The 72,089-nt window shown below is 41.4% G+C and overlaps 2 protein-coding genes and 1 long non-coding RNA gene across 4 annotated transcripts; all 3 read left to right on the top strand.

Moving 5' to 3' along the window:
* Nucleotides 1–17,531: 17,531 nt before the first annotated feature.
* uri1 (URI1 prefoldin like chaperone) lies at nucleotides 17,532–27,686 on the top strand. Of its 2 annotated transcripts, XM_076733375.1 has the most exons (12): nucleotides 17,533–17,941; nucleotides 18,845–18,879; nucleotides 22,147–22,225; nucleotides 24,122–24,257; nucleotides 24,882–24,973; nucleotides 25,064–25,121; nucleotides 25,235–25,430; nucleotides 25,510–25,747; nucleotides 25,876–26,024; nucleotides 26,144–26,384; nucleotides 26,917–27,109; nucleotides 27,257–27,363. In XM_076733375.1, the coding sequence occupies exons 1-11, from the start codon at nucleotides 17,870–17,872 to the stop codon at nucleotides 27,103–27,105; spliced, it is 1,485 nt and encodes a 494-aa protein (XP_076589490.1). In that variant the 5' UTR covers nucleotides 17,533–17,869; the 3' UTR covers nucleotides 27,106–27,109; nucleotides 27,257–27,363. The 2 variants fall into 2 exon arrangements, with proteins under 2 accessions (XP_076589489.1, XP_076589490.1); XM_076733374.1 differs by having other exon boundaries at nucleotides 17,532–17,941; nucleotides 26,917–27,686.
* Nucleotides 27,687–42,509: 14,823 nt separating this feature from the next.
* LOC143322555 (uncharacterized) lies at nucleotides 42,510–55,776 on the top strand. Its single transcript, XM_076733829.1, has 4 exons — nucleotides 42,510–43,071; nucleotides 48,643–49,389; nucleotides 53,486–53,523; nucleotides 55,408–55,776. Exons 1-4 carry the CDS (start codon nucleotides 42,576–42,578, stop codon nucleotides 55,465–55,467), a joined length of 1,341 nt encoding a protein of 446 aa, XP_076589944.1. The 5' UTR covers nucleotides 42,510–42,575; the 3' UTR covers nucleotides 55,468–55,776.
* Nucleotides 55,777–62,959: 7,183 nt separating this feature from the next.
* On the top strand, nucleotides 62,960–63,614 carry LOC143321792 (uncharacterized). Its single transcript, XR_013077248.1, has 4 exons — nucleotides 62,960–63,032; nucleotides 63,135–63,228; nucleotides 63,319–63,430; nucleotides 63,509–63,614. It is a non-coding gene; the product is annotated as an uncharacterized LOC143321792 (long non-coding RNA).
* Nucleotides 63,615–72,089: the final 8,475 nt, after the last annotated feature.

The raw sequence follows: 72,089 nt of genomic DNA, 5'->3' as shown, positions 1-72,089 counted from the left end.
TGACGACACTCCCTTGCACTATGGCCAGATTTTAGGCATCCATAGCAGAGTTTCTTCTCCTTCATATAGTTCTGTTGCTCTACCAACGATATCTCTGTGAACTTAGGACATGCATGAAGCTGTAGCTGTGTGAGTAGTGAGAACACCGCCTTGTTTCTCTTTGTGTCTTGAGGACTTCTCTTCTCTGTGTTAGAGTCTGATGAGCGAAGTGCGTAGAGGGACGTAATTGGATTGCAGGCAATCTGAGCTTCAGTTGAAACAAATGTTGCAGAGTCCTTGAAACTTGGGAATTCTTGCGTCTCGTTCAGGCTTTGTGTGACTTATCTGTTCCAGTGCGAAGCTGCCCAGTCTGGTAGTTTATGGATGAGCTTCTGGTTCTCCTCACAGTCATTTAATATGTTGAGACCTTTAACATGAGGTATGGCATCTTGACAGGCATTCAGAAAATCAGAGAAGTTTCTGAGCCCTTCAGCATCCTTAGGTTGAATCCTTGGCCAATTAGTCAGCTTCTCTCTGAATGCTCTCTGAATTGTGAATGGCTGGCAAAAGCAACGGTTTAGTTTGTTCCAGGCATCCTGGTAGGCTTCATCATCGTTTCAGAAGAAGGTGCCATCTAGTACCTGGCGTGCAGGGCCACTGACACATTTCTTTAGATAGTAAAGTTTTTCAGATGGAGTGATAGCCCCTGGTCAGTGAGTGAGGTAAATGCTGCCTTCCATTCTGTGAATCGTATTGGATCACCATTGAAGACATTGGGCTCTGGAACAGGGAGTCTATTCAAGGCTATGCTGTCTTGAAAGACCTGAGCAAGAGAGGAAATGTCTGTGTGAGAGGGTGTTACAGCAGGTGATAGCAGGACTGCAGTTACAGGCAGCTTCTTGGCCTCCTTGTCATTTTCGTCGTCAATGCAGTCAGCAGCTTCACGTTCTGTCTCATTATACACCTTCAACTTGGCTTTAGCCGCTCGCACTTCCTTCTCTGCCTGTAGTCATTCCAATTCATGCCTTTGTGCTTCTAGGGCTTTCCGTTGTTGCTCCTGTAGCTCTCTAATCACTTCCTTTTGTTTTTCTTCCGCTATCATCATCTCATAATAAGTTTCCTTCACCGCTAGTTCGGCTGCTGCATCTCCACGCTTGGCTCCTAAGTGCACAATAAGCACAGTTTTGAAATACAATTTGAAGTACTTGAAATGCAAAACACAGAATATCAGAGTACAAAACAACTAACGCGTAAACACTCAAATAAGTGTAAATGTCCAGGTAGGTACCATAATAAAGACAATTTTCAGCTTGAAATGCAGAGTCCAAAAAATGCAAAATGTCCTTAAGTATAAAAAGTCCACAAGAATGTCCCCTTATATGTAGAGGTATCAACAGTTTCTTTCCTTTGATGTAGATGAGCAGATGAGTGCTGAATGTTCACTGGTTCAGTTTAAGAGGCTGTTTATGCCTTGCTCACCTTACCCATAGTTCTGCATCAATGTCAGTGAGTGTGACCGTACCATTGCACCGAGTTCATGAGACCGCTGCCCAGGTTGCCGAAGTGGATCATGCGCTGATATGCCAGAACATCTGCTACTCGGCAAATCCATGTTGACAGCATGTGGCGATGAAGCAGCAGCACCAGGCGTACAGTGAAGACCCTCCGTCATGGCCGGTCATGGAGGCAACAAGTCATCAGATCGGTGTGGTTTAAGCTCTTACTGTAGCGAACCCCAGCCAGACAATGGTGAAGCGTACTGATGTTCCACAAAGTATGTATTTATGTTCAGCCGTCAGCCTTGTTTTGAACACAAATTTACTTTTCTGTTCTTCACTCTTTTCTTCACGAAACACCGTAAGAGCTATAGGAAGGATAAACATAAACATAACACAAAAATAAATAATAAACATAAATAAGCTCTCACAAGTATACAAATATGACCTTTAAACAACTTTAACCATACATATGCAAAAATTAGCCATAATAATGCTCACATTTAGCACATTTAGCACTCCTTTCTCAAAAAACATGCTAAAATATAAAGTTAGCAGTACCAGATAAACATTTAAAATAAGCTAACATTAGCTGGACTGCTACGGCAACAATATACATGAACAACGTTTCATAGTTAGCTAAGTTAAATTCTCATGTCTCAGAAAACCGTCATAAAACAAATAAAAGATTGAAGATACCTTGTTCCCATTCCAGCTAGGCGCTTATAATTTTTGTACATATCCTTTGCATTGGATAGCAACACCGTGTAATGCGGAGAGTTAGTAGCAATTCTCACTGCACTTTCTTGGGTAGAGAATAATTGGCCAAAGAGGGTAGCAGTTGCATCAGATTCCCAGATTGCAATGCTCTGTAGTTAGTGTTGCCTTTGTGTGGGTGCCAGCTCATATAGGAGTATCAGGAAATGAACTGGCAGACAAGAATGCTAAAGAAGCTGCCATTTTGCCTGAGGTCAGTCTAAATATTACCTGTAGTAAATCAGAAATAAAAAGCATAGTTATGTCCAAGCTAAAGGAAAACTGGCAATCAGAATGGGATAGAGCAAGCACAGGGAGAGGCTATTATAACATCCAAAGGTATGTGGGCAATGCTAGAAGTACATAAGGGAAGACACAGAGGGAGGGCATGATATCCAGAATGAGATTTGGTCACACTGGTCTAAATAATACATTGGTTTTAATTAAAAAACATGGTAATGGCTACTGTAGTGATTGTAGACCTCAGACATTAGAGACCATAGAGCATGTGTTAGCATGTGTGAGTCATGTATTATGATAATCAGGCAAGGCAACAATTAATACAGCAACTTCAAGGAGAGGGAGTTCCTTTGAGGACTAGAGACATGCTGCAGAAGAATTCTTGTGAATTATGTTTTCAATTTTTATTTTTATTTTTTGGGAGAACTGGGTTAAGCAAGAAGCTGTGAGATAGGAGTGTGAATGATATCTCGGTCTTCGAGGCTGAAAAGAGACTTGAGAAAAAGAGAGAGGCAAGATAGAATGGAAAGTTGGTCGGAGGGGAGTGTGTCATGATCTAGTAATAACAAAAAATCAAGGAAAAGCCAGACAAAGCAGACACAAGTGGATCAAACACAGGAAAGAAAGTGGAAAGTAATGATTGAATTAAATCAGGATGGTGGGCACTACCATCCGATCAAACTCACAAAAGCAATTGAGAAAGAAATGGGGAAAATAAAGTACGCTGTTGTGTCTACAAGTACAAGTTTACAAGTTTAATCCATGTAGGTTACTATTGTACTTTGTTATGATCGCTTTCCTTCCTCACCAGCAGGCGTCAGGTGTGACTATGTAGAGCAGGTAGTAGGAGACACAAGAAGAAGAAGAAGTGTATGCAGAGTTACAGGTACAGGCCAGGTATGCTGTTGTAATGGAGGTGATGAGGATGAAAATTGAGGAGTTATTGTAGACTTTGTTCTGGTTCTTTTAAATCAAGTGGTGAGCACTATGCTAAGCCAAGGAGGCAACAGCAACAGCTTTTTAATTGGAACAGGATTGTCCCTTTTTTATTACAACGCGTCCCCAGGCACAGGACACGTCAACAGCTCCTTTTTTTAAAATAAGCAGAATTAAAACGAGGTGTCCTTAAAACAGTCTCTAAAATGGGCCAAAAATCTTCAATACACGGGTTAAAATCGGTTAAAAGTCTGGCTAAAACAAAGGTACAAGGCCCGATTTAAAACCGATTTAAAACAAAACCCGATGACGGAAAACCCTTCCTGTTCCTAGTGCGGCGCCGTCACCACGCCACTCTCTGGCTTCCTCTTGTGACGGACCCCGTAGGAGGACGGACCATCGGCCAGGATACCTGGAACAACAAAAAAACCACAGCGGCAGTGGGGAGTGCACCACACGGTATGGCTAAGATGCCTCTTTTCGTGTGCCAGAGTGTTACTAGGTCCAAAGGATACTTACACGACTCGGCAGAGCTCCTCACTCTGCCGCTGCCATACGGTCGCGTTGTAACACTCTGGGCTTCGTCGGCTCGGCTGCTGCCACCACCCTTGTCCGGTCTCTGGCCTGCAGCTGTGTCAGGCCTAGCCCTCTCAGGCGGTCTCTCCACTGCTTGCTCTGTCGGTATCGTTGTAGTCCTCTAAAATGTTTGCCGCTCGTGTCTCTGCACCATGTGATCCCCCTCCGCACCTGCTCTCCTGTCGCTTCTCTTATTTCCGTGTGTGTCCCCTTGAGTCCCTCCTCCTTGTGTGCAGTTGGCTGCTCACCGCTCCGTCCTCCAGTCCTATTGGCCAGTCTATACAAAAAGGTAAAGCACTTCACAGGTGCAGGTTACCAGTCCAATTACAAAGGGTGCCCCGGCCGGAAGTAAAACAACTCACTTCACTCACTTCAAGCTAAAACTATGCAATAAAACATAATAAAAACACCACTACAAACAACACAATAAAAGCATGCAAGAACATAAATAAATAAATAAAATCATACACAATAAAAACAGAACGGTTGCACACAAAATAACTCATACTTCCGCCATGCAACACTGTGAGTGTTAGCCGTTGCTCAATAAACTCTTCAACAGTGCGTCGTAGTTTTTGTGCTCACTAAGCAACCTAACAAATTGGTGACGAGGATGAGCGCTTCAGTACCGAGCCCACTGTCCTTCCTTCATCACGTCGGTGAGCCGCCAATACTGTTCACTACATGGCAAAAAATCTTTGATAACTACATGCTAGTGATAAATGCTACAGGAGACACATGGCCGGATGCAAGACGGCGCGCAGTTCTCCTATACTGCTTGGGCCAGGAGGGTCAACACCTATTCTACACTCTACCAGGACAAGGTACGACGCTTGAGGAGGCCATGTCGGCGCTTGAAAAACACTTTGTCCCGAAAGTCAACGTGCTGGCATGCAGACACACATTCAGGCAGCGCCTTCAACGAGCTGATGAAACCATAAGCCAGTACGTTGCGGCTTTGAGAGCCTTAGCAGTGCCATGTGCTTTTGGACAGATGGAAAGTGAACTGATACAAGATCAGCTAATTGCTAACGCTCATCTCAGGGCTGTGAAAGACAAGTTCCTACTGGAGGAAAATCTCACGCTAGAAAAAAGCCCTTACAATCGCTTGCCAAGTGGAGTCAGCGGTGAAAAATGCCACGCTATTGTCTTCTACTCCTGCGGCCATGACCGCACCAGTACAGGCTGTGGATGCTTCAAACACACGTTTCCGGGGGAAAAGAGGAGCGCGGCCAGCTAAAGCACACGCACCAACACCACCTTCCGGACACCACAAACAGGCAAGTGGCAAAAGCCAGTGTTTCAGATGCAGATCCAATAAGCACTTGGCTAATGATAAAAACTGTCCAGCTGCAAAAGTAAAGTGTAACAACTGTGACAAAATGGGACATTTTGCCAAGGTATTCAAATCAGCAGTGAGTGTGGTGAGAGAAGTTGTAGTTCCAGAGTTAGCTATACTATGTGTGGATGATGTCAAGCTTGTGGCTGCAGCTTTTGATAAAATAACCTGTCAGGTGGATGTTGAAGCACCACAAGGAAACTCTCAGGCCCTTGAGCTAATTGTAGACTGGAGCCTCTGTATCTATCTTGCCAGAGATCATCAACAAGCAACATTTTACAAGCTGCCCATTGACAGAGCCCAAAGTCAAACTAGTCACTTATGCAAAAGCTGACTTGCATGTTGTTGTTGCTGCCGACACGTAACTGCCACTGTAGCAAATCAAACCAACAAAGTTCCAGCTCTCTTCTACATAGTTAAAGCTGGATCAGCACTACTGGGCCTGGACCTGATTAAAGCACTCAAGATCAACATCATTGGTGGCAAAGTGAGCTACAATGGGGAGGACGATGCAAAAACACCCCCCACTGAGTGTGCACCGTTTAAAGCCAAGTTCCCCTCGTCTGTGCATGTGCTCCTCCTCCTCCTCTGAAGTCAGAAGCTAGAAAGCTACAAGGAAAGCTACTGACTGGTCCTGAGACTCTGGTTGTTGGTGATTCTGCTATTAAAGACGTGGGAAGCATATACAGCAGAAATACAAAAGTGTTTTGCTTTCCTGATGATACAGTCTCCAACATGACCAACAGAATCCTCAGTATTGTTGCAGAAATTCCAACTTTGAAATACCTTGTACTGCACACAGGGGCAAATGATATTGCGAGACGACAATCTGAAGTGCTCAAATGAGATTTAGATAAACTGCTAAATGCAGTGAGCTCTCTGAGGGTCTTCTTCAGTGGGCCTTTACCACCAGTCAGAGGAGGAGGAGAGAGATTCAGCAGATTATTGGCAGTAAACAGATGGCTTTCAACTGCATGTGATGTCCACTCAGTGCATTTTATTGACAATTTCAACTTTTTCTGGGACCGCAGACATTTTTTCAAAGGAGATGGACTTTCCCTAAACAAGTCAGGAGTAAAACTTTTTGCCTCCAACCTATCTTTCTTCCTGTGTAACATTGTTCCCACTCCCAAGGACAAGAGACAAGAGGAATCCAAACAAAAGCAGCAAACACCAAAACATGAAGGTGAACCAACTCTCCCCCCGCCTGTATGCTCTAACCATGAAGGATGCCAGAGCAAAAAAGGGGATGCCTTATGTCCTCCACCAGGGGCCACTGCTCGTGAGGACTCACCGACTCCAACCACTAAAACTCCACCTAGGTCACCATCTCCAACCACTAAAACTCCAACTAGGTCACCATCTGCAACTGCCCAAACTCCATCTAGCTCATCATCTTCACTGGGTATCCCATCACCCTCCTCCCCCCTGCTGGAGTTTACTGACCAAATGAACAAACTTGTCAGCGCTGGTATCTCGACTTACTCCTCGCCCATCTGGGATCCTGTACCCCCAAATTCCACCCCGCCCCCTACAACCACCCTGTCCCCCTCCACCACCACAGCACCGACGGGCACCACCTCCACCCCCTCCACGGCTTGATCTGAACCTACTCCAGTCCCCTAGTAAGAGCCCAGCACAGCCACCTATTTGTGTTGGTAACTGATGTGTTCCGGGTCCAGCTTTTAAGGCAAATGTTATCACTGACTTTTCCAAGGAAAAGCCAGGGCCCATTGTGCCGGAAGCTTCATTGATTCATGTCTCAATAGGTAGGAGGAGAAGATCGGCCCATCTCTCCAGAAATATCACATCATCGAAATTAACATGTATTCCACGTCAGCCACAGTATGTTCTGAACCATGAGGATGTTGGAGTTTTTAGCACATTTAAGTTAGCTCTTTTAAATGTTAGGTCTTTGGCAGGCAAATCATTCTTAATCAATGACTTTATCATCAAGCACAAGCTTGAGTTTATGTTTTTAACTGAAACTTGGTTAGGAAAAGATAACAGCGCAGCAGTTCTCAATGAGTCAGCCCCTCCGAATTTCAGTTTCATAAGTGAAGTAAGAATGCATAAGAGAAGAGGTGGAGTTGCCATTTTGTTTAATGATAGCATTCAATTCAGTAGAGTCTCTTATGGTCACTTTGAATCTTTTGAATATGTTGCCATTCAGTCAGTCTCCCTGTCGATCAGTCTTCGTAACCATCTACAAGCCTCCAAAATACAATGCAAAGTTTTCCGATGAGTCTGCCAATCTACTGTCTGTTGTTTGTATTGATTTTGACTGTGTTGTGTTAGTGAGTGACTTCAACATTCATGTTGATAATCTCAAAGATGGATGTGTTAAGAACTTTTAAACATCCTGGATCATTTTGGCCTATTTCAGCACGTAACACATTCAACACATAACAAAGGGCATATATTAGATTTGGTTATTTCCGAAGGGCTTAATATCTCTGAGGTTGTGGTGACGGATGTTGCTCTTTCTGATCATTACTGTGTGTCATTTAAAATGGCCCCACCTGCTATTCTGAACAAAAGTGGAACAGAGGTAATCAAAAAGCGTTATATTAATGATAACACCTGTGCAGTCTTCACTCAGTCTTTTACAACATCACCAACATTGCCCTCAGCTTCAACTAAATAGTTTCAGTTCCAAAGTTATGACTATTATTGACTCCATCGCCCCAGTTAAGACAAAAGTTTTATCAGGAAGGAAAAAGACACCATGGAGAAACACCACACTGGTCAAAGTCCAGAAAAGAGTCTGCAGACAGGCAGAGCGCAGGTGGCGAAAAACCAAACTCCAGGTTCATTATGAGATTTACAAAAACAGTCTCCACACTTATAACCATGAACTAAAGAAGGCAAGGCAAGCATTCTTCTCAGAGATTATCAACAGAAACTGTAATAATGCCCGCACTTTGTTTTCTGTTGTGGATAGACTGACAAACCCGACAGCATCAGTCCCTCCTGAGCTGCTATCCAACAAGTCATGCAATGAATTTGCAGCCTTTTTTACAGATAAAATTTCAAGGATAAGACAAACGGTTTGCAGCTCCAGCTCAGGCAAAATGATAAGTCCATCTGTGCCTTCTTATTCTCCAGTTAATCTAGCACATTTTAACCTTCTAGATCATACAAGGCTGACAGAAACTGTATCACAGTTAAAATCCACAACATGCTGCCTTGATACTCTGCCAACAAACTTTTTTTTTAAAATGTCTTTAATTGCATAGCTCCAGATGTGTTGCAGATAATAAATAATTCTCTTCAGTCTGGTCACTTTCCCCAGGCCTTGAAAACTGCAGTAATAAAACCTTTCCTAAAAAAGACTAATCTGGATGCTTCAGTGATAAGTAACTACAGGCCAATATCAAATCTTCCCTTTCTAGGAAAAATTATTGAAAGGGTTGTTTTTCAACAAATGCATGCTTTCATGATGCAGAACAATCTTTTTAATGCATTTCAGTCTGGATTTCGTCCACACCACAGCACTGAGACTGTACTTATCAAAGTTTTAAATGACATACATCTGAATAATGATGCTTCCAAAACCTCAGTCTTAGTATTATTAGATCTCAGTGCTGCCTTTGATAGAGTTGATCATGACATACTTCTTGACAGACTGGAAAAGTGGGTGGGACTTACTGGCACTGTACTACACTGGTTCAAATCTTATTTACAAGATAGAGACTACTTTGTGTCAATTGGTGAGCATGTGTCTGAGCGAAAAAAGATGATGTGTGGGGTGCAACAAGGGTCCATTCTCAGACCACTTCTTTTCAATATCTACATGTTGCCCCTAGCTCAGATTATGGAGCATCATAATATTGCTTATCATACTTATGCAGATGATACACAACTTTATATTTCTGTGTCATCACATGACTACAGTCCCTTACCTTCACTGAGTGAGTGTATTCATCAAATCAATGAGTGGATGTGCCAGAATTTGCAAAGTGATTGCATTTGGCCCCAAAAATGAAAGGTCAAAGATCAGTGCTCACCTTAATTCCAGATGAAGCCAGAAATCTTGGTGCAATTATTGATTCTGACCTGAATTTTAACATCCATTTAAAGCTCATTACCAAATCAGCCTACTACCACCTGAAAAATATAACCAGAATTAAGGGATGTCTGTCCAAAGAAGACATGGAAAAACTGGTGCATTTATTTTCAGTAGGTTAGACTATTGCAATGGAGTCTTTACTGGCCTAAACAAAAAATCAATTTGATGATGCAAACAATACTGAAAGACTTACCTGGAGTACAGAACTACTTGGATGACATTATAGTATATGGAGACTCCAAGGAAAAGCATGATAAGCGCCTGCAAGCCGTCCTCCAGCGCCTTCAGGATGCCAGCCTGCAGGTCAAACTTGATAAAAGCTCATTTGGCCAAATAAGCATCCCATTCCTGGGACACGTCATCTCCAAGGAGGGCCTGCGCCCCAGCCCAGACCACCTGGCTGCCATTACTGAGGCCCCTGCACCAAAAGACATGGCAGCACTACGCTCTTTCCTGGGCTTGATCTCCTGGTTCAGCAAGTTCCTGCCAAGCTACGCAATGGTGGTGGAGCCACTTCGACAGTTGCTTCGAACAAGCACACAGGCTAAACTTCAATGGACTTGGACCCAGATGCAGAGTACCAAAAATACAAGTTTATTGTCACCAAAGTAATAACAGAAAATCACCTTAGAGGGAAAACGCAGACACGCAGAAAACCAACAAAAAATCACCGTAACAGGAAAACACTCTTCAAGGGAAAAAACAACTGAAAATCACCTCAACGGGAAAAAGTAGCAAATAAGAGTCACAAAGGAACAAAAGACGAAAACACTTACAAAAAACAGAAAGCATCCAGGAGAAGGCTCAAACTGGAGATAGTCAAAGTGCAAAGGAAATATATATCTAAATCTCGATCACAGGAAACGGGAGGCAGGAGGTCGGCTCGAGAGCAAGGCACACGAGAAGCTAACGCAATACTCCGGTGCAGGAGCAGGTTTGGAGCCGGCTTAAGTAGCTGGCTTGATTGCATGATGAGAGGCAGGTGAGTGTGATCAGCCTTGCTGCCGAGCTGATCACCCCGCCTCCGTGCTCTCGGTCTAGGAGCAGAGGGAGAGAGAGAAAAGAATTATTGCTGGGACAAGTGCACAGGAGTGACAACATGACAGGACTGATGCAGCAGATGACAGCTTCGCTAAGCTCAAAGCGATGCTGCTGAAAAGTCCAGTGCTCGCCATCTACGACCCTACACTGCCCACGTTCATCACAACAGATGCCTCAGACTACGGACTGGGTGCTGCCCTGACCCAGTTGCACAATCGAGAAGAGGCTCTTGCCTGTGTATGGGCAGTTGAAAAGTGGAGGACTTCCGTGTGGGGATGCAGATTCACACTCAGAACTGATCACCAAGCTCTCACTACCCTGCTCAGCACCAAAGGGATGAACAGGGCTGGCATGAGAATTGCACGCTGGTCAGCTAGACTGCTGTGTTTTCAGTATGACATGCAGTACCACCCAGGCAGCCAGAATGTTATGGCAGACTGCCTTGCACGTGTTCCCCTCAGCGACACCAGTACAGTCACAGAGCCTGAGCAAGACCTGGTGACAGAGATAGCTGAGATCTCTCCTCTCCTGACTGCACTGCAACTCGCAGTTTTCAGAGCTGAATGTGAGGACTGTTCAGAGCTGGCACAACTCAGACAGGTCATTCACGCAGGGTGGCCTAGAGTGAAGAAGTCTCTTCCAGATGACGTTCAGCTGTACTTCCTGGTACGACATGAGCTTGCTGCAGAGGCACCACTGATCTTCTGTGGGAAACGCCTGGTGGTTCCAAAGTCCCTTCGTGAGAATGTAGTGCTCACGAAGGACACCAGGGTGTGGTTCACATTAAGCAGCGCCTCAGGGAATAGCCACGAATGGATGACCTCGTCTACAAAGTCTTGTATTCATGCACAACCTTTCAGGCATGTGATAAGACAGCAAGCACTTCTCCTGCCCCAGTGCAACCTGTTCAGTTTCCAGCGGGTCCGTTCCAGCATGTGGCCGTTGACATTGTAGGTCCATTCGAACACGCAGCCTACGACTGCAGGTTTGCCATTACCCTAATTGACTACTTTAGTAAATGGCCGGAAGTAGCCTTTACTAACACTGCAACTACAACCACCGTCACGTCATTCCTGGCTTCTGTCTTCGCCCATGAAGGAAACCCCTGCATCATTACAACAGATAATGGGCCTCAGTTCACATCGTCTGCATTTGCAGATTTTCTGAGAGAAAGAGGCATCAAGCACATCAGAACAAGTATGTACCATCTGCAGGCAAATGGCTGTGTTGAACGTTTTAACAGAGTACTGAAAGACAGTCTGCAAGCAGCACAAGTTACTCAGCAGCCCTGGAAGCCGGTGGTCAGTAATATGCTTCACAGCTACCGTGCAACAGCTCATGCCACGACTGGTGAATCCCCGTTTCAGCTTCTCAGAGGGAGACCTATGCGGACAAAACTGAACATTCTGCCACTGCAGGAGGAACCACGGGCTCATACAGCGAAGGAAAACCCGATACAGACTTCAACAAAAACTGTTCCTCAAAGAGAGAGACAACCCCCAGCTTGGATAAAAGACTATGTAATGAAATAGATCGGCGTCCAAAGGAGATGAAGTTATGAGTTAAGGTGACCTAATGTGTAGTTCAGTTAATATATTTCCTACAGTAATTGTGTTCTGAATAAGAAACTTTATTTACAGTTATGGAAGCACTTTAAGTTTAAACGGAAGGAGTAATCACTTTATGTTACCACAGTACTGACTGTTGTTATTTTGCAAAAGAAAGTACTTGGTGAATTTACTGCCTGTATTCCTTATTTCGAAATACAGTGTTTAAGTTTTATTATTCCGGTTACATTAATACTGTTCCTATTGTGCAATAATTTGTCATATACACTGAAGGTTGTGTTTTCAGCAGTTCGATACAAGTTACGTGGCAATATTGTGGTGTGTAAAGGAAAAGTTTGCTACTACCTGTGCTACGTTTAACGTTGACAGAGTATAAGATATTTCCTTGGGTAACAGGGGAGATGTTGTGTCTACAAGTACAAGTTTACAAGTTTAATCTATGTAGGTTACTATTGTACTTTGTTATGATCGCTATCCTTCCTCACCAGTAGGCGTCAGGTGTGACTATGTAGAGCAGATAGTAGGAGACACAAGAAGAAGAAGAAGAAGTGTATGCAGAGTTAGAGGTACAGGCCAGGTATGCTGTGAGTGTTAACCGTTGCTCAATAAACTCTTCAACAGTGCATCATAGTTTCTGTGCTCACTAAGCAACCTAACATACGGCAAGTTTATGAATAACAAGCGAGTACTAATACATGCAGTTATCGACAGCGACAGGAAAAGATACTCAGAATGACATCACTGGAAGGGGAAAGGATGAAGGCCTATATCTCTGGAGCACTAGCCAAACTGAGAGGTGTAATCTCAAGAGTACCACTGAGTATGGCAATGGAAGATGTTAAAAATGAAATCAAAGGTGGTAAAGTAAGTGAGGCCACAAGAATTAAAAGCAAAAGGGATGGCGTGCTTAACCCTTTGGAGTCCAGGATATAATTGGCCGTTTTTGACTACTTTTGATTTTACCCTTATATTTCACCTTAAAAACTTGCAGTGCTTGGTATCATTTTTTTCAGCACAACCTCACATATGAGAAACAGTTATTTTTCCACTTTGACATACTATATTAACACAGTGGACCTAAAATCACACAGAAAACATAAAATCAGAGTAGAAAAAAGTTGTATTTTTTAATGTGAAAACCACAAATATGTTTAATGAACCATTTTTATAACTTAGAATGCAAATATAAATTGTAAACTTCAAAATCTATGTACAATCTTAGCACACAACAAAGTAATTGTCATGACTGAGCTCGGACGTGAACCCAAATGCACGACTCAGGAGACAAGGTAAACACAAACAGTTTATTAAGGACAAAGTATCAACAGAAAATCACTCTTTCGAGGAAAATCACAAAATGCACTAAATAAGGAATCACTCACGATGAGGACGTAATGAGAACAAAAAACACTCTAACGAGGAAAGCAACTCAGGCTATGGCAAAGGCAAAGTATCAAAATAAGCAAAGGTAAGACAAAGTATCAAAATAACAAATGGCAAGGCGAAGACAAAGGCTAAACAAAGTATCAACGAAATACGAGACCTGGGTTAACAAGGTGCTTGGCATGGGGCTGGTGTGGTTCTCCGACGTTACAGACAAGACGAACTGGCACAGGACAAAGGGAGACAAAGACTATATATACACACACGTACACACAGGGTAATGGGAAACAGGTGGAGATAATCAGGGCGGAGCAGACAATCAGAGACACACGAGGGAAGGGCAAGTTACCTGAAACAAGAGGAGAGAGGGATGTCAAAATAAAAGCCATGAGACAACATAGACACAAGACAAAAACTAAACATAACATAATTTCCTGGACATGACAGTAATTTAATGCTATTTACATTAAAATGCAGGCAACGCCTAAGCGTTTTTTGTACAAATATTTACAAAACAGTGTAATGGCACACAAATCATCTATGCCACTCAAAAACAGTTCCTGTCTACCACAAGACGGAGGGGCACATCACAGGCCTGACACTTCCATGAAGTGTCAGTTATCCTAATGTTTGAGAAGTCACTCCCTAAATCAGTGGAGATGGGGTACATGAACTATAATGTGAGGGAATACATCCCCAAGCCACTCAGGTGCTATGCATGTCAGAGAATGGGGCACACGGTGCAATAATGCAACAGAAAGCTAAGATGTGCAAGATGTGGAGGGCAACATGAGTATGGGAATTGTGAAAAAGATGCCAAGGTAAAATGTTGCAACTGTGGAGGAGAACACAGCGCAGCATATGGAGGCTGTATAGTACAGAGAGAAGCCAGAGAAGCCCAGAGAGTTAAAATAATGGAAAAAGTGTCATATGCAGAAGCACTAAAGAGAGTAAAAAAGTAAGAAGTGAGAGAGCAAAACAGCAGGAATGATAGTGGTGTGACTCAAAGTAATGCATGACAAAGGAAAAGGAATGCGCAGAAAAATCAGGCTCCAATCCATGTAGCACCAGTTCACACTCAGAGTGCCTGTACACATAAATGCAAAGTGGATGAAAACATAATGGTTGTGAGAAAGGTCAACTTTGTGGCCTTTATCTGTCACACCATTAATGTGGCAGCAAGTATCCCAAAAAGAACAACAAAGGGCAGGAGGAAGGTGGTTCCTTGGTGGGATGATGAGTGTAGCAGAACTGTTAAAGAACGAAACAAAGCATTCAGAGCTCTACGGACAAACATGATGCAGGAGAATCTGATTGATTATCAAAGGAAAAAGGCAGTGGCTTGTAGGGCAATTAAAGATACAAAAAAGAAAACTTCAAAAAAATTCTGCTCCACCATAGGCAGAGGAGTTAAATTTGGAGATGTCTGGTCTATGTTTAAGCAAATGAGTGGGAAAAGGAAGTCAGTTAAAATCCCAGCACTGGTTAATGGAGATCAGCTAGCAGTGACAGATCAAGAGAAGACAGAGGTGCTGGGAAAGACATTTACAGCAGTACATAATGGTGAACACCTTGACAACATCCACAGGCAGCAGAAAGAGCGAGTACTCAGAGAGAACACAAATGTGAGGGAGAAGAGAGAGGACCTCAGGTCAACATTAGACATGGATTTTACAATGACAGAACTCAAAATAGCATTACAAGGTACCGGGTACACAGCCCCAGGACAAGATCAACTTTGTTATACCATGTTCAGGCAGCTCCCAGAAGCGTCTCTAAAACTACTACTGAGACTCTTTAATAACATCTAGAGAGATGGGATGATACCAAGTTCCTGGGAAAGGTCAATAATCCTACCATTCAACGAGCCAGGGAAAGATCCTTCAAATCCTATTAACTATAGGTCAAGAGCACTGACATCTCACATGTGTAAATGGTTGGAGAAATTAATAGTGAGTAGGTTGACATATGTACTGGAACAGAGAGGGCTGCTAAATAACTATCAGTTTGGGTGTCGAAAAGGTCGTTCCACTGTGGATGCACTTGTCAGAGTGAGCAATGACATGGAAAAAACAGTTAAAATGAAAGAGATAATGGCAATAGTATATTTTGATATAGAAAAAGCATATGATTCAATGTGGAGGGAAGGGTTACTGATCAAGTTAAGTAAAATAGGTACTGGGGGAAGGATGTACAACTGGGTAATGAACTTTTTTGACAGATAGGAAAATTAGAGTCAAGGTTGGAGCAGTTTGTTCAAGGGATTTTGAGATAGAAAATGGCATCCCACACGGCAGTGCAATTAGCCCACTGTTGTTTAATATCATGATAAATGACATATTTGAAAAGGTAGATGGATGTATCAAATCAGGGTTATATGCAGACGATGGGGCTATATGGATGAGGGGAAGAAATGTCTTACATGTAATAGAGAACATAAAGAAAGCAATAAATAAGGTAGAGAAATGGTCATATGAGTGGGGTTTCAAGCTGTCAGCAAGCAAGTCATGCTACATGATATTCACAAATAAATGCAAAGTTGATACTGAGAAGCTAACACTGTATGGTCAGCCAATGGAGATGGTATCGGAATGTAAGTATTTGGGTCTGTGGTTAGACTATAAATATTCATGGAAAACACACATGAAACACTTGGAAACAAAATGTAAAAAAGTAATAAATCTGTTGCGAGCAGTGACCAAGACAGCATGACAGAAAGTAGACAGATTACAGTACAGAGCACTTCGTATATGCACTGGAGTCATAAGAACAACCCCCATAAATGCAGAACTTATAGAAGCAGGGGAGACACCCCTGTAGCTAAGAAGAGAAAAGCTGGGATTAGCTTACTGGGTAAAACTAAAAGGAAGTGGGGAGGAAAACCCTGCAACGAAAACAATGCAGAGATGCTGGGAATACTCCAGATTCCAGAGAAGTGGGTTTAGATGGTTAGAGGAAGAAATGGCAAAAAAGTATGGACTGGAGGCCAAAGAATTCACAAAGTCCACTCCAGTTAGCAGTGTACCACCATGGCTTGTCCCTGATGTTAAGGTTGACATGAGTATTCTGGAAAAGACAAGAAAATGGCATTTGAGTGAAGTGGGAGTCAAAACAAGTGTGTACCTGAAAAACACCTTCTACAGATATCTCAGAATATATACAGATGGTTCTAAGGACAAGCAGGAGCGTGTGGGAATTGGTGTGTACATACCGGAATTCAAAATATGTATATCAAAGCGACTGTCAGACCAGTTATCTGTACATACAGCAGAAATAGTGGCAATAATTATTAGCTTACAGTGGGTGGAGGAGGTCAGACCAGACAGGGTGGTGGTGTGCACTGACTCAAAAGCAGTTATAGAAAGTATCCAATCAACAAAAACTACAAGAGAAGATTTAGTTATTGAGATTCAGCCTAGTTTGTTAAGACTTCACAGGGGTGGTGTTGATGTTCATTTCTGTTGGGTCCCAGCACATGAGGGAGTAAAAAGTAATGAGATGGCTGATAAACTTGCAAAAGAGGCCCTGAAAAAGGAAATATCAGCAACAGTTCAACTTGGAAAAGGAGAAGGAAAAGCACTAATCAGACAGAAAGGAATGGAAATATGGCAGACGATGTGGGAGGGTGACCTGAAAGGTAGGGCATTTCACAAAATTCAAAAATCAGTCATAACAAGATATTTCAAAGAAAAGAACAGAAGAGATGAAATTATTATAACAAGACTCAGGGTGGGACACACGGGATTGAATAACACAATGTTTACCCTGGGGAAAAGAAATAATGACAGGAGTGAGAGATGTGGAACAAAGGAAAATGTTGAACATGTAATATTGCACTGTGTGAAGTATTTAACAGAGAGAAAGAGGCTTCAAGAAAAGGTCAGAGAAACGGAACGGGAATGGAATTTTGAAGGAATACTGGGAACAGAAAGAGAGGGAATAGGAGACGTCAGGAGGGCGCTCCTTACTTATTTAGGTAACACAAGGCTGGCAGGCAGAATGTAAGTTTTTTGTTTTTTTTTTCAACGGTATCATTTAAACGTCCACGTTTAGGCAGAATACGTAATTGACATGATGTTGCACACTGTTGTACGGTAGGTGGCGTTATGCGCCTTTCAGCTGTTTGCGATCCGCCAAAAATCGGAGAGAAGAAGAAGAAGAAGAAGAAAGAGAAGTTCTTCCTGTAGTGTAACCGTTGGACAAGGGTGCATGTTGCAACGAAATTGACCAGGAATATTTGCTAATCTTGGGAGTATTAAAACCGTAGATATTTGTGGAAAGAATGAGGAAATCTTGAAATGATATTGTGACATGGTAGCACTTCCGAAAGTGTGGATAACTATCACTGCCTCACTGATGAATACGACCAGAACGGGTTTCAGGAGTAGCTTCTGCTGCATTCATAAACACTTCTTTAGGACTCAACAACCCCTGAGCCTTGTTTTTGGGATCACAAAGCGCGACATACTCCTGTTGGTTAACAATGGCTGGAAAAGGTAAAATGAATATAGAGCATCTCGGTGGAGTTGTCAGGCTCCGACAGGAACACGAGAAGGTAATTTATCCAGTTAACACGAAACAGTTTGCTGGTTGCTAGTAACGTCTAGCGTTAGTCAAACCAGTCAGCTACTGGCCACGCGGTGGACCAGCAAAGGACTTTGAACCAAGAGTGGATCTCGTGAAGTATTTTTATTTATTAGTATTATTATTATTATTATTTAAAACAATATATAGACGTTTGTGCACTAATTGTACTAACCTATGTGTTACGTTAGTAAGTTATGAGTTTATTGTTTTGCCTGTCTATTTTACAGAAACCTCATACCATACAGCCACTCAAGTTAAAGTTCTTTTTAAGTAAATGTTGCTGGAGGTGTGTTTAGTTTCGTTTCTTTGCCCTTCTGTGTTTCATGCCATTCATGAATTGTCGAGCAACTAGTTAACGATAGGTGATTGTAGTATACTTTTTCTTTACTAAAATTCCGAAATCATCTTAATGTACATAATGCATAGTATTTGATATTGAAATTGCACTAATATTTCTTATTATTGTGTATGTGGCCTCATGTAGATTGAAACAAACTTTGGTAACCGTCGCTTTACGTAAGGCGCCATCATGTATCACAGTGAAGGGCTGTTTGTGTGTCCTGACCATTTCGATGTAGTTGTCACAGTTGTGTCGTCTCGTTGGGTATTTTGTCTGTTTCCCTGTGTGTGGGATGATTCTTTAAATGAGACAAAACATTAACAATGTGTATTTGCACAGTAGCATTTGCAGTACCAATCAAAGTAACGTACTGATCAGAAAATGCCTATGAATTCAGATTGTGCTTGTGGCAATAATCATATTTGCCATTTTACTATAACTCTTTTATTCTTGTTAAGGCCTCGACACAAGACTGTATGTTACATAGATTTTCAATGTGATACTTATTGAAATAATTTGTCCTGAAAACAGGTGGTGAAAGACTGTGAAAGTCGGATTAAGCACTGGTAAGCATTAAGAAAATCCTATGCAGTATTTGAACAGTTGCATAGTGATAGCATTCTTGGGTTTGTTGCTCGCTTCTGGGTCCATTATCAAAAATCTTGATTCATACAAAGCATCAAAAAATGTGGTCAATATTGTTTCTAATAAGATAGCATTTTCCTTGGAGATACAGAAATCATGTATATCTGGGTTGAGAGCTTTTTTACTTGGTAAATGTCCTATTCTGCACAAGTCTTAGTAACTCTTGGTAAGTCACAGCTAAGATTTCAATGGCTCTGAACTTGTCTCTCAGTGATCCACTTCTATGATGTTATAATACACTCTCATATCCTCCAGTGAAGTTTGTATGCAGTTGAAGCACAGTTGGTATTGTGCCATGTTAGAACTGTATTATTTATTTTGTAATGGTAACTGCATTTGGCTTTCACAATTAATTGAACATGATTCTTTGCAATGTTGATCTGGCGAGTGCCGGTTTTTGTCAAAATCAACAAAATAAGACCCTCTCGTACCAATCAGAGGTGTTTGTTTCAAATGTACTGTAATTAGCCCATTTATTCCTCATTCTGATATACAGTTGGAAAAGCTAGATGGAGCATTTTCGCTTCTCAGGCAAGCTTAAAGGCCTTGCACCCCTACACACTGGCTTTCACTTATTCTGATTGTCTTTGGCCCATCTTGCAACTCACAAGACAATCTTCCGCCTTTGTGGACAATAAAGTTGTATTCCATTCTCTTGTATTCCACTCCATAAGACCTCTGCTCAGCTTGAAGTTGGTGCAGAGTTCTAAGCTATGGAATTGTGTTATGTCAAACACTTTTTCACAGCAGGCTTTTTGACTTGTCACAGCAGGAAAAGCACAATAAGGAGGAGTAAGTACTTATGTTAACCATGGCTAAAGTCTGCATAAGTGTCCCAGTAAACTGTGACCGTGACAAGGAGTCAGCATGCATAGTACAGGACCCTGAAACTGAAACAGCTAAGTGGAATTCATCCATCATTACTTTCATTATTTACAGCTGCGCAATTTTTAACTGTAGAGTGAGTGAGACGTGAGTCCTGAGAAAACACTTCTTCAGAGATGAGTACAAAATGGCCCAATATTGAGCAAAACAATCATAAGTATCAATGTAATCAAAATGAAGTAGCCCTTTTGTCAACCTTGAAAGGTCCTATTCAACCATGGTACACTCACACTGGTGATTTCTTTTTTTATTGTTATTATTATTATTATTTTAACTTGTAGTTCACAAGTTCAAAGGTGTTTTTTTTTTTTTTTTTTTTGAAAAACAGGGTTTTTCCTTCTTCGTTTTTAAAAAAAATTCCATCCACCTAAGCCCTTCTCATTGGCTAGATTAGATTGTATTATAATAGATCTAATCTATCTAATCTAATCTAATCAGGCTAGTTCTCATTGCAGTCATTGGTTGGGTTGGTTGGGTTTAGGCATGAGGAGTGGTGATTTGTTAGGGTAACCAAAACAGCCATAGTCCACTCACACAGGTATTTCTTAAAACAGGGTTTCTTTCCCGGTCACATAAGCAGTGTTTTAAAAAGAAGCCTCTGTCTACATGGAAACACTAAAAAAACAAAAATAAATCGCTGCCAAGAGCATGCCAAACCAAATGTCAGAGATATAAAGCTAAGAAAAAAGCTTAAAACTCCCCAGCTACACATCAACACTGCAAACAGAGTGACCTAAAACTGTGTGGATGAATTGCCAAAATGCATAGAAAAAGTTGCATTTTGACAAAATACCAGTGTATGTGTGAACTAGGCATGACTCTTGTGTTAGTTTTGGCATAGGACAAAGGACGCTTTTATGCTTCTTATTGGTACATTGAGTCCAATGAGTCCAATGAGTCCAATTAGGCAGAATAATTTCAAATACCTGTGTGGGTGTGCAAGCAAATTGCATGGTGACTTTAAAACAGAACTGCTAAGCACAGTGAAATTGTTCTTGCCAGTTTGTGAATTCAAGTGTTGTGTGGCCAGAGTATTGTAATGTGGGTCCAGAAGACCAACTTTCACCCCACCCCATCTGTGTCTCCACTCTGAACTTTTTACAATGCATCTACAGTCTGTATTTACAGGCAGAGCATACTTGCTCAAAACAGTTCATTGAAACTGGAAGTTTATTTTTCATAATGAAAATTTGAGACATTCTCACTCTTTGTTGTGTTTTTATGTAAAGCACAACAACTGTAAGTCCACAATCTTATTGGTATGATGTGTCAAATACAGAAATTCTTCCTACTGCTCTAACTTGGTGACATAGTGGCAACAGTCACCAAAAAAATATTTTAGCTTGAGTGTCCATTTTCCTTTCTGATGAAAACTTCCTTGAATGATGCATTTAAGGGGCTCTCACATCTAACTTTGGTCCAGACTTTCAGACTCTGCAGTTTCATTCGAATCAAAATTCCAAGTACGAAACCTCCCCAGGAAATTGGTCCAGATGAAAATTTAAAGGTATGAAACCTCCACAGGACATTGGTCCGGATCAAACTAAACCATGTTTAGATTCATTTATAGCGTGAAAACAGTTTTTGAATGGTTTGTACATTTGGACAAATTGCAGGGACTTAGGCAGGGTATTGTCAAAACTGGAAAGGAAACTTGAGCTGAGATAGCAGATGGGAATGTGACCAAGTTTTTCACTGAAATATGGTCTGTCAATGTTTATAAAATGTCAACTGGAAAACAGCTTTTAAAAAAATACAGACACTTCCCCAGTGTTTTTGGAGAGGATGAGAGCGAGAGAGGACAAGGACTTTTGTTTGGTGAATTTGAACTAATCTCAACTATTGTGTTTGATCTTGCTGCTGCTGGTAGTAATGATCTTATTTTAATTTGTCAGTTGCACTCCCATCTATAAACCAATCAGTGTCAGGTATAGGGAGACCCAGCCCATGTAGGTGATGACAGCAGGAAGTAGGTTTGTCATGTAAAGTCCTGTACTTCTTGCATCATTGCAATGTTAAACCAAAACTAACCAGATCAAATGGATACAAATAGCACCTTGGCCACCTGGTTTACGCCAAGTCTCTTCACTTGAACAGGCACTTCTTCATGACTTTATAGCATCTGTTTCATTCCCATTACTCTTTTTAACACCCCAAAATGAACCAAAGAAACAAATTTGGGTAACAATGGTGTCAGAGGAGAGCTGTGGGTTCCAATGAAAAAAATAAAAAAAACCAACAACAATAAACATTTCTTTCAATATTTTTTTGCCTAACATCATAGTAAATCTATGCTTTTGCAGGAAGAAGGTGTCAGGTGACTATGTAGCCCTGAATGACTGCCTTCACGCTCTTCCAGACCAACTGTCTTATGACATCATGGTGAGTGCAAACCTTGTTTAAAATAGAAAGAACAAACACATACAGTCACACAACTTGTGCCCTTTGGGTTAGTTTGAGGATGGATTTCCCTTGCAAATGCCAAGTTTATTATTTACCAGTGTCATGATCTGGCTTGATCTTCTTCATCCTAAAAAGCATTTATTTTTACTGTTGACACTGAAAGTTTTATTTCTTTTCTCCTACCAGGGCTCCAGACTAACTTCTAAAATTTAGGAGCACCACTTGAATCAACATACAATGGAACACATTCACATTTCTTCCCTCTTATCTGTATTACTGATGAATGCATTGGCACTAAACAGTCAATTTGCCGAAATAACAATGAGAAAAACTTTAAACTTAGTGTTAACTATAATGCTTGCCCTTTTCTTACTGACATACAGACTGTATGTGTGGTACACAAGTATTTGTGGTGGAGGATTTTTTTCCCCCCTCCAAGTATTAAGTCCATTATTATAATCCTTGTGATGCTGACTGTATTGCATACGAAAAAATTAGATGTTTTCGGGAAGTTTCACACTGAATCCAAGTAACAGATGTCAGGCCCCTGGAGAGCGTTAATAAGGTATCTGCTTCTGGTGCACAGTGACAGTTGTGGGCAATAGGATGTGTAAGCTCTTGATTACAGTGTAGATCTGGCAACTAGAGCTTGCTCTAAAATATGGAGGTTTGCATTCATTTAATAATCTTTAAATGTACCATACTCCCCTGCAGAGAGAGACAGAGAGAGAGTGACACTATCTAGATGAGTGAGAGGGAGTGTGTAAGTATGAACAGACATGCAGACGGGATTCAAAAACTTTTTAAACCCAATGTTACTCTAAAATTGTATGGTTTATTGGTTAAGTATATTAACTATACTATAGACTGGATTCTCTACTAATAGACTGAGTGATGGCTGAGTGGTCCAATGCAGGTTGAATGCGCATCGGTTGGTCCAAAACAATATCAATATCAATATCAATATTCCTTTATTTGTCCCGCAAGGGGAAATTCTAGATTACAGCAGCATCAGTAGAGCAGATTAATATAAGTGCACACAAATTAGAAACATCAGAATATGTACAAAAGAATGAGAATTTTTAAATAAAAATAAAAGAAAGAAATTGTAAAAAAAATTGTAAGAAATTGTAGATAGTATTTACAGACTGCTATGTACATGTTTTATTGCACAGCTTATTGCACAGACTATTGCACTGATTACTTGGAGCAGTTTTTATTGTACAATCTGATAGCTGCAGGGAGGAATGACCTGCGATACCGCTCTTTCACACACTTTGGATGTAGCATCCTGTCACTGATGGAGCTCCTCAGTGCAGTGAGTGTGTGTTGGAGGGGGTGGGAGTCATTGTCTGTCATGGAGGACAGCTTGGCTGTCATCCTCCTCTCCCCCACCTCCTCCACCAGTTCCAGAGGGCATCCCAAGACTGAGCTGGCCTTCCTGATGAGTTTGTCCAGCCTCTTCCTGTCAACTGTAGTGATGCTGCTCCCCCAGCAGACTACACCATAGAAAATGGCAGAGGCCACAACAGAGAATGATAATAAATAAATAAATAAATATATAGTAACAATGAGGAATTAGATTAGATGATTGACACCAGCATGTTTTGTTTTCTTCCCTGTGGTGGCCACATGGTATACAATGATGATTTAAAAAAAAAAAAAAGAAAAAAAAAAGAAAGGCATATCTACAAGTAGCATGGGTGGTCCTAGTTGTAACAGTTAATTGCACTGTCTCCAAAATTGGTCGCAAAATGTGACTAAATGGTTGCAGTCTGGAGCCCTGCCTATTTTCATGTCCACATTCTGCCACCTACTTTATCTCAACTGTTTTCTTTGGTTCTGCTATTTTTCTGTCCACTGTGCCATAAACAGGTGCCATTTGGCCCTTTGGCCTTTATACCTGGGAAGCTGGTGCACACCAATGAGGTCAGAGCATTGCTTGGTGACAACTGGTTCGCTAAATGCTCTGCCAAGCAAGCTCAAAAAATTGTCAACCACAGGATGAAACGTGAGTCTGTTTTCTGTCCTCTCAGAAGCACAGCATTGTCATTCTAATGTGGTCACTCAACACTGCTCTTCATCATCCAGCATCCTACCATAGGGTGTTGAGAGAAACTTTTGAGATGCCTGTGGAATATATTTTTTGAATATGGTAATGAAGTCTAATGCTGCTTCTAATAACTGTACTGATTTGTGTTTAGTGAAGTGTTGTGCTGCTTTCAATAACTGTACTGATTTGCATTTATTGAAGTGTTATGCTGCTGTTAAACACTACTGATTTTCGACACACACAGGGTTCTTTATTTCTGATGAGGTAAGCTCCAAGGCACATTTGCACACTCAATGTGCTCCTGTATGATCCATATATTCCAGGTCACCACTATCACTGCCTCTGTTCGGGTTAGGGTTCCTCTCCTCTGGTCATCAGACAGCATCTGAGTTTTCAGGCCTTCAGTGTTTGACCTGTCCTTTGGAGGGGCTGGAGTAGTATTCAGGGCAGAAAATATGATGAACCGTTTGTGTCATCATTTTTTAGCCTCTATCAGCTGGTTTTTGCTTGCTTCATTTTGACAGTCTGCCAATTCAATCCTCTGAATGCATATTTTGATGACAGTGCACCTGTTTTCTCTAGATGTGAAGAGCGAACTAGATGATCTGTCAAAGACGATGAAAAACTTTGAAGCCAGAGTTGGGTTTGTGAAGAATTTGGAAACCATGTCAGCTGTACGTTGCATCACTGCAAGTTGTTTCACAGAGCAGATATCATATGAGACTTAAATAGGGACAAATGTACTGACTTTGTGTCTTCTTTAGAGTAAAGGAGACTATGTTGACATTAGAGAAGAGGCCGGAAACAATGCTGTTACCAAAGGTATTTTTGTCAGCCTTTCTTCTGCGCTGATTTATTTGCCAACCCATTTTCAAATTCTACATGAAACTCTGTGACATTTAGGAATTTATTTCCCATCTTGTCTGCTTTAACAGGAAAGCAAAGAACAGCTCACAAACCAAATTCTAAGCCCAAGTTGGATGCTGTGTGGGATCTAAAAGAGGAGGATAAGGAGAATGAGGGAGAGGGTAGAGATGGAGGGAGCAGAAAAGGCATTGTGACTGAGGAGGAGTTGTGGGCTCGATTGGATGAACTTGAGAAACTGGAGGAGCTACAAGATGAACAGGACAGGTAGATGAGGGTGTTCTCGTAATAATCATAATAATTGTACATTTTGTAACCTCTGGAAGGATTAAATATTTTTCTCCAGATTATCTGATCATGCAGACATGAATGGTGAGGACACATCATCCTTGTCCTCAGAAGAGGAGAAGGAGGAAGATGCAGCACCTCTGGTAAATGGACTGAGTCTGCAGCCCAGGTGGACTTCCATGCCTCACAGTAAAGCATCACCCACTGTAGACAGCAAAGAGGAAGGAGATGATGAGGAAGAGGAAGGCAACTGTTTGCCTACCATCTTTTTTTCTCACACAGTCGAACCCAAGAAGGTCAGAAAGTGACTGAATGTTCTTCAGAATTGTTGTAGGATTGTATATTCTCCGCTTTTCTTTTAATTCTATAGTTTTATTCTGTTTTGGTGACTTTCTCTTTACCCTGTCTCTGTCTTTTGTTTCAGGTCAGGATAAACACAGGAAAAAACACAACACTGAAGTTCAGTGAAAGGAAAGAGCAGAAGGAACACTCAAAGCGGAAAAAGAAAAATGGCCACAATAACGGACACTCCCATCATGAACACAAAATCACAACACCAGCAGATATTTACAGGTAACAATGCCTTAAAGTGTATTTAAATTACTGGCATTATGAATTTCTTACAGACTAATTCAGAAACATTACAATTGTCAAAAAAACATTACACTTCTGAGGTCTGTTGTTTTTGTCAGGTTGTTTGTGGACATGAAGAATGGAGAGCCCATCCCCAGGAAGTCCATCTTGAAGTCACGTAGCAGAGAAAACAGCGTGTGCAGTGACACGAGTGAGAGCAGCGCAGCAGATTTTGAAGAACGGCGGATGATTGGACGTAGCTTCAGTCATGATGAGGCAACTCACAGTGACACCAGTGACGGCATTGCAGAGGAGGACAGTCCCACAGTGGTCTCACTGCAACCCACCAGCCGATTTGAAGTAAAGTTTTTACTTATTTTTTTTATTTATTTATTAACATTTTTTTTCCCTTGAACGGATATCATTCAAGTTTCCTTGAATCTCAAGAGTGTGGAGGAATCTGCAATATACCTCTATTATGTGATTGCTTATGAAGGTTACACCTTTGAGCCTCCAATCCTATAATGAGAACATGCCAATACTCCCACAGAAGCCTCTTTGAGATCAAATGGGGGCAGCCTGTGGTCGATAAGTCATTAACTATCAGCCACAAGAGGCACTTTGATGGCTTGATTCTACCAGACACATCCGTCAGAGCTGATTGCAGCCATTCCAGATTATGTGTGTGATTCCACCAAACATGCTGCAGTGCAACAAAGTCAACAAAATCAGTCTAGCGAAATGTTCTGCTTCTGAAACACCTCCGGTGGGCTGTGCGGAGCACAGAACAAAGCCCTGTAAGCTTTTTTAAGTTTCAGTAAGGTGAAAATGATCAGTCTTGGAACACCAACTTAAGACTGGTTTATTTACCGTTTACTTCTGTTATCTGCAGGCTTTTTCAGGTACAGTGGTAGAAAAGGACCCAATGCCTTCAGCTGTCCCTCATCTGACCATCACTCCACCAGTTCTGCCTACCATAATGGAGAGGAAACAGGAGGAGTTGGGGCCTGACAGCGCACCACCCCAACTGACCCCAAAAGGGGTGTCAAAGTTTAAAGCTGCCAGATTGGAGAAAAAGTGACTAAGTAATTATGAGATACCCATATTTCACAATAACTTATTGTTTGTTTATATAAAAGTCTGTTTCTTTTCCACATCCAATGGACAAAGCGCCGACCATCCTCTCTTCTCCTCATCTTTCTTTCATACGTCTTTCACTTCTAACCAGACAGTGAGTGAGTTAGTGAGAAAAAGCACAGTAGCAACGCTAATGAATCAGCCTTGTGTGCAACACTGCTTTTTAACAAGCTGCAAACTCTAGTGGCTTTGGCTTATCTGCATTACTGTATTAATGGCACTGAGCAGTTCTCCGTCATTCTGTGGGGCCTGTTTTAACTGTTTGCTGTCTGTCACATATTGACCTGTCTTCTGCTTCTCTGTTGATCCATGCTCTTAGGTATGACTCTAGGCTTTGGAACTTGTGATAACTTGTGTTGCCTTGTTTTGTTTCTTTTTCAAAGTACTGTTCAGTAAACAGAATCAAATTGACTAGCTCTAGTTTCACATTTCCCTGACCTGCTTAATGAATGAATGTATTCCTTTGTGACAAGTTTATGTAAAGACAAAAAGTATATTGGTGAGAAGTAAAAGGAAAAGAAACCATTTTGGTTACAAGTTTCATTTCTTCTTTCTTCCTTGAAAGAAAACATTGCCCTTGATACCTAGTGTAACTTGTTGTGATCTTTAAATTGCTATTAGTAGACACAGGCTTAGCTCATATGGTCTTTTATGAGTTATTATTACTCCTTGTGAATTTCCTGTTGTGCATTAAAATTTGAAGAGCTAAGGAAAACATCATCTTTGCCTATTGCAGCCACACTTTGTAAGCAAGCAATAACATTTCATCTAAGTTGTGAAGCGAACTGAGCACAAAATGCCTTTTCCTTTTAGTAAAAGTACAATGTAACTACAGACTAAATGGGAGACAAGGAATTTCCAAGACAACCACTCTGACAAAGAATCAAGTGTAGTATGGGTCCAAAATCCACATTTAACTGCTGAGGAACAGTCTGATTTAGAGGTCTGCAGTTCATGGTTGCATCAGTGAGCTCAGGAAAAACAGATATATCACACAGCTGCATTGTGTGACGTGGATGATGGGAAATGCCACGACATCACTGAGGTCAAACACTTAATGATTTCTGCCCAGTTGCACTCGCCCCCATCATCACCAATTGCTCTGAGAGGCTGGTCCTGGCCCACCTCAAATGCTGTCTTCCCCCCACATTGGACTCCATCAGTTGCCTACCGACCAAACAGGTTGAAGGAGGATGCCATCTCCATGGCACTGCACTCCACCCTGACGCCCCTGGACAATAACAACACCTACGCGAGGTTGCTGTTCATTGACTTGAGCTAAGCATTCAACACAGTCATCCCCTCCAAACTGGTCAACAAACTAAGCAACCTCGACATCAGCACCTCTCTCTGCAACTGGACCCTGGACTTTCTGACCAACAGACTCCAGTCTGTTAGGTTAGACAACCACACCTCTGCCACCCTGACCCTGAACACTGGTGTCCCACAGGGCTGTGGCTCAGGAGGTTTAGCGGTCAAAAACTGCCCCTGATGCTGTGCCATCGGTGTGTGAATTCATATGTACGTCGCTTTGGATAAAAGCGTCTGCCTTATGACATTGTAATTGTGAGAAGACCAAGGAGCTCATTGTGGACTACAGGAAAACCAAAGGCTGCAGTCACACCCCCATTCACATCGATGGAGCTGAGTTTGAACGTGTCTCCAGCTTCAAGTTCCTGGGCTGTTACCCTGCTGAACTCTGTCCACCAGCAGCCCCCCCTAACCCCCACCACCCTCCCATTGACACTGACACCCCCTCTGCCACGTCATGATGCTACAGCTATAGATTATACTAACTGGCCTTAGATGGTTGCGCAATAATTTCTTGAAATTAAATAAGAACAAAACTGAAATTGTACATCAGCCCTAAAACTAAAGGTGCTATACAACAAAAGGTTGTTGTTGTTGTTGTTGTTGTTGTTGTTGTTGTTAGATACTTATTTTTTCCCTGGTTACTGACAGTTTTCTCTGTGAATATTTGGCATTGCTTACAATAATCATTTTCAGCGCAGATTATCTTTAAAACCAGGGGTGGCCATGAAATGACTACCACTCTGAACTGTGCTCCGTTATTTGATGTAATTTAGATTTTTAGTGGGGCAACTCATACACAACCCTGTGCTTCATCTCTCCCACAAGCAGCTTTAATTAAAGCTGTGACTTGAGAGCTGAAAGACTATCACTCCCTTTTTAGTTAGATGGTGGGAGTGCCAGTCTCTGATGAGAAGCTTTTAAACAAGTCCTGAGGTGACTCTGTCCTGCACCGCCCCCCCCCCCCCCCCCCCCTTCATCAGGATTATTTCTTCAATATGAAAATCCAGGTATCATGAGACAGATTAGGCAATGCTTTACATGCTAGCTTTGTGCTGGTGAGACATGGATCAATGGACTCATGTAGGTTAAGCTGTGAAGGTATATGTTGGAAGGATAGAACTACATTACTAAGAAATCTTCCTTGAATATATAATGGGCTGGAACATGTGTGTTCGACATTTCAGGGATTATGAGGGAATTTAGTGAGTTGTGTGATGAAGGATTCAAGTAGGTATTGTTTTCCAGACAGGTGCTCAAGTCTTAGAGGGGGAGAGGAAGAGTTGCACTTAGCTCCAAATGTCAGAGGAATGGAAACAGAAGCCAGCATATCCGCTTCACTGCTTTTTGGATATTAAAGATTAAGCTACAAAGTGTCTCATACCTACATAATTTACACTCACAACCCATATGGGAGACTGTTTTTTTGTTCTTCACTTATTCTGCTAATCAAGGTGGAAATTACAGGGAAACAAATGTTCAGGTGATGTCACAGCTCTGCCGCTTCATGACACTTTGATCCTCACACTGCTGTTTCCCATCCTCAGAGTTACTCAGAATTCACCTCAGAATAATTTAAGATATCACTTTGATTTTATTTATTTGCCCCTCTTTTGTTAAAAAAAATCAAATGTTTAGACAACTATATTAATCATTATTAGATGATCAACCGAAAATTAACTCGCAACCTTTTTGATAAACAACTAATCGTTTTATGTAATTTATAAAACATGGTGAACATTGTCTAGTTTCTGCTTTCAAATATCAACATTTACGTCCTTTACTTGACAGATATTATAGTAAAGTCAATTTCTTTGGTTTGAGAATAAATCATAAAAATAAGCAACTGCCCAAATATTTTAAAGTGAACTACAGCCAATCTACATGACACTAAAACCAAGGACATGTTGCTGTGTTGGTGTTCCTTTATGTTTTTATTTCTAGACTTTTGATTATGTCTAAGAATTATTTGTATACATAATACATAAGTTCTTCCATACTTTCTTTGAGGAAAATCTAGAGTGAGGGTCAGGAGAATAGTAGAAATGTGACTGATCTTACAAGCATCGAATTAGGCTTCTAAAATGCTTAATCACTGAGGTTCATTCATCCTTTCTTCGCTTATACATCATGCCAACAAACAGTTTTGGGTACATGAAAAAAGAACACGTTTAAACATTATAGCACCGTTCCAGACGAATCCATCATGTCACCATAGAACTTTTCAAAGAATATGAAAGAACAGCTATTGCACCAAATTTGACATCATTACACCTCATAATACTTCCAAATGACTGAGAAAGACTGTGTCCGGAAGACGGCAGTGCACTTTTTAGCACGGTGCCAGTCTGTTGCACTTACACACCAGCAGCCAGATGAGGGAGACATACAGCTTCGGGACATGTGGAAGTATTCCGAGTATTTTTTTTTTTTTTTATAAGATTTCATTGCCTCTTTTTTCAGCTGGAAATAGTGCAGCGCAAGGTGCCTTCGTCTTGCCAGAGCTTTTTTCACGTTTTTATTTATTTATTTATGTAATTTTTTCGTGTGTGAGAGGAAGACGGAGTTCAAGAGGAAATCTGGGTCTGACTGTGCGTGCCTCAGTCCCCAGTTCAATATTACTCTTCGCTGGACTCTAGTGAATCAACTCGTGTCCTGCGTGACTGCACGAATTACTGGGCAGGTAAGAGAAACCACTGCCGCTCCTGAAAATTTACTCAGGTCATTTGTGAGAAGTGAGTGAGTTTAAGTTTCTGCCGAGTCCCACAGCTGCCACTATTGTCTTTTCTTTCGCAGGCGGCAGAAAGTACTGGCGAGAGCTAAAGGGAATTCAGTCGATGTTAGTGTAAAAAGAGTCTTGAAGAAGGATGATGTAGAAAACAGCAAATGTGTGTTTTTCTGGGTGTTTATTTGTACATTTGTTGTATGTATAGCAACATGAACATGTCCTTTTACCATATCATATATGAAGCCATGACGTTTGTCTTTAATTTCATTCACATTAATGCGTCATTACAATTTAAAAACACAAAGTACCAGACCCCATATGAAATCCGAGCTAATGAAGTTGTGTATTTGTGGCTGAGAATAGTTATGCAAGGTATATGTACATTACAATTATTCAGTTGGCCTTGTGTTTATTAAAAACAATAAATAAGTTATTATACTTCGATTTTTAAAGTGGCACCTTTTACTTTTGTAAGCAGTTTTTGAGTGGCCATGCTTTAGATTATTGTAGCTTTTTTTTTTTTTTTTTTTTGGAGTCATCTGTACAGAGTGGCACAGCTACTTTCAAATCGACCCTCACCCTCTGTCCCCCTCCCCCTTCCTCCTGTTTTCAAATGATCTCCTTTGAAGCGATGATGCCCCATCTGTCAAATGTGAGCAAAGAGAGACCGTGCCTGCTCTTCTCAATTACTGAATTCTCCTCCTGCCAGCTAGGATGGGACAGGAGGAGGAGCAGGTGGGTGGCTGTCAGTGCAATCAATCAACATAAAATATTCAGTTTTGAATATACACATCATTTACTGCTGCTGCTGCCCTTGTTTGAAACACCCCCCAAAAAGTTGGGATTTTTGTCTGAGGCATTTTTTGGTAACTGGGACCATGTGTGTCCTGTGATTGGGGCCTGTGTGTATGTTCAGGTGACACCATCTTTTTAAAATGTAAAACCATATATTTTATGGACATTGCAGGCATATTTGAAAGTATTATCACCATAACTGATAGGAAATTGCAGGGAGTGCATGAAACAGTGTTAAATGTAATGCCACTGACATTTTCTCATTATGCTGCAATCAACAGGCCAGATGAACTTGGAAAAAATCATTCAAACTTTTCAGGAAACTTCTAATCTTGAAGTGTCTGCTTTATGCTAATAATATCTCTGTGATGTTGCCTCATGAAATTTGCCCAAGTACCATGGCTTTAAGTAGTTGAGCTATGAGGCAATGCAGTGAAAAGCATAGCCCCTCATATGAGAACACAACTGTGAATAATTAATAACCTTGCTCTCAATTCCAGGAAAACAATAGCATATTGTAGGAACGTTGCACTAATTGAACTAGAGCAAAAAGCAGTCGGCAACTTTGACAAAGTCTGGAATGCATCGCCATCGTTATAGAGAATGTCTGCATGAATTTTGGTTTGGTTACTCTTGTATGTGTATATGGGCTATTGCATGTTTGCCTTTCAGATTAATCAGAACCCATTAAATACCCTTCTATCACCTGCTGGCAGTGTGTGAGGTGGAAGTGCACATGCAGGAAGTTATTTTCCACAGCCCTTCTCTCTTGGCTGTCAGCTTCCATTAAGGGGGAAGATGTCATATCTGTAACACAGCTGAGTGCAGATGGCAGCGTGGAGGGGATGGCTCACTGATTTAAACAATGATTAATGAACAGAGATGGAAAACAAATTACGCTGGACTATTGGAGGCAGGGAATTGTTTTTATGAAAATGTTAATTGTGTCTGCTAGGCTGATACCAGCAGTGGGGGAAGGGTGGAGTGAGGGCAAAGCAGTGAGGCAACTAAGGGTTTACAAATGGGACATCTACTACTCTCCTGGCCCAGATTATTGGCATGTCTCAGCATGCGATTTTTAGAAAGGCTTACCATACCTTGGCTGTAAGACCTCTAATGTGCCATAACTTTCAAGGTCTGGCTTTGGATGATGAACCCCATGAAGAACTGTCAGCCACTACTGCATCAATTAGCGTTATCTCTAATAATAAGTGGTTGTAAGTGATCAGACAAGGCGCCCTGTTCTAGTTGTAATTATTGCAGGCGGGTGCAGCTGCAGTACTTAGGGAGATGATGATAATTATTTTTCTTTTTTTTTTTCATTGCGGGTTGATTATTTAAGAGCATCATAGACTCATCAGAGTAATCAGGAGAGAGTGATTAGTGAAAATCCACGAGGCTAACAGCTGCCACATTAAACACTTGTCTCTGTTGCCAACAGACAGAGTCAGAGCCCTTCGACAGGACTGAGACAAACGGAAGCACTACATCTTCAACTCCAGGACCACACATGTTTGTTAGAAAGTCAAGGCTCAGGGCACACATAGAATTACAGTAAACATAGTACCCCATGAAAAGGCATGTTGCTGTGAACCAAGGCCAATCAGTGCTTCAGTATCAAACTTAATTATTATGGCATGGCATTTTTTTGAAGTGTGGGAAATAGAGATAGTTACTGTGCAGTTACCTTGCACTTATCCTGAATGTGTCCTAATGTATTGAAGGAAGTAAATGTTGAATGCTCTGGTGAACAGAGGCTGTTTGATAGGACTTTTGTTTTAACACCCAATCTGGTAGACAATCTTAAAAGCAGTCTCAATTATAGATGTGTGCCACTGCCATGTCCAGTGTCTATGCTGCATTGCTTGCCATTGTGCTAAACTAAAGGCTAATTTTCGTTGCCCAGATGTTGCCTGAGCATAGTCCTGGGATCCCACTGGGTTGATGAGCTCAATCAGTGAAATGATGAAAAGATGATTTTGTCCCTGTAATTACAGTGTGTAAACTACTTAGCTACGATTGCAAAGGAAGTCATTTTCTAATTATGTTGGTATCCCGTTGTCTAATGGTGGATGTTTTGTTGTTTTAGAGAGTAACAGAAAGCAAGAGGCAGAGAGAAATTAGAGAGAGGAAGAATGTGTGTGTGTGTGTGTGTGTGTGTGTGTGTGTGTGTGTGTGTGTGTGAGAGAGAGAGAGAGAGAGAACTTCACAAAGGGTCTGTGCTCTGCTGCTGCAGTGCAAAAAAGACCATCAATGGCAAAATGGCTGCCAAATAAGAGTTCATTGAATCAGCCCAGTTAATGTGCCCTGGATTACACTCTTTGTTTGTCAGTTTATTCTTGTAGATGCCATAACTTAATGAGATACTGTAAGTGGCATTACCAGAACCCTCCTGTGATTTTGTGATGACTTGTTTAATGACTTTTGTTTAAGTGCCTGTAGTTTAGTTTAGTTACTGAAAGTAGATTTCTTTTCTTAGTTTTTGCCACCTCTTTGGAGTCTTTCTGATATTTAGCCATGAAAAAGATGAATGTGGTATGGGAAAAAAAATTATATTGTCTCTTTAAATGATATAGTGATGAGGGTTTGCACTGGCAATCCTGCTGTCGGCGGGGAGTTGTACTTCTCAAGAAAGCAGACAGAACGTGTCAGTATGTTGGGGAAGAGGCTCCATTCTTTGAGATCTGTGTGAGATCTGTTTGAGCTGACTGCCATCCTGCAGGGCCCAACCATCTGATGCAGCCTGCACCATGTGGATATCCTTCTCTTGTGCAAGACATCTCCTATGCACTCCACACTGTTAACACACCCCATCATACACCCTCGCCCTTCGCTGTGTGTTAGCGCCATCAGAGGAAGCTTGTGAATGTAAAGTTTAACTGTGACATACACATGCACATGCACACTAACACACACACACACACACACACACACACACACACACACACACACACACGAAGGAGGTGATAATGGTATTGCGTGTTTCCTCCAGAACATACACATGTGCTTAGTCATTTTCATATCTTTTCCCATTGCATAAATGTGATTTGTGAACAGTTTGTCTTTTGACAGACTTACAATGATTAGCAGTTTCTATACCCTGAATCGTTTAGTATGTTACCAGAGGAATTGACTTTATTTTTTCAGTTGCTTTCAATGTCACTAGCCTGCACTTGTGATTGAGATAGACACCTTGGAATGAAAGTTTCCCTTTACTGAACATATAGAATAGCTGACACAATATAATAAAATAATTGCACACCACCACTGTCCCTCATGCACACCAGGTTTTGCCAGGACAAGTCAGATTTTTGATAGTTGTAAAAGGAGTGGCACAGATTTACTGCATCCATACCAAATGTGTATGCATTCCTTTATGTGTTCTTTAGCCATTACTCATAAAGAGCTGGTTTGCCAGTGCTACGTGTGCTCTTTCTGTGATCTGTACTCCTGCAGTAATGAATCAGAAATCAGAATCAGAAATCAGAAAAAGCTTTATTGCCAAGTACGATTTTACACATACAAGGAATTTGCATTGGTGATGTTGTTGCATGACAAATCTTCTAAAAAGAAACTATTAAAAAGTAAAAAATACAACAATATAAATATATATACACAGCCTTTTTTTTCAGAATAAAAAGAGCAGTACAGCTGGCAGTGATAAGTACGAAAAATCAAATGTTCACAATTGTGCAAATGAGAACAAGGAAATCCAAGCGGAGCGTTAATGTAGCACATAGAGTTATGGCAATGTCAGTGTGACAAGTAGAGGCAGAGGTGGAGTGAAGAGTGTTGGGGGGGTTCCGGGCCTTGTTGATGAGGCTGACAGCAGACGGGAAAAAACTGTTCTTGTGGTGTGAGGTTTTGGTCCTGATGGACTGCAGCCTCCTGCCAGAGGGGAATGTCTCGAAGACTTTGTGCCCAGGGTGGGAGGGATCAGCCACAATCTGTCCTGCACGCCTCAGGGTCCTGGAGGTGTACAGGTCCTGAAGAGACGGGAGATTGCAGTCAATCACCTTCTCTGCAACAGAATAACACACTGTAGTCTGCCTTTGACCTTGGTGGTGGCAGCAGCGTACCAGATGGTGATGGAGGAGGTTAGGATGGACTCAATGATGGCTGTGTAGAAGTGCACCATCATTGTCTTTGGCAGATTGAATTTCTTCAGCTGCCGTGGGAAGTAGGGCTGTTGGAACGACTTTCAGTCGTCGAATATAATTCGACTATTAAAAAAACAATAGAATTCGAACGCAGGAATTACTAGTCGAATGTTAATTTATTTTTTTTAAATTTTTTTTCAAGACAACGTAATGAGGAATTTTGTCGTTCTTCGAGTCTGAGTCTGACTGAATCCAAATCTCTCGTTGAGTTATCGCGTTACTTCAATGCTTGAACGTTATCATAGCGTTGCCTAGGATACAGTATCAGAATTTTGATTAATGGCGAGCGAGGAGAATTCACGGGCGGAGATTACCACTCCTGAACATCACAGAAGCTTGGTATGGAAATACTTTGGATTTCCGTCAAAAAATGGAACAATAACAAACAGAGAAAGCGTAATATGCAAGCTGTGCGAGGCTCGAATGAAGTATCATACCACGACGAGTAACATGCGAACACACCTGTTGACGCTACACCCTGGCAAGCTAGCCGAGCTAACTTCGGACACTGATGAACCTCAGGCCAAGCAGGCGCGAATCACCTCTTTCATGCCTGCCTCCTCATCATGGGGCTTATCAGCCGAACGTCAAAGGAAGATAACCGATAAACTGACACGATTTATCTGCAAAGATATGAGGCCGATAAACATCTCGCAGGGGTCTGGGTTTAAAGATTTTGTCCAGGAGTTAGAACCCAGGTACGCAGTTCCTTCCCGTGCAACCATCAGTGACAGAGTTGTTAAACTTTATGATGCAACAAAAGACAACATCAAAAAAATGCTAAGCGGAGAAAACATTTCCCTGACAACAGATGGATGGACCTCGATAGCCACCGAGGCATATGTGACAGTCACCGCACATTTCATAAACGATGACTGGGAAATGAAGGACATCATTCTTAAAACAGCCGAAGTCCAGGAAACCCACACAGCTGAACACGTCGCAGAGTGCATCGCCAATATACTCGGAGAATACAACGTGAGGCCCCAGTCGGTGCTGTCCATTACCACAGACAATGCGGCTAATTATATTAACGCTGTCGAGAGGCACCTGCAAGTAGCCAATGTACCATGCATGGCCCACACTATTAACTTGGCTGTGAGGAAAGGGCTAACAGTGCGAGCTATCGAAAGCCCTATCAACAGACTGAAGGCCACAGCACTGCATTTCAACAAGTCCACCACGGACAGCTACCTGTTGGAATCTAAACAGAGGCTGCTCGGAGTGAAACCTGCCAAGCTGATCAATGATTGTGCCACCCGTTGGAATAGCACTTACGACATGGTGTGTCGGGCAGCGGAGCAGCAAGCTCCGGTGGCAGCTGTCATTATGGAGAAAAAACTCGGTCATCTTGAGTTGAACACCAACGAGTGGAGCCTCATGGAGCAGGTGAGTCACAGACATTAAACTAACACAGCGATTTTGCATGCCTAAATTAACAAACCAATAATCATTAACAGGCCATAACATTTTCAGCGTGACAGAGGAGCAGAATATTAGGCCCACCGTCAAGTATTCTAACAGTAGCCTATTTATGTTTTTTTTCTGTAGGTGAGATCATTGCTACAGCCTTTTAAAGTTGCCACGGAGGCATTATCAACTGACCGATTTCCAACCGCATCAGCCGTTCTCCCCCTTAAGTACGTGCTTATGTCACATCTTCAGCCATCTACCGGTGATCCTCAAGCACTCAATGACATGAAAACTAAGATCTCCGCCGACCTCGAGAAGCGCTACAGTCATACCAAAGACGCGTTCATGCTACTCAATTCTGCTAGTTACCTTGACCCCCGGTTCCATCGACTGATTCATCTGACCGGAGAACAACAGCAGGAGGTGCACGATAAAGTACATAGAGAGATGAGGTTGATTGCGGAGGATGAAGAGCACGCGGAGAATGAAGAGGGAGCAGGGGATGGAACCCCTCTGGGTGCTATGGGGTCCCTTTTGGGGAATGTTTATCGCCAGTTTGCTGGTCCAGGTGGTACTTTGGACAGTGGACTTGTGCTACAGCAAGAGATGCGCATGTACGATGCTGAGACACCAATACCCAGCGACAGCAACCCATTGTCGTGGTGGAAGACGTCAGGAACCAAGTACCCTCACCTTGCCCGGCTGGCACGGCGCTACTTGAGCATCCCGGGCACCTCAGTTAGAGCAGAAAGGGTTTTTTCCACTGCTGGCATGATAGTAAATAAAAAACGCTCTGCACTAGACCCAGCAAACGTGGATCGCCTGGTGTTTTTGGCTAACAACCTTTAGAAATAGGCCTAATAAAAAGATGTGGCGTGTTAGAAATGTAATGCCTGTTATCGGCCCACTGCCGCCATAAGCACTTTCATTTTTTGTATGTAGCGTGCGCAATTTGAGTTATTTTTGAATTTGCAAAGTTGGTTATTTTTGTATGCACTTTGAGTGCGCAATTTGAGTTGTAGTTATGTACGATTTTAGTTATGTTTATGAGGCACTTTCAGTTTTGTCTGTGGGCAATTTCAGTTATTTTCGTAGGCTATGTGATGCACTTTGAGTAATGAGTTGAATTTAATAGTTAATAGTTGATGTATTACTTCTGTGTAAACATAAAGGTGAACCACATAACCTATCATTCTTTTGACACCAGAGCATTTTGGTATTTAAAAAAACAAACAAACAAACAAAAAAAAAAACGGAAGCATTTTTTTTAAAGGACCAGGTTTCTCCAGCAGCCTTGACGCGGCTCAGTGTTGTACTCAGAGTTGAATTAAAATTCAGAATTGAACTTTCCCTTTTCTGCCTGATCTTTATTATTTACTTACAACAAACATCTCTTGACTTCTGGTATAGAATGTTTACTGATTACATCCACAGTCCTATAGACGACTGTGATTACATCGGAACGCCCTCTACTGGCCAAAAGTATAATAACCCCATGCCCTACAAGGTAACCAACCTATAGTAATGCATAAATAGGCTATATTTTAACATAAAAAAATCGAATATTATTCGAATTTAAAAAAAAATAAGTAATGAAATTCGAATGGGATTGAAGAGGAAGGTTGACAGCCCTAGTGGGAAGTACATCCTCTGCTGTGCTTTTCTTGATGATGAGCTGATGTTCGACTCCCACTTGAGGTCCTGGGAGATGATAGTTCCCAGGAAGCGGAAAGACTCCACAGTGTCAATAGTGGAGTCACAGAGGGTGATGGGGGCAGGTGAGGCTGAGTTCTTCCTGTAGTCCACAGCCATCTCCACTGTCTTTAGAGTGTTGAGCTCTAGGTTGTTCTGGTTGCACCAGGTCACCAGATGGTCAACCTCCCACCTGTAGGCGGACTCGTCCCCATCAGAGATGAGTCCGATGAGGGTGGTGTCGTCCGCAAACTTCAGGAGCTTGACGGACTGGTGACTGGAGGTGCAGCTGTTTGTATACAGGGAGAAGAGCAGAGGAGAAAGAACGCAGCCCTGGGGTGATCCGGTGCTGATGGTCTTTGAGTCGGAGACGTGTTTCCCCAGCTTCACGCACTGTTTCCTGTCAGACAGGAAGTCTCTAATCCACCTGCAGGTGGAGTCAGGCATGCTCAGTTGGGAGAGCTTCTCCTGAAGCAGAGTTGGGATGATGGTGTTAAAAGCAGAGCTGAAATCCACAAACAGGATCCTGGCGTAGGTTCCTGCGGAATCCAGGTGCTTGAGGATGAACTGAAGGGCCAAGTTGACTGCATTTTCTACAGAAAATGTTGGCTCTGTAGGCAAACTGCAGGGGGTCCAGGAGAGGGTCGGTGATGTCCTTGATGTGTGAGAGCACAAGGCGTTGTGTTCTGGCTTCTCGGAATACAGTCGGTTAACCTCTTTCACCACCTTGCTAAACTTGTACTTCACCTCTTTGAATCTGTCTTTGTCCCCACTCCTGAAGGCCTCTTCCTTTGCCAAACTCAGCTGTCTGAGTTTGGCTGTGAACCAGGGTTTGTCATTGTGGTAACTCACCCTGGTGTGTGATGGAACTCATATCCACAAATATCATTTGTGGACATGAGTTCTGAAAGTGCATCATTTGAGATGTGTTTCATGAGAATTAAATCATTTATTTCATTTATAATTGTATGAATGTATGACATTATTAGTGTGTCATGCATTTAACTATACCAAGCCTGCACGAACAGAGACATCAGAATAAATACTAGTTAAATAATTTATCTTTCTTTCCATGGCTTTGATACAGTCAGTTAACCAATGTCCTCCAATTCCTACATAACCTTGTATACACACACAGACACATGCACATGCCTCCTTGGTATGCTTAGTTAATCAGAAGAATACCTGTATGTTAATATCATTCTCTCACTTTCTACCCATCACATATGATTAGGTACTGTTTGTATCCTTACATTGATCTCTGCTCAGAGCAGACACACTTCCCACACCCGCTATGGTTGCAGCACACCACCTCATTGTCTGTGAAGTTTTGTTACAACATTTTGATGACTGACTGAGGTTGCTGTGGACTATAGGCAGCAGCAGCAACAGGAGCCGGTGGTTCAGACAGGCAGTTATATGGAAGATCTTAAGTTACATTAAATGTAGAGTATTGAAATTGAATAAAGTTTTGTTTACTTTGAGTAAACTCTCTTACCTGTCTTACTCATGCTTCAAGCTAGATTTGGCAGGTGTGCACATGTGCATTACTTAATAAAACAAATGCACACACAGTAGTAATCATAGTTATTTCACAAGATGGTGCAGACTTAAAGCCATTTGAGGTTGAGTTTGGTCAGTCATCATTGATTTGGTGCAGACTTCAGATTGGATACACCATACAATGTTACACATCCAAGTCTACAGTACAGTGATGACATTAACATAGGCTAATGCAACAATTCTTCAAATTACCATATTCCCTGAAAGTGGGTGAGAGAAGGGGGTGAACATCCTCTGCTGCTCCTCCTGTTTTGGTATGATTGCTAAGGAATCCCAGGTTAAGAAATACTGTATGTAGTGAATCTACTACATTATAATGTCATTTACTATTTTTTTTGCTGTCAGAAATGATTACATCAGTACCATATGATTACATTGACTACCACTTGATTACATTTCTGGTCTATAGCTTATAGCAGGCTCACACCATGCACTGCTCCCAGCTCTTTATCTGTGTGTTTTGGTATACATCATTTTCATGATTGAGTTTGCAGTCCAGGATGATGTAAGCCTGTGTTAATTCAGTGTGGACAGTGCAGGCTTTGTTCTGTGCCCTTCGGTGCTGCATGAGAGCTGTGCAGGGGTCGCTTATGGGACCTCTACCATTGTAGCACAAGGTGAATTTGAAGCTTTGTTTTACTGCTGCAGTTGAATCAAAAAAATCAAGTTGTTTATTTTCTTTAGTACTCTAAAGTGGTCCATGATTTGTGAAATGCAAAGGAAGACCAAGTAGAAGCAGACAACCTTTGATGTTTGTGCTGTCTTAATATTGTCTGTCAGTATAAAATGAGATCAAGACCTCACCTTACCCCTTTGTAAGAATGAGATATTTGTTGAGGAAGCCTTTGTGGTTAGACCTAATCAGGATTTTCATAGTCACCAACAATAATCTAAAGCCACAGGCATACTAAACACAGGATGAAGAGAGCCAGAACCTAGTTTGCTCTATTTCTTGACCTATTTGTGGTGCTCGACTGTTCTCGGGTTTTATTATATTGGACTGGACATTAATATATTTAGATAATTCCTTTGTTTTGGTAGAATGTATTTAATGTTCCTTTTGTTTTCTCTTTAGGTCTGAACTACAACAAACCGACATTTCATCTGAACAGCATGAATCCACATCCTGTTTCAACTGAATAAGTGCAGTCAGCATACAGTTAACTTCTTACCTTCGGAGTGTCCCACATAGACACCTCTGACAACCATACTGTAACATCAACCAGTCCCTGAAAGGACAGCTTTATTACCCCTTCCACCCACCCAATTAGGAGCCAAATGGCGCTTTTGGCCAATCAAATATTGGATTCAAGCATTCCTAGTGGTACAAACGGGAGAGCAGAACTTTCCCCGTTCTTGAGAGTCACCAATCAAAGTATCACCTACCAGATAAATTCTACTCAGAATGACAACCGCAAGAACAGAAAATATCCCTGCCCGTTGTGTGGGAAGCGTTTCCGCTTCAACAGCATCCTCTCCCTTCATATGCGCACACACACTGGTGAGAAGCCCTTCAAGTGCCCATACTGTGACCACAGGGCTGCACAGAAGGGCAATCTGAAGATACACCTCCGTACTCACAAACAAGGTTTTCTGGGTAAAGGTCGTGGGCGAATTAGGGAGGACAACAGGTTGCTCCATGAGCTTGAGGAAAGGGCAATACTAAGGGATAGGCAGACACGAGCTGGTCATGTTAATAATATTAACAAACTTCAAAAGCCCCAACTATCACACACTGTCCCGACACAACTCATGTTCTTATCCAATTCTAGTGCTGCAGAGAGCCAGCCACATAAATCCACATCTCTTAAGGTGACTACCATCCCTGATGATCCCACCCAACCCCAACCCACTGGTTTCCGCTGCTCATTCTGTAAGGGAAAGTTCAGGAAGCAGCAGGAGCTTGAGCGCCACATCAGGATCCTACATAAACCCTATAAATGCACCTTGTGCGAGTTTGCTGCCTCACAAGAGGAGGAACTCATTGGCCATGTTGAGACGATGCATATAACTGCTGATTCAGGCTCAGGGCAGAAGACTGTGATAGGGGCTGGTGACAAGAGGAAGCTGGTTGGTGAATTCTCCTGCATGGTGTGTGGCCAGACCTTCAGTCAGGCCTGGTTCCTGAAGGGTCACATGAGGAAGCACAAGGACTCTTTTGAGCACTGCTGCCAAATCTGTGGCCGTCGATTCAAGGAACCCTGGTTTCTCAAGAACCACATGAAGGTCCACCTCAATAAGCTGGCTGGTAAGCATAATCTCCCTGTTGAGCATGGCACGTCTGTTAACATGAGTAACTTAACACAAGACCATCAGAGCAACCTCTACTCACAGTACATATCCCACATTCACAACAGGTTCCTCATGGCTGACAGAGCAGACCATCAAGATTATAATCAGATTCTTGCTACAGCAGATGCTGACATGAAGGTTAGGGAGATATTAGGGAGGTTGATTTCCTCATGTACAGGCCCTTTGACTGATGCAGAAAGTTCGTCTTTGTTGGATTTCAATCATCTCCACACTCCACTGAGCTCCACGAGCTTGGAATATCTGCAGAAAGTAATCTCTAAAACAGATAGACTCAATAGCAGCCACAGCAACCAAGGGTGGCAGATCATGACACTGGGGTTATCTGTTGAGCAGCAGATGTTTAGTCTCAAAGCTCGACAGGAGTGCTCTTTCTACCTGCCGGAGAGAGATCTCATTGTAGATAATGGGAAAGCCAGTCTTGGTACTCCAGAGGCCAAGGACATCAGCAGATGTGGTAGGCCAGGCAGTGTGAGTCATCATGGTCCAACAGAGATCATCACAGACATGGGAAATTCCCACACTGGCACTGTCCTTGGCCCTCAAACGCAATCGTCTTCTCCAGTTACAGGTAATTCAGTCTAAGAATAATGAATAATGTTCAGAGATTTTACACATCAAGTTCAGTTTGTTTGACATGTATGTCTTTCATGGTTCTTAGGGGAGCTTTCCAAAGTTTGAAAAAAATATGAATGACATGATTGAAATTTCATTCTAGAAAAAGTAAAATCCAGTGTTAGTGCAGCTTGACCCAAACTAGGAACTAAATGTCAGAATATATCTGCCTGCTGCTTTGATTCTTCTTTGAACTTTTTTTTTTTTTTTTTTTGACATTTTGCCTTCAATTGACTGTAGAGAAGCAGTCGGGAGGAGAGAGATAGGGATGGCATGCAAGTGTGCCTGGATGGGTCTGAACCAGAAAGCAGTTTGCACACCTTAGCCTGTAGGCTACAGCAATGCCCCAACCATTCTTTTTTTTTATGTTTCTTGCAAGTCTCCCAACTTTATGGAAGTAACATACTGAATCCCTGGAGAACCCCTTTAACATTTAGTCAGATTTTGCAAGATTACATGTTCTAGCTTGAGAATTGACTGGCTAAAATGACAGACCTATAACCATTCATTTACACATTGCAATAAAAATAAGCTAAGGACATCACAACAAAGGATCAACTTTATGCATCTCATAATCTTTTCTGAATGTTTTCTCTTTTTTAAATATAATAGTTGTGTGACAGCTGTGGCCTGTGTGTTGTCTATTAGTGTAGGCGGACATGAAGGTACAGGGTCAGCAACAACACCACCACAGAAATTACTGTCATGCATAAGGACTTCCTTTTAAAGATAATGGCATCATGGTGAATCAGAGGGATAATTAGTATGCTCTATTTTTTATCACTCACATCCCCACCCCTTGCCTACAGGGGCACAGGATGTTAATGCATGCCATCTGGTGTTTTTAATGATTTGATATATACCACCCAACGATTTTTATGATTTGATCTACCACCTGGTATTTCTATTGATAGTCTTCTGTTCCACCTGGTGATTTGGATGATTTGGCTCACTGGGTAAATGCTTTTCTTGTCATGGCATCCTGCTAACATTTTACCATCTTACCTAAATTACTGCTATATTAGTAAGAGAAGAGAAAATATTCCAAACTTTTGTTGTGTTTCTTCAAAATCAGTGGTTATTCTCAATTGGAGTACTGTTGTTAATGTACATCTAAGGCTGATGAGCTGTTGTGGGGTTTGATTCAGTATCCTCTTAAATGTTGGCTGTATAGCAGAGATAGATGGATCAGATCTAATCTCATTAGATGTTTTGTTTCCATATAGTACACACATACTGGTATCTGCATATTTACATGTAAATGCTGGCAGTATGTGGCCAAATCCCTGTCTGGTTGCTCTTTAAGAAGCATTTTCAGGCTCCATTGTTTTTACCTTCCCTCTTCTCCCCTATCACAGAGACCATACAGTGTCACTTCCAGAGACATTTATGATAGCTGGCAAGCTTAGGATTTGAGTGCACGCACTTCTGGGATGGCACATTCAGTATCAGACTCTAATTTCAGTCAATATTAAGCGTGGAAACTAATTCATTCTAAAGGTCAGGCGTCATTGCTTTAGTCAATGATTGATCCAGCAGACTCTCTCCCCCTCTCCTCCTTTCCTCTCTGTTCTTGAGCTTGTGTAATGGTAGACTCACTCTGGGGGCTTAGCATCACATTGTTTAGCTCTGACAATATATCCCAGAGACCTCTGCAGCTGCTCCCTACGCTCACAATGACAGATTAATTAACACAATCACACGGTGCTGGCCCTGGCTCAACACACAGGTCTGCTGCAGGAAAGATAGGTAAATCCTACACATATGGAGAACACACACCACTTGATGAGACTTTAATAACAGGGATATGTTTTTTTCAGTGGTGGGAGCTTGTTAGTGAGCAAGTCTGTCTGTCTCACGGTTGGATTTGGAGGAAGAGACAGGGAGAGAGTGAGTGCTTTCTGATTCAGGAGAGCGGAGATGCTGAAGAAGAATTACCACTGCCAGATGTTCACCTTAAGGAACATTGATTAGTCCAGAACTGCTAGCTGCATTATTCATAGTCAGCCTATGGTGATCATGCAGTTTTTGATGTTCTCAATATGGATGGCAAATATATTGCAGTCATGACTATTGGAACGAGACACAGCTTCTTTGCTTGATATATCCAGAAACAGTTCTGGATTAAGTTTTTTAACTACAGATGCCCAGTATCTTAAATAAGAAATCACTGCTCTCAATATCTCATCATTCACTATAATAATAATAATCTGAGATTAAGAATAACAACTCTTCTTAAAATGAACTAATGAAGGGTGCATGCTTCAGGCCTCAAATCTACATTGGACAGTTAGACCCTTGCTGAGAATAAAAACATGCCTAACAAACATAACATACTCTGACAGTTATTAATTAGTCCCATTCAATACTCTTAACCTCAAGGTCAGTGAGCAGACACACCATATAATGATGTTGTGTTTTACTCCCTTATTCCCTGCTTTTATCCGTCTCTTACTGTCCAGCTAAGAGAGCCTGAAATTTAAATGTCTTCAAAAATGTGAATGGTAATATGAGCAGAGATTTACCCAGACACACAGAGCACACAAAGCAATCTGCTGTATCAAGTATCACTTTTCATTTGGCTGTTTCAGTTACATCAGTCTGTTCTTTCTGATTGCTGAAAGTAAAAGCATCTTTTAGCTAAATAGGTTCTTATCTAACTCAGTCCCATGTCAGGTTTAAACAAATTGAGTTTTTATTCAGAAATCAGAGCCAATCTGACTGGTTTATATATACTGATTACCTGTTGGCTTTTCCATCTCCCTGTCACTTCTGTCTTTTAATCCTCTTTTTAATTATTATTGCAGATATGAGGCTCAAATTAAGCTCAAAATGCTTGTTTTCCTAGCATGCAGATAAAAAGATTTTACCTAGGGAGTTCTGAACACCTGCCTTGAAATATCGTTCCACTGTCTCCTGAATGCCATTTGGCTTAATTGACTTGGAAACATCCCAAATGCGTCATTGGCTATGTGGTCTAATTAATATTAATGATATATGCTATTATAAACATCAAAGAACATCTGGTGCCCCTGTTTTCCTCACCAGTCTTGTGTGTGACTCTGTTTCATCTTAAACCAAGCCAGCCACCATGTACAGTATCTCTGTTTTGCATTTGAGGTGCTCGATTGCATATTGCATATATAGAAAGAACCAAAGCCCCACTGTATAGAACTTTATATCTACATTATAACTGTGAAATGCCTATGTAAGCACAGTATGTGAGCACATGATTGCATTGATGGCATTGTTGTAAATCTTTACACCTATTTCCATATGAAGTGAATCACTTGTCCAAGCCCAGTCCATGTTCAAAGATGAGGTCAGATATGTGTGTTTTCTGCATTGGAGCTTGCCAGTAATGTCATGGTAACTTAATCCACAGAATAATTGAGATCTATAGCTTGTCTTAAGGAGTTCCCTTTGACAAGGGTGTGGGACTATTGAAGTATCTTTCTCATTCTTGCATGCTTACACACATCACCACACACATTAGATGTACGCAGACATTAATCAAACATGCTTTACATACTGTAGACACACACACACACACACACACACACACACACACACACACACACACACACACACATTTACAGCACAAAAAGGTGACTGTCTTCAGATCAAGGACACAAACTTACCATTTTTGCAGGGCTTTTTACAATTTCTTTAGGTTCAGATATATTTAATCTAATTACTATGCAGGTGCTATTTTACAGTTTTGTACATTTGAAATGGTAGAAAACAACCATTCATTTACTACCATTCAGCTCACAAAATAGGTTTTCTATTAAAGTTGAAAACATGGTAAAGTACTGACTACAAATCATTAGATCTAGATTTACCTCTGAGAATTACCTCAGGGTCAGATCTTGAAGTGTATGAAATTAATATTTCTCTTCCAGGGATGAATCACTGTTGTAAGTCAGACATTAGTCCATTAAAGAAGAACAATAGGGCATCAATATGCATAAAATTAAATTAATGGTGTTGGGTTTATCTCTTTATCCCAGACACATCCCTAAAAGACACAGTATAATGTATGACCTAACCTTCAAATGCCAGGAGAGTGTTGGGCAGTAAACTGCCAATATTTGTGGCTTAATCACATCAGATAACTTTAACTGTAATTGGAATGGCAGCGAAACAGCTGGGACAGTGCAAGGCTGAGGTCTCATACAATTAGTAACTCAAAAGGGTCACAGGGAGTTTCTGTGATGGCTATAAGGATTAAATTGCAGGTAAACAGAGGGAAGAAGGCATTTAAATTTCCTTTAATGAAAAGTTATGGATATTGGAACCAAATCGTGTTTCCAGATAGATATTTTTAGTAGGCTAAAAGGAGAAAAAATACCCTTTGTCACTCTCCACAATACACTTCACACTGTTTGAATTATGGTCCCACCACGCAATTTTTCAAGTATGAAGCAAAAATAAAGTCAGCTAAATGGTGAACTTAATTAGAACTGCTCACATGTTGGACTTATTTTTGACCAGGAAACCCACTCACTGGTTTTTGATGGAATGTTGTTCTCGTCTGCAACATCTGCCTTGTTCTAGTTGCTTCACATTTCACTGTTCATTATTTCTGGAAGAATCTGATTTGGTGTTAACATTGTTGGTTGTATTTATTGCACATGGTGGTGGCATCTATACTGTAAAATGATGGATCACTGGAGCTGAAAGCTGATTACAGGCTTGATTTACTGCAGTGCAGTGCTTAAATCATTCAACTCAGCCTAGTGTGGGATTGCAACATTTTTCATGTTTAGACAACAGTTGGTATCTACTTTTCTCAGAAAAAATACTCAATATGCCTCATATACACATACTTCCCAATTTGATTTGGATTGTATTGTATTGTGTTTTTAAATGTTATTGTTATCTCTGTTAGGTGGGAAAATTGACAGATGTCCCCTCTCCAGTGACTACACCACTGCACAGACAGCTTCCCTCGGCTTTCATCTGGATCGTTACCACTTTCCCCACTGGCAAAATAGCAGGGATCTTTCCTCTCCACTGCAGCCCACCAGCAGCAGCTCCAGCCCCAACTCCAACCCCAAGCTCAGACCCGGATCCAGGGAAGACTGGAGCCCATCTGAAGATCACTACCTTGGTTATGATAGCCAAAGTGAAAATGCCCTTCTCATGAACAAGCAGTCCAACCTCACTGACAAAGATGCAGAAGTAGAGGGCTTTTCACCTACTCAGACTAGGAGGTCCCAGTATGAACCTTTAGATCTGTCCTTGAGGCCAGAGTCTGTCACATCTCATTCAGCTATGTCTCCTGCTGTATCGGTACAGGTGTCTGGTGTTTTTAGTAATGGACTGTCCACTTCCATTACCCGCCAGCTGAAAAGTTATTCCAATGCTGCAGCTGAACTAAGTGTGAAAGAAAGTGCCAATTTTCAGGGTCCTGGTGAGAAGAAGCACGACAAGCCTGAACCTTGGCGCAAAGCTGGGGCTGAATATACCATCTCCTCTCTGGAGAACTTGACTCCAGGACAGGCCAATCATTTCCATTACCAAGGCGGCCTGCTCTCTTTCCTCAGATCCCAGGGCCACATGAGCAGCACACCTGCCAATTCACACAAAGCTAGTCTGAATGGTGTGGGGGACGTGGAGAAAGATGTTGCATCAGGTGAGCGTCATATACTATTCTCTATGCCGCTGTCTCTGTAGTCAAAACAGTGAGGGCTGCTTTCATGTTTGAAAATATCTATTGCCACCTAGTGGATAAAGACTAGTCATTTCTTTTTTCATCTTGTTATCCCCTTTCAGAATCTGAATCAGAATCAGAAAAAGCTTTATTGCCAGGTACGATTTTACACATACGAGGAATTTGTTGTGGTGAAGTTGGTGTATGACACATCTACTAAAAAATAAGAGTACAAAATATAACAATATAAATATATATATATATACACAATTTAAAACACAAAACAAAACAAAACAACGTGCACCAACACACCGAGGCAGCCGTCTGTGGCGCCATCTTGATCATACTTCTTTCTTTCTTACTTTCTACTTACTTTCACATGCTTTGTACCACTTCATCTGAATGTGACAGATACTGCAGACGGCAATACACAATATTACAATTGATTAACTTAATTCTTTATATAAGTGGTTGACTAGCTCACTGGCTGTATGCATTGTACTAATGTGTGACATCAGCCACAAGGATGCTGCTTTTGAAATCTCAAAAAAGTTTTTGTCGGTGTGAAGAGTGAATGTGAGAGTGTAACTAAATCATGGCAGTTACAAACAACACACTCCCCTTATACTCATAGCAATTTAGTTTTTTTCTCTTGTCAGATCTTACCTCAGATCTCAAATAAGGGCTAAAAAAGACACAGGTGTCTGGAATTGATTATCCTTACACTTTAAAATATGTCATAATCTCCTTGTGTGATAGGTTACAAATCTCCCAAGCCAATAGAGCCCACTGATGGAGAGGCTTAAGCCCTTGTGCTGGTGTGATATGCTTGCTGAGTGTAGATTTAATATTGCTGTCTCTCAGGAGAGGGAATCCAACAGCTGGGGTCTGTGATATGCATGTATTATGAGTGCAACATGATACACCTTCTCTCTGATCTTCCTGTTATTCAGACACTCAGTATGTTCATGTGTGTGTGTGAAAGTGCCTGTCAACTCCATTAGGGATTAACATCTGTTCCCTGTCTTTGTGATTCTAAGAGGGTGATTTAGTTTTCTATTTGATTGTACAGAATGTTATTATAACATGCCATAAAGCACCCCTCCACTTCAACTCCTGTCTTAGCCATCACACTATTCATGTGTCTTTCTTACTTTTATTTTGTATAAGGCCATATGAATAAAAAATAGGGATTTGGAATAGCTGGCAGTTTTGAGTTGTCTTTGAGCAAGCCTTGTGTTCCTGTAACATCATGACATACAACACGTTGACTGCTGCTTGTGATTTCAACCACCTGTCACCTTTTGTTTGTTGCAGATTGATCCTCCATGTTTTGTTTTGTTTTTTTTGTTCCATGAGGAAGTAGTTATCAAAGACACAATAAACACCTGTCAGTCAATTCATTGAGTGTCTTCTAAAACTGAACTAAACAGGTGGCCTGGTAGCCTGTTCCCTGTGCAGAGCTGACCAGGCGGCGTTCATGGGGCTGTCTCCTGTTGCCCCCATCCACTCGATACTGTGTGGCACATTGAGTGGCATTGTGACATATTGCCTTGTAGTTTGGACATGGAGTGATGTGTTTGTGATGACAGTTCAGGTCAGCTCCAATGTGCCAGCAGTGGTAATTGGCCAGATGGTGACCTCTGGTTGAACCTGCCTGCATGCTCATTAGTCTCACTGAGGTCTCCCTTGTGTTTAAAAAGAAACTCTCATCTCTGCACTGCTCCTGGTAAACCAATAGAGGGCAACATTTACTAGTCTAATAGTCGAGTTGTTGTAAAGCTTGTAAATATTTCTCCACGAAGTATTAATGGCATGCTTTCATATTTCACAGACACAATTAGAACAACTATTTTTGAGAACACAGTCCAATTATTATCCAATTTTAAACCAGTTAACTATAACTGTGACATCAGATAAGGCATGAGAACAAGTGAATATAAAAAAATCAATATATAAAGGATTACGAATAAAGGAACAGAGGACAGAAAAAAACAAAAGACTCTGAAAGGTTGAAAGGGGTGAGTCATTATCTCATTGTTTGACCTCCACCCTTCATGGATAGGTGAGAGAAAGTGAGAGAAAAAGGAGTGAGAAAAGGAGTAAGAAAGATCACCATAGATGGAGATAGATGGAGCGATAGCGAGGTTAGACAGTGAGGAAAGAGGAATGGTAGTGTGGCTGTCTCCATGAACAGACGTGATCTGGGGCCAGCAAGAGGGCAGCATTAACTGCCTTTATGCCCTGCTTATCCCCATAGAAATAATGAAGGGTGGAGCACTGGAAAGGATGTACAGTCATCACTCACTGTCTCTGTGCCATCAGAGCTCAGCCTTGTGTCATCCGTCACCATTCCGCTTCTCTGGCCCCCATTGGCCCTGCCATTGTCATCACGGTCATTATCTCAGCCTGTGGCAGACAACACACACGCACTTATATACACACATAGGAAAATGTGTGCAGGTGCAAACATATACAGTGGCTTGCAAAAGTATTCACCCCCCTTGGCATTTTTCATGTTTTGTTGCCTCACAACCTGGAATTAAAATGGATTATTTGAGGGTCTGAACATGCCTACAACTTGGAAGATGTGATTTTTTTTTTTTTTTTTTTTTTTTTATTGTGAAGCTAACAACAAATAGGATAAAATAACAGAAAACTTCAGTGTGCATAACTATTCACCCCCCTTAAGTCAGTACTTTTTAGAGCCACCTCTTGCAGCAATTACAGCTGTAAGTCGCTTTGGATAAGTCTCTATGAGCTTGTCACATCTTGCCACTGGGATTTTTGCCCATTCCTTAAGGCAAAACTGCTCCAGCTCTTTCATGTTGGATGGTTTTCACTTGTGAACAGCAATCTTCAAGTCTGACCACAGATTCTCAATTGGTTTGAGGTCTGGACTTTAACTAGGCCATTCCAACACATTTAAATGTTTCCCCTTAAACCACTTGAGTGTTGCTTTAGCAGTATGTTTCGGGTCATTGTCCTTCTGGAAGGTGAACCTCCGTCCCAGTCTCAAATCACAGGCAGGTACAATCTCATGTCTACAATCACGTACAAAGTGACTGTACACATGAACTGTGGCTCAGGAGGTAGAGCAGTGGTCCACCAATCAGGAGGATGGTGGTTCGATCCCTCGGCAGTCCACATACTGAAGTATCCTTGGACAAGATACTGAACCCCAAAACTGCCCCCGATGCTGTGCCATTGGTGTCTAAATTCATATGTTCGTCGCTTTGTATAAAAGTGTCTGCCAAATGACTAATTGTAATTGTAATATGCATTTAGGTAGGGAAGGGTATGATTTGAAATTTACTAGTGCCTGTGCAATATATGCGATTCCATACAATGCCATAATAAAACTTTATTGATACTGAACTTTGAGAAAATATAAACTGGCTTTTCTTCAATACTTGTTTTCCATTAAACAAAAGAAGCAAATATACTCAGATATTATATTTTGGCTCAACACAGCACATACAAGAACTTTTTTTTTTTTGCACAACTGAAAGTCAAAAATTTGCTGAATTATTATTTAATTCAGTAAATCTCTGTTCAAAGGGAAAAAAGTTTTGAAAGTTTTGTCTATATTTTTCAATACTCAGTGGTATGGACACATTTCAGTCCATACTGCAATATACTGATGTCAGTCCTATTTATGGCAAGAGTAAAAACTAAAAATAATTTGACTCATTGGGGAAATACATTTCTCTTTTGCTTTCTTGCTGAGAGTTACATGAGAAGATACCACTGATATCTTCGAAGTTAAAGTCATGAATAAGTTCTGTCCTCTTTCTTGGCGGGTGCAGTGATTTTGCTAAAAAGAATTCTGTGTAAGCAAGAAACAGCAAATGATCATACACATTTTAAACAAACTCCCAGGTTAGCTTAACTTTTTAAAGTACAAGGTGAACTATATGATTGTTATCCAAATTGGCACACCACTCACGTTGTGCTCACTTTCACTTCATCTTACAAGTACAGTGCTTTGCATTTTCTGGCTAAACTGTTCGCGTGTTTACAAGCTGTGTGATCGTGTGACTGTCTGTGATTCTTGCCTTGTCTGGCTTTGTTGTAGCAATGTTGCCGTGTTCCCAGATCACAGCAATCACTTTGGTGAGTACAATGTTATCATAACAGATGGAAATGATAGCCATAATTACATTACAAGACCCAAGTTGTAATAAAAAAAGAATTGTCCTTTATTACAGTTCAATGTCACTATTATGCAAAGTCAAAGTAATTGCTCATTATTTTTTTTCTCTTTTTTTCTCTCAACACTATACAATCCCACTCCTCTCATTTCCTGTCCAGTCTATTTCTGCATCTGTGCATCATGTGTACATTCATAGAAGTGTGTGTGTATGTTTGTGTGTGTGTGTGCATGTACAGCTAAGATTGGGTTGAAATTAGTGAAGTCCAATTATACATTGAGAGTAAGGACATTTTTGAGAAGTAAGGACTTTTTCGCCAGTCTTCACTTTTTTGGGCAGACCCTCAAAGGGCTGTTTGACGGTTAAGATTTGGTTTAAAGAATTAGGTTAGACTTAGTTTTAGGTCAGGGTTAGGGTAAGGGTTGGGGTTAGGCATTTAGCTGTGATAGAGGTACAAACACATGTGTATTTGTGCATACACGTGTGCGTATCTCTCTAAGTGTGTGTGGCATCCCAACTGCTCTGTGCCTGGATTTTGACAAAACTTTTCTGCTTACTATTGTTCTTCACAGACAGCCCCCTCCCTTCCTTAATAAGACTCTCTCTCTGTCTCTCTCTCGCTCTCTCTCTCTCTCTCTCTCACACACACACACACACACACACACACACACACACACACAGAGTAGTGTTTGTGATATTCTGATGATATTGAAATATGTCAGGCCTTATCCTCCCTGACCACTGTGTGAAAGTGAGTGTTCAGATGGCTACAGCTGGCTCAGCTGTGATGAGGAGGAAATAGAGAGGAAGAGGCGAGGGCAGGGTAAAAAGGCTGAGGCAGCCCACAGTTCTTGGGAAGTGATGTCAAATGACATCAGCACATAATGGTTTACTGTACCATGAATCACAGAAAAACACATTGTTAGACAGGGGAGAAATAAGACAGTCAATATATGAGGTAACATTTCAAAAATAGCACATCAGTGAACAAGGACGCAACGGCTGTCTCGGTAGATAGGTAAATGAGTCAACTACTGCAGTTTTTCTTTTGATCTTAGCAATACCTTCAGGCTTTGGTGTCATACTGATTTTTAGGGACATCAGATAAACTTCTGGAAGCTATTAATGGTGTGCTTTGTTGTTTGTATCTTAAAGGTACACTCTGTGCTTTGTCATGTAGGTTCACATTATTTGTAGTGGAGTTATGTAGTGAGTGCTAAGAAGGTGGACAGACAGGAAGTTTTGACTTGCCTTCTATCTAGCAACAGATGGCTGTCATTCTTCTTCAAGTCAACACTTGTGTGCTTGTGTTTGTGTTGTGAACATAAAATGTGTTTCAACAAATTATAACGTGCTGGCCTTTTTATAAAACCCTGTCAGCCTGTCAGCGTACCATAACTAATAGGAAATGTGTTTGAACACCATTGAAATGTCAATGTATGTGTCATTGTCAAAATTAAAATTCTCATATGCCGTCTTGCAACATAATTTCTTCGTAGAACTCAATCTCAGCCTTCTAGTTTTCACAAAGCGTTTTCATGAACAGAAACCTGTACTGTGTGATGCATCCAGTGAAGTTTTGATGAGAGCCAGACCTGTTAGTCTGTCTTAATCGGATTTTCTTACAGCAGTCAAATGAAACAAGGTTGGAGTACAGAAGAATAGTATAGTCATATGTTACCATCTAAAAAAAATATCATCCAATTGGAGTTGATGCTCAGTGATTTACTTTTAAAGGACATACATTGCCACATTTGTTATTCATTCCAGACCCTGCAGAGGTTAAACTTCTACAAACTGTGGTAGTCCGTCTGTTTTCACTCTGTGCTTTCTTTTTTCTTTCCAGCTTGGAAGCCATTCCAGTGCAGGTACTGCCCCTACAGCGCCTCCCAGAAGGGCAACCTGAAGACCCACGTCCTCTGTGTCCACCGCAAGCCTTTTGACAACAGCCTCTACCCTGACCGCCGCCTCCGACGATCACACACACCCCAGAGGCCCTCCAGATTGCGTCAGTGCATTACGGGAGACAATCGAAGATCTGAGAGAGACCTGATAGGCATGACATCACTTTGTGGGACATAATGTTGTTTTGGCAACAGCAGATATAGACAGTTATGATTATTGTTTTAGCTTCACCTCAAAGAGTTAAGGATGATTGAGATTGTTAAAAAAAAAAGTTGACAACCAACCTTGATGTATATTCCAGTGTTTACTTGAAGACCCACAGTATGTATTTATCTGTAGCAAAGAAGCTGCCTATAATAATAAAGTCCATTGTGATGTGAAAGTGCAGTGAGGGTATTTAGTGCCATTCATTTTGTCAGAGTTTCCAAACAATTTACTTGTGTTTACTTGCATCTATCAGATCAGTATTTGTCTGATAAGGAGAATTTACCGTGCCTGCCCAAAGCACTTCTTTCTTTCATCCAGTAAATACCATGTGTTACATTTTTGTAAATATCATTTGATCGTCCTTCCAGTCCAGAAGTCTTGTCTATCTGTCAGGCTATGGTGCCAGATGTTTGGGCTTTAATCGCAGCAGATGTCATGAAGTACAATGTTGCACAATGAGGCTTCCATTTGTTCTGAATTCCACTCCGGGGAGAAAGCCTCTCTCACACACAATTATTGGCCATTAACTCATATGCTTCATGTCCTCATGTTGGAACAATGCTCAGTTAAGGGGAACCAAGGAAATGGAAAAATTGCAGAGATTCATTGATAGTACATTCAAATCCTTTTTTAGCCCTGTTTATTTATTTATTTTTTTGGTAAATTGAGTGGAACCACCCTTGTGTGTATACCAGATCTGCCTACTTTTGTTAAATAGGTCCAATCTATTGTATGCTGCTACTGCCATGTATGGTAATTATAGCATTATCTGAGCTGTCACAGCCTCCCATCCCAAAAGTCTGCCTTGTACACCCAGAGATCACCTTGGACAGCTGTGTGCCAGTTCAGCTGGGGTGTTGTAACTTCAATGATGTGACTTTGACTGAGAGTTGGCCTGACAATTCCATTCATGCCCCACCTGCTAGTTGTCAATCAGGGTGGCCATCCTGGGGCTATTGACAGAGCTGCCAGCCTGTGTGAGATGTGTCTGTCAAAGCCCACCCACTCTGCCACTCTGTCTTCCTGTCTAGGCACTGTGGCATTCACACTTTCTCTTCCACTCTCTGTTTATATGTCTCCTGCCTGTTTTCCTTCAGAGACAGGGCAGCCCCTTAATCCCCGATCCAATCAAAGATTCTTTGGGTACACATTTGTCATCCTTAGACCCTCTGGTTTTTATAACGGAGTGCTTCACAACCAATTCTGCAGGTAACCCCGCCCTGATACACTCACGGTTGTCATCACTGCTTGTATTTGTGTGTGTCAGCGATGAATGCCACTGTCACAAATCCTTTCTCTCCTGTCTATTTTATCTCTGTCTACTCTCCTCTGCCTTGTCTGCTCACACACCCTTCATCTCTCTACCTGACAGGTGAAAAGGTCTGGTCCTCCAGCTGACTGACAAATCGGAAGCCTGTCTGTCAATAATTTTTCAGAGCCATCTCGAGCCAGAATTGGCAAGAGCAGACCATCTTGTGAGTTTACCAAGGGCACAGAGTTATATGATGTGTTGACAAAAATTTCCCAGCTTTGTGGAAATTTTGTCCAAGAGCCCTTTGTATATGGATCATCCTTAAGGCTACATCTTGTCATAACCTCCTAATTAAGCATAGTTTCCCTTAAAGCAGGGCCATTTCATCCTGAGGAAGTTTGTTAATTGGTCCTAATGGTGATGAATGTTGTTGTTAATGTCTCATAATCAAGGCCATACTCGTGTGTTTTTTTTTGTTTTGTTTTGTTTTGTTTTTTGTTGCATTGTAAATGTTCATCGTTCTAATGTACAAACTGTTTTTTCTGAATTTCCAGGATTGTTTTACATTTGAACATCATCACTGTATTTAAAAGTTTATCAAGTTGTGTCACGTGTTCACAGCCTGAGAGACTTGACAGCCAAATGACTACGCTCCGATCACCTTGACCTTTTGCTGAGAATGACATCCTGATTACCTGCAGAAAATCAATCATCATTCTCTGACATCTATTAATAACCCTTCTCTTTAGGGGGGGTGGGGGTTATCTAACAGCCTCTGCTGAGAAGTATGTCATTTTTAATTGATGTGAAGTGAAATGAAGATTAGCTTTTGAGACAACCAGTCATTCTATTTTTTTTCTTTTTCTTTCCATCATGAAAATTATCACCATAATTTCTTTCTTTTTGTTTTCTTTTTCATCATTTTCATCCCCTCATCATTGCCCTTCTCATTATTATTACTTTTTACAATTTCTTATCTGTAGAGGTCTTTTTGAGGTCTTTTTCTCAGCGTCATTGAGCAGGGCGGGTCTTGTACTGCTAATCAGCTTGAATAAGTAAAGGAAACACAGGCCAGGTAATGAGAAGTAGTGAATCACTAATAACGGTCTCCTTCAACCCTTGGAGCACAGACGAAAAATTAAAGGTGATTAGCTTGCACAGTTGTGAAAACAATATTTAAGGCGGTTGGCATCACATAGCACAGTTTTTCTCCTCCAACAACACACATCAACAAAGCACTGAAGTCTTAATATCAAACTGTTATTGGAGAAGCTTTCTTGATGTAATTTTAGTGACTGATCTGTCTTGCCAAAACAAGCATGCCAAGCATGACAAAGGTTTAACTTATATTTTCCCCTTAGGATTTTCTCTAAAGAAAAGAAGGAAATGAAGAATGTGCTAGCAACATGCTGCTGAGTTTTGGTGAAAGCAACACTTAAGAACAGCAATCTGAGATAATATTAATTCTCTACTTAGCACTTACACACATATAGTGTACAGAGACAAGTGGTCAGAACTGCTAACTGTCTGCAGTTCCCTGTGGTTTCTTTGCTTGACAGCAGAGCAAGGGATGCTTTGACAGAACCCATGTTTGACAAGTCTGTGTGAGACTCAAAGTACAGAATCCAGACAGGGGCTGTCAGTCAAAACTGGCACATCTCCCAGCTGAGACATGCAAGTTTAATCATGGTTACAAAGGAACTAATATGTGTTAACTGCAGTAAAGCACACATATCTGCCTGGTGGAGCCCTGTGTTTCGAGGTTTGGGATTGAACGGAAGAACACACACCCAAGATATAAAAAGAATTACAAGTGGACAAATAAAACATGGGAACTATGTCAGTGTGAGAAATCGAGTCGTTGTAATTTGACATGTCTGTCGGTTGACTTCTCTTGTTTCAGCATCCAGGGTCTTTGAGGTATAGCCTTGCAGTCCTACACCTGTACTCTGAGCAACTTGGAGCTTTAGTGACAGAATGGAGAGGAGGCTGTTGTGCTGTATGTGTCGGAGGGAGAAAAAGAGGGAGAGAGAGGGCTGGAACAGAAAAGTGGGACAGGACAGGCTCACCCAGGTTCATCTGAGTTTGAAGCCTCCTCTCTTTCTCTCTCTTTATCCCATTTGCTTTCCACTGAAAAGACATGTCTTGCATGACAAACACTTGCACCAAAATCCACTGAAATCACTTCATGGGAATGTGATAGTGCCATAAATTAAGGCAGTAATTTAAAAGCATTTGCCAAACCACACAAACCAGCTATAGACAAACTGTGACTCTCACTTGAGTTATTCAGTGAAAGTGATTATCAGTTTATTCTGTGCCCTACACAACTTGCTTAAATAGCACATCTCTAAAACAGTGATTCTTGGACTTTGGTCATTCTAACAATCTTCAGATGGATTGACAGCCAGATAGTCTTTCTTCTAATTTCTGCATTGTTTATAATCATGTCCAGGGATCCCGAGCGTAGCCATGGACCCATTGTCTACACCAGGGATCAGCTAATGGCAAAATGGTGCCGCTTCCTGGGGAGAGACCCCATATTCTCCATGAGCTGAGGAAAAAGAGAGGTAAGCCTTGTCGGGGCTGAGCACCCCACTAGTTTTCCAGTTTTCTCTTCTATCATGGGGAATGTGAGATCTCTCTCCAATAAGATGTACGAGCTAGAAGCACTGACTCCGTACCAGAAATAATACCAAAAGTGTTGCATTATGCTCTTCATGGAGACATGGCTGACGATGCTACCTCCAGACACAAGTGCTAAACTGGATGGTTTCCAAATGATGTAGGCAGACAGGTTGAAGGACAGTGGTAAGAGGAAGGGAAGAGGGCTGGCAGTATTTGTTAATAATAAATGGTGTAACTCTGGGCACATCTCAATTAAAGAACAATTCTGCAATAAGGACATTGAGCTGTTGGTCATTAGCATGAGGCCATTTTACCTACCAAGGTAATTCTCGCATGTTACTGCAATAGTATCAACCCCCCCCCCCCCATCCCTGAGTCGCAGACACAACACCCACCTGCCCTCCTTTTTTTCTGGTGTCTTGAATCATGCCTCTTTATCAAACACTCTGCCCATTCAAACTGTTAGGCAGGACGCCTAAATGATTTTCTTAGGACCCAAAGATGCAGACCAGAGAGGGAATTAGTAAACAAAAAAAATGTATTTTACACACAAAATGATCAACAAAAGACACACTCATAAGGAGTGGAAAATAACAAAATGAAGTGCACTCAAAATGTGAGTGGGAATAAACAAAGTGAGCTCAGACGAATTGGGTCTTCAAAAGCAAGGCACACACTGATGTGGCAGGCAGACAAACTGAAACACAGAGCACACAATAAGTGGTAATCTAATAACAGTCTAACATTAGCGCAACTCACAAAAAAAGGAGATAGCAAAACTAAGTACTCGCACAGAACAAACAAAGACAACGCCATGGATTCAGGACAATCCAGCAGCAGGTAGGAGAGAGCTTTCCCCTTTTATCCTATGCTTTAATCATGGTCATGCGCATCAGGTGTGCACCTGAGGAGGCGGAGCTGGCCAGGTGTAGAGACACACCCAGCTAGGCAGACAGGGGAAAACAGACAGGCAACACATAACACTGCACAGTAAAAAATGGGGTGTCAATATTTCAGAGTCAACCTATTTTAACCTAGATAGAGTATTCACAACTATATGGAGAGTAAACCCACTCTAAGAGTAGAGTTAAAAGTCAGTGTAAAATTTTGCAGACATGCAGTGAAAAATTCAACTCTGCAGAGTGATGATTACGCGCCAGTCTGCCTAACGTCTTGACTGCTGGTTGCCGTCACATGCAGCGGGAGTTGTCTGGAGTGGTGCCACAGTCGGGTAAGTAACGTTATTATTCCTGTGTTCGCAACATCTTTTAATAATAGTTTTTCAACTAAACACGGCTTTATAGTTTCATAGATGTCGACTGAGGACATGTTGTCAATCTATCTATCTCTCTGTTGGAAGACTGCAACAAGCAACTAACTTGCTAGCAGTTTGTAAGTTCGACATGTTATCATAAAGTTAAGATGCACGTGCAGTATGTAACATGTTAACTACGTATTTGCCGGTGAGACTATACACACTGCCTGCCTTATGGCAAAGTTATATCTTATTGTTTATTAGTATGCTAATTGTTAATAGCTAATGGCTAATAGCTAATTAGCTTGAAGCAAATACCACCACGGCATAGCGAGAATTGCCGTGATTGCGCCCCCCAGTGTGGCCTCAATACCCGACGTCTCAACGGTCAGTTTGTCCCTTTTCTGAAGTGGCCAAAGTGGTGCCTAAAATTACACAGACAGTGGTGCTTCTTTACACAGCGCCGCAGCCATTGCGCTGTGCACACCGTACTGTTGCTCGCTCTGGCTGATGAATGACGTAATATAAAGTTGTAAAGTGATGCTTATGCACAGCGAGACACGCTCATCCATAGAGCGACAAGAAGTGCTTCAGTATAGCGGACGTTTACAGCAGGTAGTGAGCTCCTGTAGTCTCTTCTCATGCTACTATAGCCGCTTCAGTAACTATGGGACATTTAGGCAACGTCGTAAATTGTATATTATGAGCTCTCAAATCAGCGATTTATCTGATATCCCCCTGTTAACTTTGTGGAAAACTTAAGATGAAGAGGAACTGGACAACTTTGAGCATGCCATTTCCCAGTCAAATATAACTGAAGGACTTGGACTAAAATAGACATGTTTTAAGTCTTTCCGTTCTACGACCTATTGGAAGAATTTTGCCTTTGCCATAGACAATTAAATTTTGCCACAATGCCATTTGACTTAAAAGTACACATTTTCTGCTAGGGTTAGCATACCCACCATACATACTTAGTTAACTGATAGCATGATAGATTTGTTCATCACAACTTAACTATATAAACTTTGCCTTGTTGTCCACAGTAATCAAGTGAATTGCAGAGTGGACCAGTAGTTGGTAAGTAGGCTCAGGTTATGGAACAGAAGTTCCAGGTTACTCTTTGTTCAGCTGTTTTTCTTGGTTGTTATTTTTTCCCTATTCTTGTTTTAATAGAATATGCTGCTGCGTGTTTTGTTTGGAGGGGAGCAGAAGTATGTTAGGCTGTCTGACCTAACATTCGATGCCTTCATAAAAGAAGGTTTTTTACTTGGTTGAGACACTTAATTCATCATAAAACCATTCCTTCTGAATGATCTGAGTTGATAATTGTTTCTGCTATGCCTTAAAATGGATGGGAATGACCTATTGACTTAAGTTTCAACACAACAACATTTTGTGAAAACATGAGGCTTACTCTACTTAGCTGACATTTTAATTCTCATCAGAAGGAAATGGTCTTTCAAACTTTGTTACGATTTCTGTGATACCCTTTTCCTTCCTTTACTTCAGTGTGCCTAAAATTTAACATAGCAGACGGCAGACAGCCAGATATGAAGGTGCTAGACCAATCTGACACAGAAGTTGACAGAGAGGTCTTTGAAGAAATAGTGAAGGAGTCACCTGGAACCCTCCGAGTCATGTTGATCAATGAAGAACTTGGTAATCACTGACCATTCACATATGTGTTCATGTTAAACTTAAAGGCTGGGATAGAGTAATAACAGTAACATTTAATATGCTTCTGTTTTGTTCATTTTCCCTAATGCACAGATGCTTCTCTATCATCATCATCATCATCATGCTCAGTAACATCTGACGATACTATCATTCTGAACTTCACGATGTGTGACCCTCCTGAAGAAGCAGCTGCTGCCGAAGGAAGTGAACCTGAACCTAAAAGGCCATGCCACATAAACAATGAGGCAAAAGCGGTGGGTAGTGGACATTGTTGTTAAGTCTAATCTGGATTTTGTTCCATTTAATGGTGTGTTTTTAGAAGTGTTTTTAAAGTGTTTTTATGTTATCATTTTCCAGTCGTACATATGGTTTACAAATTTCTGACTGCATGTTTTTTTTCCATTTAAGTTGATTGAAAAAATCCTTACAACAAAGCCTGGCGGTGAACACATCATGCAAGAGTATGCAAAACTAAATCTCTGAGAGATGCCACCAGAAGACAGATGATAAACATACTTGCTGCTGAGATGACACAAACACATGGGTAAGAATCATACATGTAGACTATTAAGAAACATTGTTACTATTTGGATTGTCTTTAATTGTGTCCACTTAATTGATTGTCATCATTGAATTTATACATTAGGACATCCCCCCCTAAAAGTGTCAGAGTGATGTACGCACAGGGGATAGTTGCTCTGTTTCCATATCTGGAAGACCCATTTTCACAACATGGATATGTAAGTAAAAGGGTTATTACAACATTTAACCCATAATTGCCCTTAGAAATGTTAATAGCATAGTCAGCGTGTGTTTATTTAATTACATAGGAACATTACTACGACCCAGAGAGTGGTTCAGGATACCTTGCATGGCGGTTGAAGACCATTCAAAGGAAAGCTACAGACGAAAGAGGTCCCTCTGTCAGCAAATCTCCCAAAAGTAAGTTTACTTATCAGTTACATATGATATTGATGGATTGTGTAGGCAGGAGTCAATAAAATTGTGTTTTGTCTTAAGGTGGTGGGCCAGGCCATGGTCAACCTAGACCCTTCACCGCTGACAAAGTGTTATCTGATGAGGAGGTGGAAGCAGCTATTGCTGTTTTGAAACACTCTGCTGATGAAGACACTGTCCGCGAGAAGATGAAAGTTACCTTCAGTTATCGTCATTCAGTGGTCAACGATGAAAAGAGAACAGCAGATGTATTCTCAGTCTTCCCGAGATTTCTAGACACACCAGGACTGGTAAGACGCCTTCATTAGCTGAATCACTGAAATATATACAGCATGTGTTATGGGTACTGGCTGCAGATGCCCGTTAACAGCTGTACAGTATCTGTGTCTGAGAAAACGAGTCACCATTTGCAGGACATGGCTGCTTCGGTCGAGTTCTCACACACATTTTGTTATTCAAGCCATGAGACAACATAAAACAGAGACACTTGAGCCACCAAAATCATAATGTTAACTTTGCCTGTATAACATAGTAACTAAATGCATTGCCATCACATTTTACATACAGTCAGGGTTTTCCTTGTTTGTTTGTTTTTTTTTGAGACCAAGGTGGCAAAGGCCTGTGTGTGTATGTGTATAGCTGTACTGTCAGATATTGTCCCAAAGGGCTAAAACACTGAAACAAAATAATTTAAATTCACAAATGTGGGAACACATCAGTGGGCACATCAGTGTCTCTCATCACTCCTTTCTATGCACTGTGTTTTTGTTTTACAGATAGAACAAGATTTCTGACTGCTGTTTGGGGAAGCCACAGCCAACAAATTCTTGGAGAAGTGGCCCACCAATCTCAAGACAAAAGTGATAGCAGAAAGCCAAGGACTGGTACCCACCACAGAGCTGCTGGATTTAATGCGTAATGCTGAGTCAACTGCTGTGGTTGAGAATGGTATGACAGTGTTTTTAATTGCTATTGTTTGTAATTGTGCCAATTTAATGTACATGTGACATAAAAATGTCATATTTTATGTATCTTATATTATTATATCTTACACTGTATTTTTCATCTTGCTGCTCCTCCATCTCCTGCCACCATCCGCACAGGGAAGGAAGAGGCCAGGGAAGATGTCAGCATGTCAGGCTGTGGAACACCTCATCAAATTCATAAAAGTATGCCAAACAGTTGTTTAAAATAATTTTCATTACCTCAATTTCATGCCCAGTGTTCTGTTGTCAGAGGTTTGTCACTAAATATTTCTGTCGAATGTTTGGTTGTAGGCTGGAACCAGTGTGCAGCAGCACCTCGATAACATCAGTCAAAGCAGCCAACCCTACCTCCTCGCTCAGGGACCTGCAAGAAGCAGCATTCACACCTTCTTTATTGTGATTGATAAGTATGCACTTCCATGTAAGGCAACAGGTTCAGTGGGAGCCCTTGACGAACTCTTTAAGGCCCATTACGTCTTTGGTACCTCATACAGCTCTTCCCTGGCCAACTTTTTCACATTTCTGCAAACAACCATTTACAATATTGACGTTGGGGAAACGAAGGAAACTCCCAGAGTTGCAGAGTTGCGAGCAAGAATGGTGCGTTAGATCAAACAATGAAGTGTTTTCTTTGCAGAAGTGACCATGGGAGACCAAACAGCCTTATAAAGCACCTTAAAGTAATTCATGGTCTTTGTCCTGGCCGGACTCTTCAGCTTAAGTGTGGCCAAGAGGGATGCTCACGTTCTTTTGGTAGCTTTTCAGGCTTCAGAAAACATCTGAATAAGTGCCATGTAAGCGGTTCATTTGATTCTATTGAAGAAGGTGACTTTTCACCACACCAAAGTGTTGAGTGTAATGCCACTGATGTTAATGTGTCAACTGAACATTTGGAGACAGAGTCCACAGTGTCTTCTACACACCTTGTAAATAGTTGTGCATCTGTAATTTCAGATTTAAAGGCAGCAGGTGTAGGCCAAAGTGTTCTGAACTCTGTTGTGATTTCCATGGAAGAGATTGTTCAAGATATCCAGCAGCATGCTAAAGAAACTGTCATTAAGCATGTATTTAGCGATGATAGAGAAACTGAAACATGCAAGAAAGTTGAAGCATGTTTTGAGGAGTTAGAGAATCCTTTGACAATTCTTAATTCTGAGTACAAGCGATCAAAATTTTTATCAGGTAAGTGGGAAACTGTAGAACCAGTTGAATGTGTAATTGGCTCAAGATTTGACACAAGGCGAAATAAAAAGACTGGAACATATGATCAGATTGTTGATCAAGATAAATTCATGTATGTTCCAATTTTATCTACATTGGAGTTGATATTTAAAAGTCAGTATATTGCTGAAATGTTGAAAAGCTCAGACACTGAAGACTCGAGACTCAGAGATATTTGTGATGGATCTTTATTTAAGACTCACCCTCTGTTTTCAACTGAAAAGCACACAGTGCAGATCCAAATGTTCTATGATGACTTCGAGGTTGCGAATCCTCTTGGTTCCAAGCGAGGTATTCATAAATTGGGTGCAATATATTTTACCTTAAGAAACATCTCTCCAAAATGGAATTCTATGTTGGCCAACATACACCTGTGTGCCTTATTTCATGCACAAGATCTTAAACAGTACAGTTTTAGTGAAATTCTTGCTCCTGTTGTTCGAGACATTAAAGTTTTAGAGACTGATGGTATTGATATTCCACTGTATGGAGGTCGTGTTCGTGGCAGTGTGGTACAGGTTACTGGTGATAATTTAGGCTTACATAGCTTGTTTGGTCTGGTGGAGTCTTTCAGTGCAAGGTACTGTTGCAGATTTTGTTTAGCCGAAAAAGATGACTTTCAAACAGAATTCTCTGAAGATTCTTCCAAAATAGTGTTGCGCACCAAAGACACCCACACTGCTCACTGTCAAGAAATGGCTCAAAATCCATCTCTTCCATATGTTTTTGGTGTGAAGAGGTCAAGCTTATTGAACTCTTTGACATATTTTCACACAACTGAGAACTTCTCAGTTGATGTGATGCGTGACATTTTGGAAGGCGTGGCCCAGTACGAGTTGAAGCTTTTGTTTTTGTATTTTAAAGAACAACATGTTACACTGGGGGAGCTGAATTCGAGAATACAAAGTTTTGATCATGGATTCATGGAGAGAAACAATAGGCCAGTGGCTGTGAATTTCGGTGGAGAGTCTAATGATCTGGGACTAAATGCAGCTCAGTCATGGTGCTTATTGAGGAATGCTCTGCTCCTCTTTGGAGATTTGGTAACCTCTACTGACCAACATTGGGGCCTACTTCTTTTATTACTACAAATAATGAACATTGTATTTTCTCCCATGTTAACTCAGGGTCTGTGTGTATATTTAAAACATTTGATTGTGGAACACCACAAACTGTTCAAGATGTTGTATCCTCAGAAAAAACTTTTACCAAAGCACCATTTTCTTATCCATTATCCCCGCTGCATCCAGAAAATAGGACCTGTACTTCATAGTTGGTGCATGCGCTATGAAGGCAAGCACAATTTTTTCAAGAAACAGCTCAAGTCATTTAAAAATATCACCAAAACGCTGGCCAAAAAACACCAGCATCATATGGCACATATTTGGCGATCTTCAACAACTTTTAGTCGGTTAGACATTGGTCCTGGAAAAATTGTGTCTTTAGAAATGGTAAAAGGAGGTTCTGAAATTGTCAAGGCAATGCAAGTGCCCTCCAGTGTTAAAGTTATGAAAGTGAATTGGGCGAAACACAATGGTTTTGTTTACCGCCCACATCTGGTTATTTGTGGCAAAGTTGAATCTGAAATGCCTCTCTTTTACCAGATTGAGTCAGTTCTGATAATACATGAGAAATTGTTGCTGCTCACTGTGCCACTGTTTACAGTAACTTTTCAAGAACATTTCCATGCATATGAAGTGACCAGGACAAAGCAAGACGTTGTTGTCTTTCATGTTGACAGTCTGCATTATCCCAGGCCTTTTGACATACAAATGTCATATGGAGGGAATGACACAGCTCTCTTTGTTGTCCCATATTGCTTTATCTGGTGAGCATTAAAGCAAGTTGCTACTGTAACCTTGTTTGTTTGTGTTTATTTCCCTTTGATAGGTTAGATCACAGCAATTCAGTAATACATATAACATCATAGTAAAATAGCACATCACCTAGATGTAAAAAATAACACTGTAGAGAAATGAAATGAAATAATGAAATATTATTGCACATTAGAGTGTAATTTTAAAAACTAAATTTGGAGTAAAATTAGCTCTATAAAGTGTAATCAGATTACTCTGAACAGTGTGAACAAACCTCAGTGTTAAATATTTTTACACATTTCATTGTTAATTTTGACACTGAATTGAGTAGAATTAACTCTGAAAAGTTGACACTGGCCATAGAGTAAATTTTACTCTGATTTTGAGTGGGACCAAATGTTATCTGAAACAGAGTTAAATTAAACTCTCTAAGAGTTAAATTGACACTCGGTTTTTTACTGTGTGGGAGAAGGGAAGAAAGAAACATTAGGAACAGTCAGGTCTGCAGGATTGTAACAGTTACATTCTACACCAGAGACAAAATACTTGATTTATGTAATGCCAAAACCAAGAAGGCATAAAAATAACCCTTGAATGCCTATTAAAGATATACCCAAAGCAAATTGATAACTGTTGTTGAAGCATTTAGAGTACATGCATGGTTTTGGTCTCCTTTGAAAGGTTACACACTGACCTTCTATTCCCAGCAGTCAGAATCACTATAAGTGCTACTGGCATTGAGCGAGTAACAGAAGTTTGAACACACTCAAATAGAAGTTTTTTTTCCCACCTGAACATTTTTTTGCATGTAGATGCTTGCAGATGACTATATATGGGACCAATTAGCTGGAAAACACAATGGGACCACAGCATTAAGCCTACACTATTAGGCTTAGCAGAGTTTACAGGACCCAAAGTGCCAGACTCAGACAGATGACGCAGAAGCAGGAAGCAGTTTAAACAGTTTTAATGAACAATGAGCAATGTATGCAATCAGAGGAGGCAGAGTCTATTGTACTGAGTTGGAGTGCTGGCAGATTCAATTTCCTCTAGAAGAGTAGACAGACTGGTCGAAGTTCTTAGTGAGAGCAGACACACTGATCTGAGGACAGGTATTGGGGGTAATTCCTGTGGCCGCGCTAGTAAGAGTGTTATGAGCGTACTCTTCCCAGGAAACATGGGTAGACCATGAAGTGGGATTACTGACGACACGCACTTTAGGGCTGCTTCCAGTTCTTGATTTGTCCTCTTGGTCTGGCCATTGGACTGTGGGTGGAACCCCGAGGACAGGCTGATGGATGCTCCTAGTGCCTGGCAGAACTCTCTCCAGACCTGAGAGGTGAACTGTGGTCCTCTGTCAGAGACGGTGTTTACGGGGATGCCATGCAGGCAGAAAACATGCTGGACCAGCATATCAGCAGTCTCCCTGGCAAAGGGAAGCTAGGACAGAGCGATAAAATGGGCAGCCTTGGAGAACCGATCAACAACAGTGAGGATTAAACCACAGCGGGAGTAGACCAGTGACGATGTATAATGCAATGTGCCACCAGGGACCGTCTGAGGAGACCAGTGGGTGCCTGATGGGAAGACCCTGCCTGTGCACATACGGAGCAGGTGCAAACAAATTCTCAAGTGTCCGCCCCCTTCTTAGGCCACCAGAAGTGTCTTCAGAATCTTTAACATTCTATTTATTCCTGGATGGCAGGCAAATCTGGATGTGTGAGCCCATTGCAATACCTGGGAGCAGACAGAATCACGAAATGGTTACGAACGGCATTACAAGGGTCTGGTTGGCGACATTGGGCTTTCTTAATTATGGACTCGATCTCCCATGTCACAGCCACTACCACATACGAAGGGCGCAGGATGATCTTGGGCTCAAGACTTGTCTCCTTGACGCTGTGTTGCCAGGAGAAGGCATTGGGTTTTATTTTTCTTGACCTGGGTCAATAGGTGAGGTTGAAGGTGAACCGACTGAAGAGACCACCACTCTTGCCAAGAGTTCAGTCTTTTTTCGCACTGGACTGAAGGCTTCTCCATCTCTCTTCAAGGGAAAGGTGGATTCTACCAACTTGCATTGACTCCCCCTAGGGTACACTACCCGAGGAGGAGCCTTCCTCCAATGCCGAGTTCACTCTAGCTGACCCGGAAGCACTAGTAACAGAGCGAGTGGAAACAGGAAACAGACTGCCCTCTTGGGCTTCTTTCCTCTCCTGTCCTCTTCGTGTGTAATATCTACATGTCAACCTGTGTGCAAATAATAAAAACATACAAAACAAATAATGCAAGACTAGCATATTTGTGTCTATGTCTCTCCCTGATGTGATTATGTAACGTGGCTGCTGATAAAATGACTGACTGTGGGTCTGTGAGGATATCACCTGTGGCTAGCTTGTCTTTCAATTGCTTGCTGAGGTCCTGAATGAAGACATCATGGAGTGCTGCCTCGTTCCAAGTGCACCCCGCCACCAACACCCAGAACCTCACTGAGTATTTGACCATGCTGCGAATCCCCTGTTTTATGTTAAGTAGCCAGCTAGTTACCTCGCCTGCACCATTCAGGATGCCACATGTGTATCTACCCTCAATAAAGCCCTCAAAAGACAAATTCCCCAAATGCTCTCTAGAGTACGTAAACTGAATCTTGTCATGTTTTCTCTGATGATGTACTTAGGCATTCTCAAAAAAATGCCAATTTACTATATATTTATATACATGAATATCTATTTATAATTAAAGTTTTGCCATCTATATACATATTGAAGTTATTTATATTTTGGATATATGTCTTTATATTGAGGCCATTTATTGTGTTTATTACTTGTCATTTATCATAAATGATTAATAGTGCCAAAGACTCTGCACCCCATGGACCTCAACAGCGATAGGGCAGTGCCACTGACATCCCATCGGATGAAGATCCTGGAGAGTCTGGTCCTTGTCCATCTATACCAGGTGTTGAGACCATTAATGAACCTGCTACAGTTCACCTATCACCCTGGCACTGGGGTAGATGACACAACCTTACATAGATCCCCCTCTCACCTGAACAATTCTGGCTAAAATCCTCTTCACCATCTACACTGCAGACTTCACACACCAAACAGCTAACTGCCACCCACAAAAGCTCTCAGAAGACTCAATTGTTGATGAGATGACAGGGAATACAGAGAACTGACCCAGGGCTTTGTGGACTGGTGCCAATAGAAACTCCTTTAGATCAATGCCAGGAAAGCCAAAGAACTGGCAGAGGTGCAAAAACTGTCCTCCTATGACCAGGGAGCGGACATTGAAATGGAGGAATCCTATTAGTACCTGCGTTTTCACCTTGAATAATGAGCTGGCTACACAAATGGATAATAAGAGTTACTCCAGAGTAGCCAGTATCTGCTGAGAAGACTCAGGTCTTTTGGAGTACTGGGGGCACTACTGGGAACCTTTTTTATGGTGTCTCCAGTGATCTTCTATAGAGAGTGGTCTTCTTGTGCAGCAGCATCTCAACTTCTGACAAGCAAAGACTTAACAGACTGGTTAAGGAGGCCAGCTCTGTGCTGGGATATGCCCTCTACCCAGTGGAGGTGATGGGGAAAAAGAAAGATGATGGTTAAGCTATCATCCCTGTTGAAGAACATATCCCACTCCATGCAGGACACTCGGTAACAGCAAAGGGAAAGTCCTTCAGTGACATGCTGCTTCACCCACAGAGTATGAGGGAGGCGCTTCCTCCCTGGTGCTGCTGTCAAACTTTACAATCAGCACTGCTCCCAGTAGACCACACATCACCATTGCCTTGTTTGGCTTATTATATTATTTACTTATGTATCATATGTTGCTTTTTTCTACTGATGCTTCTTACTATTAGACTACCCTCTCTGCTGCTACAACACTGAAAATTTGACTATTTTAATTTATTTTATAGAAATTAGTATGGCCACTGGAACAGCTTCCTGATGAAATAAAGGCAACAGTGGCCTTCTTTTGGATTTTTTATTATCTGAAAACACCTAAGCAGGGCTCTTTGAAAGCCACAACTTAGTGTTCTCCAACCGGCAATGAAGTACAGTGTTACCAGTCAAACCTTAAGAAGCGATGATGCTCTATTCGTTGATTTGAAGTGTCAGCCATATCCTTGACAAACACACCTGTCATTGTTCAAGTCACATCACATTTTCAGTTTCACAGACAGAAGACTGCAGAGGTGTGCAGGTGTGTGTGTGTGTGTGTGTGTGTGTGTGTGTGTGTGTGTGTGTGTGTGTGTGTGTGTGTTTGGGAGCATGAATACCTATAAGAATGTTTTTTTTCCTCCTTTTTTTTTTTTTTTTGAGAATAAATACATCCACTCTGCTCAAGCTGTACAGGAACACAACCAGATTCTGTCATTAGCTTTTTTGGCCAATGTTTATGAAACAAGACATCAGTGTGTTTATTTTTAAACACACACCAGAAATGGATGTAATTTGTCAGAACCTGCTGACCAGCACTGTGTATAAGTTAGTGTTGCTGGACTTCTCAGCGAATCTCCACTTTGTATACCTCTGCAGTGGGGTGGCAAGTTTTGGGGGTGGGGCTGCTTATCAGGACTGAGAGAGGGGGAGGGTGCTGAGCTGCTGCAATAATAAG

This window comes from Chaetodon auriga, chromosome 6 (assembly GCF_051107435.1).
Source record: "Chaetodon auriga isolate fChaAug3 chromosome 6, fChaAug3.hap1, whole genome shotgun sequence".
In the NCBI taxonomy this organism is placed as follows: Eukaryota; Metazoa; Chordata; class Actinopteri; order Chaetodontiformes; family Chaetodontidae; genus Chaetodon; species Chaetodon auriga.
This window is presented reverse-complemented; position numbering and strand designations above follow the sequence as displayed.

Excerpts from the sequence above, each read along its gene's own strand:
- LOC143322555 (XM_076733829.1), top strand. The coding sequence starts at position 42,576 with ATGTTCTTATCCAATTCTAGTGCTGCAGAGAGCCAGCCACATAAATCC. Across the intron at positions 49,390-53,485 it reads GGAGAAAGATGTTGCATCAG|CAATGTTGCCGTGTTCCCAG; the intron begins GTGAGCGTCATA and ends GCTTTGTTGTAG. Across the intron at positions 53,524-55,407 it reads AGATCACAGCAATCACTTTG|CTTGGAAGCCATTCCAGTGC; the intron begins GTGAGTACAATG and ends TTTTCTTTCCAG.
- uri1 (XM_076733374.1), top strand. The coding sequence starts at position 17,870 with ATGGCTGGAAAAGGTAAAATGAATATAGAGCATCTCGGTGGAGTTGTC. Across the intron at positions 18,880-22,146 it reads GAAAGTCGGATTAAGCACTG|GAAGAAGGTGTCAGGTGACT; the intron begins GTAAGCATTAAG and ends ATGCTTTTGCAG. Across the intron at positions 25,431-25,509 it reads CTACAAGATGAACAGGACAG|ATTATCTGATCATGCAGACA; the intron begins GTAGATGAGGGT and ends ATTTTTCTCCAG.